Source organism: Sesamum indicum, linkage group LG1 (genome assembly GCF_026168435.1).
Source record: "Sesamum indicum cultivar Baizhima isolate 11 linkage group LG1, ASM2616843v1, whole genome shotgun sequence".
In the NCBI taxonomy this organism is placed as follows: domain Eukaryota; kingdom Viridiplantae; phylum Streptophyta; class Magnoliopsida; order Lamiales; family Pedaliaceae; genus Sesamum; species Sesamum indicum.
Window position 1 is genome coordinate 3,593,025 of NC_142657.1, and position 72,089 is coordinate 3,665,113.

At 35.1% G+C, this 72,089-nt stretch overlaps 1 protein-coding gene across 1 annotated transcript; it reads left to right on the plus strand.

Annotated features, from left to right (window-relative positions):
• Positions 1-4,245: 4,245 nt before the first annotated feature.
• On the plus strand, positions 4,246-33,003 carry LOC105156501 (L10-interacting MYB domain-containing protein-like). Its single transcript, XM_020693181.2, has 3 exons — positions 4,246-4,605; positions 4,697-4,871; positions 32,909-33,003. The coding sequence occupies exons 1-3, from the start codon at positions 4,246-4,248 to the stop codon at positions 33,001-33,003; spliced, it is 630 nt and encodes a 209-aa protein (XP_020548840.2).
• The last annotated feature ends 39,086 nt before the right edge of the window (positions 33,004-72,089 follow it).

Sequence of the window (72,089 nt, forward strand, 5' to 3'; positions counted from 1 at the left end):
GACAACTCAAAATCAAAACCCTTCTATTGTTGTCTTAGGGAATTCATGGAAGTGATGGGTTTACAGTTGGCAAATCAACAGGCGAAATAGAAGGGGCTCATGATGAATTGCTAAATGAAGCCGAGTTGGCACCTGCAACTGAAGAAAAAGATTTCTTTTGAAATTGACCCTGCTCAGGTAGGTTGTGCATGTCTTTTAGTTAACAGAAATTAAAATATAACTAATTATCGGGAAATCGTCTTAGTTAGATAAGCTTTTACGTGTACAGGATAAGTTATGCCAGGTAAACGCTAAAAGGGAATATCATATACTTATTTCCTTTTATTATCCTGAAAATTAGAGTAAGATTTAGGATCAGTTTTAACCCTCTTTTTTCAACTTTTAGGTCCAATTTAAATGGCTAAGTGAAGTCAGCATGCAAAAAAGTTGAAACAAAACTATGGATCCTACTTCACACCAACAAAAGTCTTTCCCCAACAGAGAAACAAAAAGGAGGTCCAGAAATTTTTCTTTCAACTTCCTAACTCAATTTTAGTTCTATACAACATACAACAGGGGTATTTGGCAATTAACACATTGATATTAAGCCAAAGGGCAGCAACATAAAAGTTTTAGTTATTTTAATTTCTGGAAAAATCAAATTTTTTCACCACTTAGCGTAAGGTATTTCCCTCTTATGTACATATTTCAAAACAAATCAAGAAAATTAAGGATGGGAAGATGAAGAAAAGAAAGCTTAATCAATTTTATATGACATGAAAAAGAAGAACTTAACCCCACCATCATTTCTCAGCAAGAACTTAACCCCACCAACATTTTAAAATTGACATGAAAAAGAACAAATAGCAAACAATATGCACAATCTCTTTCACGTAATTTATCTAACAAGTAGCAAACACTCAAACCTGTTTTCTAATTTCAAGGAGCCACTCAATCATCCGCTTATATGATTACATACAGGAATCATTTCAACATTAAGCTAATCAAGAAGGTAAAAGGTAGGAAAAAATGGAAAATGAAGAGGATATTTGAGAACGATAACTAACCAAAAGAAAACCTAACCTTTTTGTTCGATTTGCTCTTTTCCTCTACCGGCCACCCATAAAATAGCTGAGTAATACACTTCGTTCAATTCCTAGGAGAATTTTATAGTACACCAGCAAGTTGTCGTCAACGGTGCATCGATGAGTTGTTGATGGTAGCACGCGGCGAGAAAGGAAGAAGATAGCTTCGTACGTCTTGAAATTTGGGGATTTTGGGGGTTTAATTTTGTTTTTCTAACAATAACAATTTTTAAAAAATAATATCTAGTAAAAACAAGATAAAGAAAAACAAAACTTATTTTCAATTTTCATCTTTGTTTTTGTCTTAGAATTTATTTATAAAAATATGAGATGAAATAAAGACGGAATCAAAGATGGAAAGCAAAAAAAATATATTTTTTGAGTCCAACTTTAATTCTGTCTTAGATTTTTAAAATCTAAGACGGAAATATTCCGTCTTAAAATTTTTGTTTTATTACCAAGTAAAACACGAAATTAAAGACGGAATAATTTTTAGATTTTATTTTTTAAATTTTTTTCAAAAATGCCTATCCATAAAAAATTCCGTCAATATAACAAAATTTATTTTATAAGTTTAAGACGGAAAATTTTCTGTCGTTGAATCCATCTTTGAAAGGTTAAGTTTTTTTTACGGATATATTTCCATATTTGATTTTCGTCTCTGAAAGCCTGCTCTCTTGTAGTGAAAAATTTAAAGTTGTTTATTTATATTTTTTAGTGTAATTAAAATCACATTATATTAGATTTTTCAACATAGATTCATGATAGGGTAAAAAGTAATTTACCCTCTATGTTTTAAAAAAATAAAAAAACTCCCATATGATAAATAAATTAGTAAAAAGAATAAACTTAATTATTTTTTTTATAGGTTTTTTAACTAATTTATTTACTAAAGGGGGATTTTTATGATTTTTTTTCAGAACACATGGATAAATTAGGGATGGCAATTTAACCCGGACATAGAAAAATCTGCCCCGATCCCGTCAATAATGGGGCGGGTTAGGGTCCACAAAATAAATTCGGGGTGGGTAGCAGGTCCTAATAAATAAGACCCGCTAGGGTTCAAGGCAATTCTCGAGTCCGTGAGGACCCGCCCCATATATTAGATTGAATGGATATATATGTTTATATTTTATTTTCATTCTTTTGCCCTAGTGTTTGTTCTTTCCCCTTCACCAGTCACCACCATCTCTCTTCTCTCACTCTCTCTCTCTATTCTTCCTCTCTTCTACTTTGTTGTCTTCTTTTAGATTTATTTAATCATTGTTGTTGTCGCTCACCGTCACTGATCTCCTCCCTCGCAGTGCCCTCACCGTTGCTGCTCTCCTCCCTCGCTAACCTCGCCGTCGCCGCTCTCCTCCTTCTCTCTCCTCATTGTCACCATTCTCCACTCTGCTATTCACCTTGTCGTCGCCGTTCTCGGCCCCCTGCTCGCCTTTCTGTCTTTCCTCTTTCTTTTCTTTATCTTTTTTTTTTTAAAAAAAAATATGTTGGAATGGGGCCTATCGAGTTTGACCCAGCCCGATGGGTTTTCTAATGGGACGGTCTCGAGTCCGGGAAGGATCGATGTGTCCATCCAAACCTGTTATAAATTCGCCCCTTTGCTATCCCTAAAATAAATTGCTTTTTACACATCTGATATCTATTAATTTTTCATTTATATAGTACAATGTAAATATAAAAAAGATTGAATTAAGTGCCACGTTCATAAATTCAGATAGTCTCATTAAAATCTAAGGGCTGGTTTGGTTGTGTTTTCAATGGGATTTTTTCCACTTTTCACTGTTTGAAAATGTGGGAATTTGTTTGTTTTGTCCTTTTTTAGTGAGAATGCATTCCCAATTCAATTCTCAATTTCAAATTCAATAGGTCAAATAAGCTTGTCATAGTTGTCTTTTTTTGTCAACCACTATTTGCTTCTTTCCCATCAATTAAAATTGCTTTTCTCTCTCAACCATTCCTTTCAATGGAATTTTCAAACAAAACTAGCTCTCCTCCTCCTTCCTCTTCCCCTAAATCTCAACCACAGATCCATCCTTTTTTTACGACCGTCGAGTCGTGTGGTTCGAACAACGAAGTCATTTGCCGGAAGAGAAAGCGCGCACTCGAACTAAGGTGAGCTCTGTACCGAGGTTCGTCTGTTTCTCTTGTTTTCTTCAGTGTAGGAAACACAAATATGAATCTGAAGTAGTGAAGAAGCTGATAGGAATTCTTCTTCACTGCAAGTAGTGAAGAAGCTGAAGCCCAAACTTGATGTAGCAGATTAGTGCCTGTTTGGCCCTGCGATTAAGCAGACTTGTAATTTTTTTTTGGTAAATAAATGCAATTTGTTATACCATTTCGCCCCTTTTGTCGTGATTATTTTTTGAATTTAGTTATACCAAAATCACATTTAGATAACAGTTTAATTGTTCTCTGAAATAGACATTTTCGACCTGCTCATCACTTAATGAAGCTCATCTTAACTATAATTTTATTTTCATGAAAATCATTCACTTCATTGATTTTTAATACTTCACTAACTTTATGTTTTAATTCAAACTTGGTAGAATTCTTGACATAAGAAGGATGTTAGTTTTGGAATTTAGCTTACAATTTACAGTTTTATAATCAATTATAAAATTTGAATCCAAACACCTTCATCACTTTTGCTAAAATTAATTGTTCTGAATCAGTTCTTTCAGAATCAATTATTTGATAATCAATCATGTAATTGTTGCGCCAGACTAGGCGTGATATATATTCTCAAATTATATGAAGTTTATGTGTAATTAGATTGAATTTTTAAAAACAACGGTGTAATTATTCTAAAAAAAAATTGCATCTCATTCTAATGTCACGATTATCATGTTGTCTCTTAACTTGATGTGTTTGAATAACAATTCCACAGTTTTATAGAATCATTCTCGTCTCAACAAATAGTAAACATCAAAATTAACTCATTAAGGATAAACAAAATTAAAGATACATAAGTTATATGCTAATGAAATAATACAATAATAATTAGATCGTGTACTTACTGCCAATAATAAATAAAATAATTACAAATATTTATAATAATGAATAATTAGAGTAAATTACAAATAGTTCTCAGATATTTTTTATACTTACAAATATGAAATTATGAGTTATGATTAATACTTTAGATATTTTAACATACGTTGTGACTTTAACATGGTAGATGAGTCGAAAGGGGAAGGAGGCATGTAATACGTCTTCGGAGCCAAAGTCACGGGTTGACGATGCTTGGTGGGATATGCCACAGGTGTCTCTGCTCATTGAATTAATGTATGAGCATTACAAGAAAGGACACCTTCTCTCATCAATATTTAGTGAGCAAATTTGGCGTGGGATCGGGATTGAATTGTCCCAACGTAATAAAACACAATACACAGTTGCGCAGCTTAAAGGTAAGGCTAACAGGCTTCGAATGCTTTGGCGTAAGTTTTACGATTTGGTATACAAACGGACTGGTTTTGGTTGGGACCCAACAACGTGCACCGTGACTGCCTCTGAGGATCGTTGGGCTGAATGGATCGCGGTAATTGTATTACATTTCTCCTGTTATTTGATACATATATTCATCATTTCTTGACATACGTCAATTAATTAAAGTGTGACTGATTATGCAGGTTAATCCGAGAGAGTCTGGCTTGAAAAAGAAGGGTCTTCCTCATTTCGATTTATGTACTGAGATGTTCTCATCTTCTCTGGCCACCGGTAGCAATGCCCGTTCCTCTGCCATGCCTCCTGTCTCCAACAATGACAATGATGAAGTTGATGTAAGCTATCCTGCAATGGATACTGGTAATCCACTCTCATCCGGGCCCGAGAAAATTCCAACAGCAACAAGAGGCGTGCAGTGAAAAGGGGGGCAAAGTGATCGGTTGAAGCAAATTGATAAAAGCATTGATGCCATAACCGCTTGCAGTGAAGCCAAAACTCGGAGGCTGGCAAATATTTCCAACGATAATATTGAAGACTGCATGGCTGCGCTGTCTAAAATGGAGGGACTACCGCGGGATTTATTCTTTGCAGCGCAAGATCAGTTGTGTTGAAGGTGAGGCGTCAAATGTTTCTTCTGATGTGTGATGAGGACAAGCGTGCTTGGGTTGAAACATTGAGAAAGTGAACAATTTTTTTTATTTTTATAGGGGCTGCATGAATTTTTTTATATACTTGCATGATGTTAGCTGTAGTTGTTTTTCTTTACATCATTTTAAATATTACATGTATGTTGTTCATGGTAATTCATCATTTTACTGACGTCATTAATTTTGTCAGCTGCAAGATTTAAAAAAAAATAGGTATAATTATTGAACTAAAATTAATATTAAATATATTTAGCTGGCTAAAAAAAATTTACAGTCACTTCTTTTCCAGCATTTTGTATTTATAAAAAATATTCATGTTCTTTATCCCTGCTCATACATCAGATTAGTTAGAAGCCTTTTACTCATCTACTTTTCGAAAATTGACTATAATTGAATAGAAGTGTTTGAATTTAATTTTTTTAAAAATAATTTTACATAAAAAAATGAAAACATATTATTACTATCCAATAAACTACAAATTAAAATTAGAGTAGAATGATTTTAAAATCTTTCCAATTAAAATTGTCCAAGTAATTTTTGAAAATATTATTACTAAAACAATCTAAAATAATGAAGTAGTAAGTCTTGACAATTTTGACCAGAAATCCTATATATAAATAAAAATATTTTTTACTCATTTTACACACCTCGTTTGCTTATAATTTAATGAGAATGACAATTTTACGTTACAATTATTATATTAAAAACAATTGAATTAATTATTCACTTTACTCACCTCATTTTCCTACAATAGATGTAATTGCAAAAATTTCACCAAACCCCCGTCCTTTCAAATTTTGTCACCAACCCACTTTGTTGTCATTTTGTCACTAACCCCCTTTCTTGTCAAATAATGGGGGTGGATACACAATTGACCAAGTATAAAAGAGTACTCTGGCTTGTGTCTAATGCATACTTGCATTAGATTACAAATATATCACCAAGCAATTTGAGCAGAAATAGATAGATGGATGAATCAAGCGGCAACAGTCGTCTAATAGTTCTTCTGATATGTCCTCGGATTAGGAAAACAACCTCAGGTTAATCCATGAATTGTTAAGCACTTCAATTTTGAAGACGAAACAACCACAATATAATTCAATTCTGCAAGGCTCTGATTGGCTGAGCAAGCTTCTGTCCGGGCACCCCGATCGAATCTACAATATGTTACGTATGAACAAAGAAACATTCCAGAATTTATGCCTGTTCCTAAAAGGGAAAGGTGTTTTAACAGACTCACAACGGACGCGTGTCTCTTCATGGAATCAGTCGCCATTTTCTTACAAACCGTTGGTTTAAGCGAGTGCCAGAGAAACGAGCTGCGAGCGGTTCCAACACTCTTTGGAGACCATCTCCAGGCACATGAAAAGGGTTTCGCGAGCTCTGAATCATCTTGCACCGGAACTAATTTGTCCTCCAAATTTCAATCATATTCATCCCAGAATCCTTAACAATACACACTTCTTTCCATATTTTAAGGTAATATATACTGCATTCATTTTTTCACTGAAATTATTTATTTTTCCCCAAAATTATTTATTTTTCACCAAAATTATTTTAAGGTAATATATACAGCATTTTCCTTCTGATAACATTTCAAATTATTTATTATTAGGATTGTGTTGGCGCAATTAACGGAACACTTATAGCAGTAAGTGTTCCGGTGTGTCCATGCAAAATGCATACCATTCACGTCACGGTGATATATCACAAAATGTTATGGCTGTTTGTGATTTTGACTTGATGTTCACGTATGTCATGGCTGGATAGGAGGGTAGCGCAAATGATGCCCGTGTCTTCATGGACTGCCTAAATAATGATCAGAATTTTCCTTGGCCACCAAATGGTATTACATTTACAGTAGTGCTTGTGGAACCGCTAATTTGACAGTCTTTATTGATGATAAACATATTTTGTTATTTCAGGTAAATATTACTTAGTGGATTCCACTTATCCCAATTTTCCTGGATTCTTGGCGCCGTACCGTCAAGATCGTTATCATATCAACTCCTTTAGAGGTAACAACCAGCAAGCCCATTCACCAGAAGAATTATTTAACCAGCGTCACTCACAGTTGCATAATGTCATTGAGCGGGCGTTTGGTGTGCTAAAGAACAGATTCCCAATTCTGAAAGGACCTATGCCGCCATACAACTTAGATCTTCAACGAGATCTTGTCATCGCATGCTGTGTGATCCACAACTTCATACGAAAATTTGGCATAGATGACCAATTTTTTTAACGTGGGGAACGAGGAGAGTTTGACAATCCTGACAATGAAGCAAACGATCAGTTTCGTCGTTTGCCTCAACAATCGCAAGAAGATATTGATACGCAAGCGGCATTCCGTGATGCAATGGCCGGCAATTTGTGGAATGATCAAGGGACTGGTAACGACAATATTGATTGAATTATTGTATTTGCGATCGCTTAAAATTGACCAAATTAAAGTAGTTTTATTAAGAAAATATATTTCTAGTATTTTGTGTGTTGGATTTACAGCTCAAATGTTTTATTATACTATCGATATCCCGATATCAAAATGAAAAAAATCGCTAAAATTAATTAAGGAATACAAATTCGATATTTTAGTTCGATATTTTTAATATGTATCGAAATTTTTTATTGAAATTGACCCAATTTTAATTATGATATTTAATTTAATATAGATCACTTTTTATATATAATTAATACGGTATAAAAATATAACGTATTGTTTGTATTAAAATATATTTAATCCAAAAATGAGTTGCATTATTATAAAACATTAATTTTATATAAATTTTAATAGACATCAAATCAAATGTCAAATGACTTTACTTGTGGAAGGAAGCAATGAGTTGTCCAAGAAATTTGCAGCAAATTGGTTAACTCATCACTTTTTATATATAATCAATACGGTGCAAAAATATGAAAAATAAGGCAAATGTTGTTTGTATTAAAATATATAAATGTAAAAATGATATTGATTATTACGAAAATTTTAATTTTATATAAATGCAAATAACTAATAAGACAAATGTTGTTTGTATTTAAATATAGGCAAAATTGCATTTTTGGTCCCGTTAGATAAGGCCATTATCACTTCTAGTCCCACGCTTTTTATGGTCGACAGTTATGGTCCCCTGGTTTCCAAAATTTAACACTGTTGATCCTATAATCACCTTTCTTTTGTAATTTGTATTTACCCTTCATGCTTAGGAATAGGCCCAACATGCTTCCGAAATAAATTAAAACCCCATAAATTCATACCTTGTTTTGACCGCTTTGTTTCCGGGTACTCCACGTCCTCGATTTTACGGACTTCTTCCAACCACACTACCGCAGCAGATGGTTCGCAGGAAAGTGGCTCCTTCAGTAACAAAACAGCACAGCCCTATTTCGTTTCCTACCTTAGGGCGTGAAAGGGATTCCAATACAGGGTCTTAATAGAATTTTGGATAACAAGTTGAACAAAAGCCTATCTTTTATTGAAGAAATATAGGAAATATTACATAGATATTATGCCTCCGATGGAGGAAACAACTATTTAGCCTCTCATGGTGTAGAGGACTTGACTTGTTGGGGAAACCCCCATAGACTGAAAATTTGAAATATTACAGAAAAATGACTCAGAATTCTAATGCTTTTGAAGAGTAGGAGAAGTTTTCTGATGATCCCCTTCTGCTTCCTTGCATCTTTTTTTATAGGCGTCCGCGGACTTCAAATACGGACTCCAAACTTGTTTTTATGATGACGTCATTGCGTTCGTCATCGCCTTGTGATTTCCAGCTGTCTGTCATAATGGTTTGTCGGTCACATGATCTCCAGTTGGCTGCTTGGCTGTCTATTGGCTTTTTCTGCCGACAGTCTTATCCTCTCGATTTTTTACATCGTTTAACTTTTACTTCTCTTGGTAAAAATTTTTCTCTTTCCTTTATCTTGGTCCGGTTCAGGTTTATTTTTCGTGACCCGAATCTTTGTCCCGAACAGGGGCTTTTCTTGTTTCTCGCAGCAAGGGCACAAATGGTTATGCCATTGCCCAACATGCAACATATTGCACGTCTTCATCCTTGTGGTTTCGGTTGCCGGCAGCTTATTTTCCCAGATTAACATCCTCTTCTTTTCGAATAGGCTTTCAGCAAAATCCGTGCTTTTTCCTGTCATAGAATTTAACAGGAATGATCCATTCACTTTGCTTGAGAAAATCTTGAATGGATACTTAACTTTGTCCATCTCTGTGAGACAGACCCATAGTCCCCAAGCTCTCCTGGTAGAGATACTATCTTCGCTAATGGCTGATACCAAGGGAGCCTCTCCTGAGGCAGCTTTGATTTTGTTGAAAGCTACCATATCTGGCCTCTGCAGCTTCATGAAATGGAATGCTGGATGAGACCCTTTTCCTGCAGTTTCTGGAGCTACTGAAACAAATTTTATCTCCAGAACATCGCCTCTTTTCAAGTGGGGGTTGTTTTGCCATGAATCAAAGACCGCCCCACTAATCCACTCCGGAAGTTTCGAGAGTTCCGGAAAACTCGGTGACATAGTATGAACTGAAGCAAGGGCTCCAAAATCATACCATTCTCTGACATCTTCTGGTTTAGACCCTTCTAACATCCAGACTCTGTTATATTTTCCAGTCGTTTCTATAATGGTCTTGCCTGGATTGACTCCTTTGCGGGAAATTAATTTTTCCCACATACGCTGATAATCCTGCCAAGCAGAAGAAGATATTACTTCATTAGTATTAGCCTTAGAGGTGCCTGTCATTGGCCTAAGGCTAATCTCTCCCTCTTTAACCCCTGAGGTGCTGGGTTGACTTGAATCAACAGGAGTTTGCACTTCCTGAGACTCAATTGTTGCCGTTTCACCAGAGTCTGGTGATGGCCTTGTGCAATCGGTACTTGAATCCGACGCTACAGGTGTAGAGCCTTGTACTCTAAAGGCATGTTTTGGGTCATGCTCCCTCAACTCGCGAGTCATCCCCGAAGGTGATGCCTTTCGAATTGGTTCTCGTAAGTCGTTCCATAGCGAAGTGGATGCTAATAAGGAACTCCTTATTGCGACCTGGACCGTGTCTAGATCAGCTCTTTGGATTTGTCCGGCAACCTGAGCATTAACTGCTAGCTGTCCGAACTTTCTGTCAAGCTCCTCGAGGTTTTCCCGGAGATGCCTGAGTCTCAGCATGATGGAGTTTGCTTCAGATGCCTCCATCTCTTGTTAGGAAATCTGCAAGAACATTCTCATGAGATTTTATAACGACAATATTATAACAATAATATTGGCATTCTGCTTGCCATCTGATAATACGAGCTTTCTCTATTTTTGATTCTAATTTATTTTTTAAGAAAGCTTTGACATTAGTATTATCAACTTTTAAAGTAAATTCTTTTGCAAGTAAAAATAAAGGCCATTTTTTGAAAGCCTTCCAAACCGCAAAGAATTCTTTCTCATTTATGTGCCAAACTTTGGCTTGTTGTTCTGAGAACAACCCTCCGGTATATCTACAGGGTTCTTCCCCTGTAGTTGTTTTCTTCATGAGCACTGCTGCCCATCTGTAATCATTGGCATCTGTGTAGACTACCAATTCGTCCCTGTCTTGCGGTATAGCAAGTTTTGGAAGGTTACTGCAAACTTGTTTCAGCTCACGAACCCTTTCGGTGTGGATTTCTTCCCATTTCCACTTTGAACTCTCCGTTTCTTTTAGAAGTGGTCGGAAATCCTTTCTGTATCTTGCAAGATCCTTAATGAAGATTCCTGCAAAATTAACGACTCCCAAGAAGCTTTGCAATTGCTTCTTATCTTTGAGTACATCTGGAAAATTGCGAATTTTTTCCACAATATGGTCCTGCAACTCAATTCCTGTTTCGTCAATAAGGATTCCTAAAAATTCAATCTTATTGACTGCAATAGTAGCTTTCTTTTCAGAAAGTACTAAACCTTCCCTATAGCATGCATCAGAAAATATTTCAAGATGTCTAATATGTTCTTTCATATTTTTAGATGCAATCAATATGTCGTCAATATAGACAAACATGAATTCGAAGTAATCTTTAAAAAGATTATCCATTTTTCTTTGAAATATCTGGGGTGCATTTGCTAAACCCATTGGAAGCACATTCCAGATATATTGTCCTTGTGGTGTGGAGAATGCAGTAAATTTCTTTGATTCGTTCTCCATTTTAATCTGATAGAAACCAGATTTGCAATCGAATTTAGAAAACACTTTTGCTCCTTTAATGCAATCAATTAAGTGTTCTCTACTAGGAATGTAATAACCATCAAACTCTAAAATTTTATTAATGCCTTGATAGTTAATTACCAACCTGGGTTTACCTCTCTTGATCTCACCATGGTTTCTTACCAAAAATCCAGGGCTACTATAGGTAGATATTCCAGGCTCGATGAGTCCAAGACTGATATGCTCTTTGATTATCATCTGCATATCCTTCTTATCTTTCATGTTCATCTGGATAGGTTTGTATCTAACATACTCGTATTTGCATTCTTCTTTGACCTTCAGAGTAGCTTCGATCTTGTTCCTATCCCACCAAGCCAGAGGATTTTCGCTGAAGTTCCTCTGGATAAGCCTCTTGACATTCTCAAGAGAAAGTCTGCTCTCTTCACTAATGTCGAGTGCTTTCATTCCCAATAGTGCTTCTTTAAGGTTCAGGATTTCCTCCTCGGATTCCTTATAGAAGCTATCGCTGTCTATGAGTCCCTGTTGCCTGAAAGACAAAAGGACCTTACCAAATTTTCTTTTATCCTGCATTTTTGGATGAGTTAATTTGGCATCAAAATCACCACGTTTGCTGCGAAAATTTATTGGCATTATCCTATTAAATGCCTTTTCTCTTCGCAACACCTGTATCTCACTACCACAGTTAGTAGTAAAGATCAACAGATTCTTTTGATTATCCTGCATATATCTTGCAAATGTTTGAATAAAATTGTTACCTAACAAGATATCGGCCCCTGTATCATGAAAGTAGATAGGAGGTGTTTTTACCCTGAACCAGGGTGATCCGAATGCTCCTCCAATCAGGATCTTGGCTTCTCGTATTCCCTTATTGAGTATCAGGATTTTTTGTGAAAAATCCCTTCCTGCAATGACGGGTAAGGTTTCCCTTGCTTCCCTAGGGAAAACTCCAGGTTTTGCAGTGCAAATACCTGATCCTGAATCAATATAAGCTGCAAAATACTCCGTCTTATATTGATCATACAATATACCAACAGATATGTATATAGAAAAGGGACTCGTCATTCAATCTTTATGGTGACACCATCAAGACTGAATTCCATTCCATTACCTTTTCTTCCCCATGGTTTATGATCTTCGAGGAAACTTAACCCCAAAGTCATATTCCCATTTTCTCTTCCTGCAACACCTGCAACTAAAATTTCATGACCCGCTATTTCTAGCATGCCCTCATATTTTCCAACAACAGGTTGCTGCAAATGATATAAGTCATCACAAGGAAAAAGGTTTTCTTTCTTAGTGATGTCGAATATAACTTGTATTTCTTTCCATCCTTCAGGGCATCTAAGTTTTACGTTATCAACCCTAATCTCTTGAGGAGTTAAAGCTTTTAGTAACTCTTTCTCCTTTCCTTTGTAGCCTATAATCCTATCTTCCGAAAAGGACATTCGACTATTAAACTCAGTCCTAGAGTTAAGTGTTCGATCTAAGACTGGGTGATCTTTTATAATAATATCAACACCACCTATTCTAGGTATTCTAATAGGGTCTGGTGTCATGACTTTGGCGAACTCCTTGAAAATTCTAGGAATCTCAATATACTCTTTCCTAAGAAATAAGTCTGAATGATGCGTATTGGAAAGTGCATATGCAATTCTATAAGTTATAGAATACGGTCTATTTCCTTCTCTCATTAGATCTTTTCTTTTAAAATCTTGATGAAGGGTTAAGACTCTACTAAAATCTTGGTCTGCTAGGTTGTATGCAATCCTAGGATGAATGTCAAACATCAGTTTTCCTGCATACAAGTTACCTATCATTGTTCCAAGACAACCATCTCTTAAGTTATTGATTCTTCTATCCATTATTGATAAATGTATTTCTGAATCAATTCCTTCCTTAAAAGTTGCTTTTATTACTACTTCAATAGTTCCTATGTGGATCCATTTCATAGTAATGGCTACTTCTTCTCTAAGCTTACTCAATTCTTCAAGAATTTCTTCTTTAGGAATTAACTGCATTTCCATCACATTACCAGTAAGTTCCATAGGTATAGCAAACTCACCTAAACTTACTTTGTAGATTATGTGATGCTTCCTTTGGTTTAGTCCTATCTGGTTCAGGACTTTCCCAATTCCTCCAATCCTAAATCCATCATATGGGCTGAGGTTGGAATCTTGCCGCATGATTCTTTCCATGGTTTTGTTTGACACCGTCATTCTGGAAAAGAATCCTGATAGGCTTTCGGATGTTTGAAGCCTATCTCCTTCGTTGTAGTTATTCTGACTCGGTTGAAGATCCATCTGAATCAGTCTCTATTTCCTCCTCATAGACGCTTTCGTCTGAAGGAAGATCTTCGAATTGGTAGATGGGTACCAAGTCACCATAGTAAACTGCATCTAGGATGTCATTCGTGGCTTCAAATTTTCTTAATTCACCACGTTTTTGCGGACAATCGGGAGATATATGTCCTTTTGCTCCGCAAGTCCAGCAATTGCAATCTTTAAAACTTTCATTGGCTCGGGTATGGGCTCGTCTGAAAGTTCTTCTTGTAGGGGTTCTTCCGGTGGATCTTGCATCTGTTCGTCTAGATCCTTGGGATGAAACCCTTGTTGGTCCCGTTCTTTGTCCAGATTTGTATGTTCTGGCTTTGGATTTGGACCACCATGATCTTCGTCGGGAAAAAGTTCTTCTGGAGCTCCTAGTGTAGGAGTCATTATTCTGCTTCTTCCTTTTCTTTGGCTCACTTGATTCTCCTATAATAGTTGGAAAATCATTGTTATCACAACAGAGAGGGGTTCGTTTGATTTTACCTCTTAGTCTTTTCATGTTCTTCTGGATGGATGCTTGATAACACCAATCCTTTAACTTGTCTTTAAGGAAAGACATTCTTCGTGCCACTGAATCTAGTTGTCCTTCAGGTACTTTGTATGATTGAATCAACATTTCCCTCCATGGACTGCATATTTTTGCGAAGAACATTGGAGCTGCCACTTCTGTTGCTACTCCACTTTGGAAGAAATACTTGCGGAACCAATAGATGTATTTATCTACTGCGCAAATACTTCTTAATTCGAGGCTGAAAAGAGCTTGTGCATATTCCCTAGCTTTTTCTGCCCTGCTTCCTTCGAAATATCCATCTCCGATGAAGTGTATCTTGATAAGCCTTCCTAGCCGGTCAGCTATCGCGCCTTTCGAATCTCCGGCAAGGATGCTTGCTTTGGTATCTTCTGGGGTATTATCCCATCCGATTTTTACAGATCCCTCCAAGCTCAACTCTACAAGTTTTATGAAATTTTCTTTATCGAGCTCCAGGGTAGTTGCTGCTATCTTGATTGCTGCAACCCATTCGTCTATCAATTTCTCGATATTTCGGAAATCGATAATATCCAGATTTAGTATAGCGCCGTATGGATGTAAGGGCTGGAGCATGGTCCTTGCCCAAGGTGTATTCTCTGGCACCCTTTTTGGATTTCTTCCTGGATTTTCCTTTAATCTGGTTCCCACAAATGTTGGTGTGGCATTAGTGTGGAAATCCGCACTCTCCCTCATCGGTTGATCCTGTGGAGGATCATTAGAACATATACTTCCTTCCAGCGGTGGTAGTGCTGGAGTGAGCTCATTTGTTTGGATATTGACTAAATCCACGATCCCGAGTTGGGAAAAGGATTCCGCCAGTTCTTGTAGATCTGAAAGATCTGCTCTTGTTACCTCCATTATTTTATAGATCTTATAGATGCAATGATCAGATCTTCTCTTGACTTTGGTTTTGGAATCTCCGTGGCCTTCCCTTTCTGGTGTAGAAGGGGTACTGTTCCGAGGGCGTCCCTGATTCGCTCCTGTCTGGATCTAGATGTTTCAGGGCTCTCTCTCTGATTTTTCTTTAGATCTGTAATTTCTATCCTCAGATCTGTAAGGCCCTTGTGTAGATCCGGAAGGATTTTAAGTATCTCGTCCAGCTTTTGGCTCAAAGATTCTATTTTCATAGGTATATGTAATAACCTATGTCCATAGTCTTGAACCGTCTTTTGTATCTCCCTCAGATCTTGGGAGATCTTTGATGTATCTGGCTCGAGTTCTTTCCAATCAGTCATAATTTTTTGAACTGAAATTATGAAGGAATTTACCCGTTCCGTTTCTCCTGGCTGGGATTCTACCATGGACTTCAGTGGAGTGTAGACGTCTCACTGCATTTCCTGGTAGTACTTGTCGAACTTCGAAATTTCTCAGCCATTCTTGTTTTTCTTCTGGCGTGAGAAGCTTCGGGTCAATCCTCTTGGGACCATGGTCACATTTGTCAAGAATTTCCCTGAGAAATTCTCTTCTTTGTATTTCCAGAGTCTGGAAATATTTTCTGTTTTCACAGTAACTCGAACTTTCGTTCGGTTCCATATTTTCTTGAAAAGTCTCCTCCATTAGTGGATAATATCAAAATGTAATATGATCATATATTTCTTCAATAAACCTAGGCTCTGATACCATTCTTGCAAGCTGGGTGTACTTTTACAGTTTCGAGATGAAATGGGACTAAATGTGTTAATTTCATAAAATTAATGGACTAAAACTGTTGGCCCCAAAAAGCAAGGGACCGAAAGTGAGATCTACCTTATCCTATGGGACTAAATCTGTCATTTCCCCTTAAATATATAAATGTAAAAATGATATTCATTATTACAAAAATTATAATTTTATATAAATTAAATACACATCAAATCAAATGTCAATTGCATGTGGAAGGAAGCAATGAGTTCTCCAAGAAATTTGCAGCAGAGTGGTTAACTCATTAATGAAGTATTTTGCATCAATTTTTATTAAATATACATCACTTTTTATATATAATCAATACGGTGCAAAAATATAAAAAATAAGGCAAATGTTGTTTGTATTAAAATATATAAATGTAAAAATGATATTGATTATTACAAAAATTTTAATTTTATATAAATGCAAATAACTAATAAGGCAAATGTTGTTTGTATTAAAATATATAAAAAATGATATTCATTATTACAAAAATTATAATTTTATATAAATTAAATACACATCAAATCAAATGTCAATTGCATGTGGAAGGAAGCAATGAATTGTCCAAGAAATTTACAGCAAAGTTGTTTTTCTAATGATGTATTTTGCATCAAATTTTACTAGTATGTCCCTATTTTTTAGTATAATTCCCATGCAACCTTCCAATTTATAACTTTGCCTATATAATCAATCCGTGCACCATTTCAATCTACCTTCTTCCAACATTATGGTTTGTGTGCTAACTTCTAGGAGTAATGTGTTGCTTGTTGCATTCTCTATTCGGTATATGTGCATTTTGCTTTAAATTTCCATCGGGAGTAGTTACAAAATTTTCTAAAGTTTGTCATATTGTAATTACATCCCTTTCAATTTTTTTAGTTTCACAGTTAATCACTCCTATGATTTAAATATCTAATAAAATATTGTTACAATTGTTGATTTGTTTTTTATTCAATTGATGCTTTTATTTTTCATCTTTATTTTGGGATTTATTTGTACCGATGAAAGTGGTCTATTCTTTCATGACTATTAAATTATTTTAATTTATTTTATAATTATTTAGTTTATTATTCATGATAATTAATTTACTCTTTATTTTTCTGTTCAAATTGATGAAATAATATTCAGAATTTAAAATAATATAAATAGAATTAAAATAAAATAATATAAAAAGGAGACAAATATTCAATCAATTAGGTCAACCCTCATAAGTAATTTCTGTCACATCAAAAGTACATATACCTATTTTCAACATTCTCACACTTATATACCTATATTTGGAAACAACTAAACCAAACATATTCTCAGTTTTCGCACAAAAACCAATAAAGCATTTCCACCCATTTCCAAAAGTTGGAAACCGAAAATGAAAATGAAAACACAATCAAACGGGCCTAATTTTTCATGTAAAATAAAAGTTATATAATTTAATTAATTGATTTAAGAAATATAAAATTCGACATTGTCGGTGGTGAAGAATATCCAATTTTAAGTTACTTACCAATTACTTGTTTTACAAATAAGAACCGGATTGAATTTAGGATCGGATCTAAAACGGATCAGGTCAAGATTTTCATTAGTTGGATTGGATCAGATCCAAATGAATAAATCTCGAATCTGAACAGTTGATAGTGATAAACAAACCCGTCCCTGTCAACTTCTCTCAGCGGCATCTGGATAGTCCATTTTCTCGATGAACAACTGGGCTGACCCAAATTTCCTCTTATTTGTAGAGTGCTGGACCGGGTTGAAGTATCATCAAATTCACTATTGAGTTCTGACATTTTGTACTTGGATTTTAGCAATTTTTTGAGTATATCATATGAAAAGAGATTCGCTTTCTTTGGGTTATGTTACCCATAAACCTCAAAAGTGGACTGCATTCAGGTTTATCTGATTCCGTCGAAAAATCAATATATATGAAATTCCTCCTAGATAGAAAAGTGGAAATATAAAATTAAAAAAATAAAAAAATATTTTATTTTTATTTACTATATCATCTATACACATAATTTTATTATTAAAAAAGACTCTTTTATATATTGGAAAAAATTCAGAAACCCCCTGTGATAATAGGAATGTTCAAAAAACCCCCTATAAAAATTAAGGTATCAAATACCCCCCTGTGATGTAAAATAATTTCAAAAAAACTCCCTATAAAAATTAAGGTATCAAATACCCCCCTGTGATGTAAAATAATTTCAAAAAAACCCATCTGTATAAAATTTGGGCCACACGCACTTTGACTGCGATTTTGCTATGAAAGTACATTTTCTTTGACATTTTTGCCCTTCTCTCACATTTAATATATATAATACTATATATTTTAATAATAAAATATTATTTTTTATAATGATTATTTAATTAAAATATTATATATTTTTATTAATAATAAAATATTATTTTATATAATAATTATTTAATTATTTATATAATAAAATGTTAGTTTAATTAAATTATATAAAAAAAGGCAACGACCACGTCTTCACCACCACCGCTGCTGAAAAGGAGGGGGGGAGGAGGGAAGGGGGGGTTGGAGGCAAGAGGGGTTCGAGGAGGGGGAACAGGGTGAGGAAGAAGATGGGGATGGGGGAGGCGGGAGTGGGGGGTTATAATTATAATTTTGAACTTTTTTTATAAATTATAATTACATATATTATAAATATATATTTTAATAGTTATAAATTTTATATATTATAAATTAAAATAATTATATATTAATAGGCCCAGTTTGACCAGTTGACTAAAAGGGGTATTTTAGTCATTGTTTCTAAAAAAATAAGCTCAAATTGATCAGAGGCAGTGTGATTATTTATTCGTAACATAAGAGTAATTTTTGATATTTTGATATATCACAGGGGTCAAAAAGGATTTAACAATTTTAGCATTGAAAGAATATTCCATTTTTTTGTTTCTATTTGATGCGTATTCTTTATTAATAAGTTCTCATGTTTAACTTTTTAATGTTTTATAATTAAAAAAATATAACATTAACTTATTCATTGTCTAATAAAAATAATAACATAATCATTAGTTGATAAAAATATAAAAATAAATTTTACCTTTGTAATTTATTCTGTCCCTACAAAAATATGTGGAAGTATTTAACATTTTATTTCTTTTTTTATCGCATCAAACAATTTAGAAAAAAAAATACAATTCTTTTTCCTTTCCTTCACGTTTTACACTTTTACTTACCCTTTTCTTTTCACTTGGCATTTCTTATGACATAACCAAACGAGTATATATATTTTATGGATATCCCATCAAATTAGATCAAATTATACATGTTTTCTCCTATCATTTACAAAATTACGACTACACCCATTGAAAAATTGATTGAGTAAACTTTAATTTTAAATAAAGGTATAGTTGTAATTACAATTTAACCTTGGGGGTGTCATTGTAATTTTGTAAAAAATAGGAGATATTTATATATTTTAACTTAATTTCAGAGGTGTCGATGTAATTTACCCTGAAATATAATTGATATGAAACAATTGATTTTGCATATCTAATTACAAGAAATAATTGTGGTGTTTGTGGATTCATAGTTGATTATACAGACGTAAACGTAATCTGTATATATATAATAAAATGTCTTTCCAAATAAAAAAATGTTTTTGATCAAATTGGTTCAACTTAGATCAAATAATTTATTTTAGTGTTTTGAATATTTTAACTACTATGAGAAAAAATCATTGCTTATGAAATCTCATTTATTTTAAATTAAAAACTCAATTTGTATTTATATTCAAAATCATCTACACAATATTTTATCTTCAGAATTAATATTCATCCATACCAAAATTCTATGTTCAAGATTGCGATACTAATGGAAACTTTATTATCAACCAAATTCACATTTGAGAGTAATCATATATTATTCATTTAGAAATATTTCTTTTCTTGTCACTATTATTTATTCTAAAATTTAATCATATACTTTTTAATTTTTAAAACTTATATTACTCAAAGTTTTCAAGTTTAATATAATAAAATAGTTGTTTTAATATTAAAGATCTTTCATTCACATATTTTATTCTCTGTTTTTTTTTTTTTTTTTTTAGGTTTGAATTCATCCACTATTTGAGGGTAAATATCAAACTTCATTCAGTTTTTTTGTTAATATTAACAAATTCAATAAATTTTAATTTCGGAAGGATATATTTATTAAATGGAAGCAAATTCAAGCGACTAGATATAATTTTTCAAACCACAGGAGATTTATGTATAATTACACTAAATCTTTAGGAAGGGGAGCGTAATTATCACTTTCACTAATAATCTCAGTCGTTTTCTTATATTTACTTTATAAAATTTTAATATTTATTTTTCTTCCGGTGTTAGATTTTCATATTCGTAAGGTGCTTGATTTTGTTTTTTTACGAGGAAGAAATTTTGTTTAGTATTAATGGCTAAATATTTATTTTCTCACTCAATTTGTATGATTCCATTTAATAATATTTAGGTCCTTTTCATCTTTTTATGCACAAATTTTGTTATATATTTTAAGTTCATCCATTTACTTTTTATTTAATAGTTTAGTTTTATTGTTAATTTCAAATTGCATTTTTTTGGTCTATTAATAATGTTTATGAGATGGTCAGAATTATCAGATTCTAATTATATTTAATTAGTTTTTCCAATTATTTATACAAAATCTATGATCATATCTTTATATTTACATGTAAATAGTATTTTCATGTGTGTGTAATTCGAGAAAAAGTCAACACATGATTGCTTTAATTTTATTTACCATTTTTGTATATTTTGTTGAAAGTTTTGTAGAGATGTAATCAATTAATAACAAATACAGGAGTTAATTCAATTTCTTAATATATTTGAAGTATTTTTTTCGTCTTTCATTTTGTGGTTTTACTTAAATGCTTATAAGATGCGAGCCGAGCATTCCGATCGAAGGTAGCACCCGAGGAATGCAGTAAGGCTCGTACTGATCAATGAGCTAGCGGCTGAAGACCCGACTGCAAGCCTGTCTGTAAGCTAAGACAAAACCCGAGTTGCCTATTCTGACTCCGAGGAAGAATAGAATAACAGCTCTACCTATCCAATTCAACAAGCTAGCTTCCATGAGGAACTACACAGCACTTTCTTTTGGTTTGGCTTTTGTGCTAATTTATTTATTTGTTTTTCTGCTCAAACGATATGATAATAAGGCCATTCTGTTCAATTAATATGCGTATACATATATATATAGAGAGAAAAATACAAGCAACCTTTTTGTGATATCGCAGAATGAGCAAATTACCCTCTTATTAAAAAATAAATAGTGATTTACCTCCATGTATTTTTTAAAATACAATAATTTACCCCCCTATGATTTTTAAAATGAAGCAATTTACCTCCCTGTATAAGGAGGTAAATTGCTTCATTTTAAAAAGTACAGGGGGGTAAATTGCTATTTTTTTTATAATTGAATAATGTATTCATTTTTAGTATCACATGGGGTAAATTGCTATTCACCCATATATATATATATATATTTATCATTAGGAATTAATAAAATTAATATTCATAATTCGTCTAATTTTTCTCACCACCAACTTTTTTTAAGCATTTCCTGAACATGTTAACTTGAAAAAGGTTCGCGTACTTTTCAATTCCATTCGTAAAACATAAAAATAAATCTTATTTGGTTTAGAATTAAAGTTTCACTTGCATTCTTAAATTGGTGAATTATTTTATACAAACTTTTTGCATTCACTTTATATAATTTTCCATCTTGATATTTCAACTTTTTCAAGATCGATATAATTTTTTGTGATTGTTATGTTTGATAGGGTGCTAATAATCAAAATTTGTGAGAGTAGGAATAAATATTAAAATTTATGAGTAGATTATTTATTTTTATTAAAAGTGAATGAACATGACAAGAAGATTATGTTATAAAACTATAGACATTTAATAAATTTAATATAAAGTGAAAGAGGAACGACTTTAGGATTGGGAAATGAATATGATAAAATTAAATTTATTTAATAAAAAATAACTTGATTATTTTACAATATCGTACTAGGAAAAAAAAATTACTATTGGCTATAATATTAATAGTTGTGGCTAAAAATCGTGGTGAATAACTATTATTAATCACATTTAAATTAAATTGAAACAAAAAACTAGCTTTTTCACCATAAAAAAATTATTTGCCACGATTAAGAGCTATCATAAAAATATTTTGCATGACTTTTAGTCGTAGCAAAATGTTTTAGCCACCTCGTAAAAACCACAGTCAACAAACTATTGTGTGAGTGTAATCAATAATTATTTGCTATAACTATTCATCATTAATTATGACTATTAGTTATAATTAAATATTATTATATTTCTTGTAGTGTCGATTATAATCAATGGCATGATCCCAAATACTAGAAATTTTTTTATTATGCATATTATTGATATTAAAATATTTTGTTTGTTTCGTTTCAAAGTCATATTATATGTATGGATTTAATGCAATTTTAGTCATGTAGCTAATAGGGGTTTAGCAATTTGGTCCTCTAACTTTTTGCTATGGCAATTTGGTTCCTTTAAGTTCTAAGTATTCGTTGTTTTAGTCTTTTAGTCAAATTAATGTCTATTTTGCCCTTCTATAGAAAAAGTCCTTATAGTCCATACACGTGCTCTTAGTTTGGCCCAACATACTTCAGAAATAAATTAAACCTTCATAATTCATACCTTGTTTTGACCGCCTTGTTCATGGGTATGCCAAGTTATTGATTTTATGGACTTCCTCCAACCACACTACTGCAGCAGATGATTCGCATGCATTTGGCTCGTTCAGCAACAAACAACACAGCTTAATCCGTTTCCTACTTTAGGGCATAAATAGATATTCAAGAACAGAGACTTAATAGAATTTTTGGTGAATAGGTTGAACAAAAGCCTTTACTTTATTGAAAAATATATGAAATATTACATAGATATTTTGTTCCTCTATTGAAAGAGATAACTATTTAGCCTCTCAGAAAGAGGACTATACTTGCTGGGGAAATCCCCATAAACAGAAAATTTAAAGCATAAGAATATGAAAGACTCAAAATATTGAAGAGTTGGAGAAGTTTTCTGATGATCCCATCTGCTTCATTACTTTCTTATTTATAACTATCCGTGAACTTCAAACTTATTTTTAAGATGCCGTCATTGCATTCATCATATCCTTTTTTCTTCTGATGACGTCATTGCGTTCGTCATATTTTTTGTCTTTTCCTTCTTTCCAGTTGTTGGTGATAATGCCTTGTCGGCCATGTACTTGCTAACTAGTATCCACTTTTGGGTTACTTGAATCTTTGTCTCGAATAGGGGCTTCTCTTATTTTTCATAGCAAGGACATATGTGGTTATGGCATTGTCCTACATGCATGATATTGCTTGCTTAATTCTTGTGGCTCCATTGCAGGCAGTTTATTTTCCTTATCAGCATCCTCTTCTTGTCGAGTAAGCTTTTTGCGAACTCAATGCTTTGTCTCGTCATGGAATTTAATAGGAACAATCAATTTATCTTGTTTCAGAAATTTATAAATGGATATTTCACTTTATCCATCTGAATAAGACAAACCATAGTCTTCAGGCTCTTTTGGTAGAAATATCATCTTTGCTGATGGATGATACTAGAGGAACTTCTCCTTTGACAGCTTTGATTTTGTTAAAAGCCACCATATCTGGGCTCTGTGGTTTGATGAAATGAAATGCTGGATAAGGCCCTTTTCCTGTGGGTTCTGGAGTTGCTAAAATGAATTTTAACTCTAGAATATCTCCTCGTTTCAAGTGTGCATTACTTTGCCATGAATCCTAAACTGCCCCAGTAATCCACTCCGGAAGTTTTGAAATTTTCGAAAAATTGGGTGAGATGGTATAAACTGAAGTAAGTGCCCTGAAACCATACCACTCTTTGACATCTTCGAGTTTAGACCTTTCGAGTATCCAAACTCGGAATTTTCTGGATGTCTCGATAATAGTCCTGCCTGGGTTTACGCCTTGATGGGAAATCAATTTTTCCCACATACGCTGATGGGCCTACTAAGAAGAAGTTGAAAGTATCAAATTGTTCTGTATTAACCTTAGAGGTTCCTATCATGGGCCTAAAACTATCTCTCCCTTTTTAACCCCAAAGGTGTTGGGTTGACTTCAATCATCAAGAGTTTGCACGTCCTGTGACTCATTAGAGTATGGCGATGGCCTTGTACAAGCAGTACTTGAATATGCTCTTACAGGAGTAGAATCCTGTACTCTAAGTGAGGTTTATAGCCCTGCTCTCTTAACTCGCAGGTCATCACCGAGGGCGATGCTTTCTGAATTGGTTCCACGAGATTGTGTCATAACGATTAAGAAACCATCATGGTATTCCTAATTGCGATTTGGACATCGTCAAGATCTCCTTGTTGGATTGGCCAGTTATTTGGGCTTTCACTGTTAGCTGCACAAACATTTTGTCAAGCTCCTCAAGATTTTTTCTACAATGTCTGAGCCTTATGATGACGGAGTTTGCTTCAAATGCTTCTATCTCTTGTTAGAAAATCTGGAAGAACATTCTCATGAGATTTTATAACAACAATATTATAATAAGTGCTTTCTCAATTTTTTATTCTAATTTATTTTATAAGAAAGCTTTAACATTTATATTATCAACTTTTAATGTAAATTCTTTAGCAAGTAAGTAACGGTCATTTCTTGAATGCCTTCCACACTGTAAAGAATTCCTTCTCGTTAATATGTCATACTATTGTTCTGTGAACAATCTTTCTGTATATCTACAAGGTTCTTCCCATATAGCAGTCTTTTTCATGAGCACTGCTTTCCATCTATAATCATTGGCGATTGTGTAGCTATCATATCCTCGTCCTGTGGGACAACAAGCTTGTAGCCATCTATAGTCACCTCTCTTCTTTTTTTCGCTTTCTTCTTCATATACACAACACACAACACACACAATTGTAAATTGCAATTCGTCTTTTGGCGGAAGGAAATAGAGATACGAAAATTTTATTTTAATTTATATGAACTTATACAATTATATTATTTAATTAGTTCATTTATTAAATATTGATTATATTGAGCGATTTACTATTTAACTAGAATATTTTACAAGTTTAGCTATTTAAAATAATGTTGAGTTGAATATCAAATCGGATATAAAAATGATATCATTGGTTAATTAGATTATTAAATTTGTTAGATTTAAATATTACTATAGCTAATTTATACAATTCCATCGAAATTATTAATTAAATACGCAATTCTACGTATTGTTGTTTAATTAAATTATATAGTAGCGAGGGATTGACAAGAAATTCACAAAAATATTCCAAAAATTATATTTAAAAAAGTATTATGTTATTAAAGAAAAAAATGATATTTTTAATTATAATCTAAGGGATGTTATTAAAAATGATAGTTATAAATATATATGGGGTTTGGTTAAATGAATACCTACGAATTAAATGATAAATTATAAGTATTTTTATGAAGCCTAGCGTATCTAGTTATTAAGGAGAACTAGAATGAAGATTATATTTTGATAGAAATAAAATATTAAAGAATTATTAGAAATTATGCGAATAATATTTAGTATTCTATTTGAAAATTATGATATTCTCGATATATTAATTGTATGCATTATAACTCATTATAGGGTATGGGGGTAAAGTAAGCAAACTGAACCATTATCTATTGAGTAGATAAAAGCGTTGTAAGGTCGAGGGAATTAAATAATTAGTATTATCTGTATATGTTCCCTTTATTGGTAGTATTACTTTTATATAAATTTGTGATTCATGCTGATGTTAATTTATCTGAAAATATATGAGTGGTGGATGATTTAATTTGATTGACGATCTGGTGTACGTGAAATGATAAACTACATTGAAATATTATTTTTGTTGTATGATGTGTTGTGGGCGTCTGAAAATGAGAATATATCGATATATGATTTTACGTTACTAGTTGCTTACAAGAATGGTGAAATGTGGAAATGGGGGAGTGGTGAAAATTAAATATAATTGTGATGTGAATACCCCTTGATGTTGTTGAAAAGCTTGTAAGGCGAAATGAAATGAAAAGAGCTATGATGTGATGTTAAAAGAGCTGTGATGCGAATTGAAAGAGTTGTGATGAGAAATGAGATTGATGCGAGTTGTGATGCGAAATGAGATTGATGAACCGCCTGTCAAGGGGATTCACTTGAACTTATATAACGGTGAGATTGAATTGATGGGAAAAACACGATATTACCTTCTGGTAAGCAAACTAGAAAAAATAAAGGAGTTTTGATTATTTTATTACGAGTTAGCTATGTGGTGTAATAAAGCTAATTATGTTGGAATTAAATCGACTATATTCTATGCACGTTGCCTACTTATCTTGTTTGAACTATATTTGATATACATATGTAGATAGGGTTGGTTATTTACTTACTAAGTTGAAGGCTCATTCCTCTGCTGATATTATTTTTTAAGGAATAGATCTTGAGGTGTTTGATTGTCGAAGGCTAGGTTCAAAAGCTATATTCAGTCAAGTCGGGCAAGTACGCAGTTCTCTTCTCATTATCAGTTAAAAATACAAATCACATTTTGGTTGTATAAAGAGGACTTAAAAGTGTGGGAATTACTTGTGATGGATTACCTTGTGGTGTTTGATATGTATATATATATATATAATATTGTGGGTTGATTATGCATGTTATAACGTTGAGATTACGTGTGCATATTGATTATATCCATATTTACATAAATAGATACATGGATTACTTTAAGTATGATATCTAGAGAACATATAGCAGTAGTAGTGATAGAGGGTGCTACATGTTAGTTATCACCACGTTTTCAGTGAAAATTTATGGGAGAAGGGGCTTCCTCAGCTACCAGGAAACACTGTTCAGAATGCCAATGGATGTCTACCTCAGCTAAGGTTTGTGCGATCTTCACTTGAAAGCAACTGAATGATTATCCTATTAAATCCCTTTTCTCTTTGCAAAACTTGATCTCACTGCCACATTTAGTGGTAAATATCAACAGATTTTTGTGGTTATACTATACATAGTTTGCAAAGGTTTGAAAAACATTATTTCCTAGCAAAATATCTGCACCTGTATCATGAAAGTAGATAGGAGGTGTTTTATCTTATACCAAGGTATTCCAAATGCTCCTCTAATCATGGTTTTTGCTTCTCATATTCTCTTATTCACTATTAGGATTTTATGCGAAAAATCCCTTCTTGCAATAATGGGTAAGGTTTCTATAGCTTCTTTAGGGAAAACTCCAAGTTTTGTTATATAAATTCCTGATCTTGGATCAATATAAGCTACCAAATATTCTATCTTATATTGATCATATAACATACCAGCAAATATATATATAAAAAGGGGACTAGTCATTCAATTTGTATAGTAATACCATCCATACTAAATTGCTTGTCTTTATCTTTTCTTCCCCATGGTTTATGATCTTTGAGTAAACTTAACCCCAAGGTCATACTTCCATTTCTCACCCTGGAACACCTGCAACTAGAATATCGTAGCCTGCTATCTTCGACATGCCTTCATATCTACCAATAACAGGTTATTGCAAATGATATAACTAATCACAAGGAAAAAAGTTTTCATTTTTAGTAATATCAAATATAACTTCTATTTCTTTCCAACCTTCAGGGTTTCTAAGTTTTACTATATCTATCCTGATCACTTGAGGCGTTAAAGCTTTTATTGACTCCTGCTCTTCTCCTTTGTAGCCTTTAATTCTATTTTCCAAAAAGGACATCCTGCTACTAAACTTAGTTTTAGATTTAAGTCTTCGATCTAAAACTGGGTGATCATTTATAACGATATCAAACACCACCTATCCTAGGTATCTTAATTAGATTTGATGTCATTACCTTAGCAAATTCTTTGAAAATTCTAGGAATCTTTTTATACACTTTCCTAAGAAATAGATCAAAATGATGTGTATTGGAAAGGGCATACATTGTTCTATAAGTTACAGAATATGGTCTATTTTCTTCTTTCATAAGATCTTTTCACTTAAAATCCTGATAAAGGGTCAAAACACGACTAGAATTTTGGTCAGTTAGGTTGTATGCAATCTTAGGGTGTATATCAAATATTAGTTTTCCTGCATACAAATTACCTATCATTGTTAAAAGACATCCATCTTTTAAGTTATTAATTCTTCTATCCATTATTAATAAAGGTATTTCCGAATCAATTCATTCTTTGAAAGGTGTTTTTATTACTATTTCAATAGTTTCTATGTGGATCCATTTGATAGTAAGAAACACTTTTTCTCTAAGCATATTTAATTCTTCAAGAATTTTTCTTTAGGAATAAGTTGCATTTTCATCATATTACCAGTAAGTTCTATAGAAATAGCAAGCTCACCCGAACTTACTTTGTAGATTATGTGATGCTTTCTTTGGTTCAGCTTTATTGGATTGAGACTCTACTGATTCCTTCAATCTAAATTCATCGTATGGGCTATGATTAGAATCTTGACTCATGATTCTTTCCATAATTTTTTTGGACACCATCATCCTTGAAAAGAATCCCGATATGCTTTCAGAGGTTTGAAGCCTATCTTATTTGTTGTAATTATTTTGACTCGGTTGAAAATCCACAAGAATCAATTTTTATTTCTTCCTCATAGACGTTTTCATCTAAAGGAAGGTCCTCAAATTGGTATATAGACACCAAATAACCATAGTAAATTGTATCTAGGATGTCATCCGTGGCTTCAAATTTTTGTAATTCACCAAGTTTCTACGAGTAGTTTGGAGATATATGTCATTTTGCTCCCATGTCCAGAAGTTACAGTCTTTGAAACTTTCTCTGGCTCTCGTCTGAAAGTTCTCTTTGTAAGAATTCTTCCTGTGGATCTTGTATCTATTCGTCTCGATCCTTGGGATGAAGCCCTTATTGGTCCTATTTTTGTTCAAATTTGTAGGATCTGGCCTTTGATTTCGACCACCATGGTCTCCTTCGAAAAGAGGATTTTCTAGAACTCCTAGGGTAGGAGTCACTACTTTGCTTCTTCCTCTTCCTTGGCTTGCTTGATTCTCCTATAATTATAGGAAAATCATTATTATTGCAACAAGGAGGGGTTCGTTTGATCTTACCTCTTAGCAGCTTCATGTTCTTTTGGACGGATGCTTGATAACGCCAGTACTTCAGTTTGTCTTTGAGGAAAGACATCCTCCTTGCTACTAAATCCAACAATCTTTCAGGTACTTTGTACGATTAAATCAACATTTCCCTCCATGGACTGCATATCTCGGCAAAGAACATGGGAGCGGTTACTTTTGTTGAAACTCTACTTTGGAAGAAATACTTTCTAAACCAATAGATATATTCATCTACTTCACAAATATTCCTTAATTCAAGGCCAAAGAGAACTTGTGCATATTCTCTAGCCTTTTCGATTCATTTTCCTTCGAAGTATCCATCTCTAATGAAGTGTATTTTGATAAGCCTTCATTCATAGCCTTTCTGCCATTGGACTTTTGGATTCTCTGGCAAGGATATTGGCTTTTGTATCTCCTGCAGTATTATCCCATCGGATTTTCATAGAACCCTTCAAGCTTATCTCTAATAATCTTATGAAGTTTTCTTTGTCGAGTTTTGGGCTAGTTGTTGTTATCTTCATGGCTGCAACCCATTCATCTATCAACTTCTCGATGTAACAAAAGTCGATAATATTCAAGTTTAGTATAGTGCGTATGGATGCAAGGGCTAGAGCGTGGTCCTTGCACAAGGTGTATTTTCAGGCACTCTCCTAGGGGTTCCTCCCCGGATTTTCTGTTATTCTGGTTCCCACGAAAGTTAGGGTGGGGTTGGTGTGGAAATCCGTACTTTCTCTCATTGACTGATTCTGTGGAGGATAATTGATCCTATGCTTCCCTCCAGTGGTGGCAGTGCTAGAGTGATTTAACAGGTTTGAATATTGATCAAATCCACAATTCCAAGTTGGGAAAAGGATTCCACAAATTCTTGTAAATCTGATAGATTTGCTCATGCAACCTCCATTATTTTATGAATCTGATGGCTTCAAGAATTTGATCATCTCTAGTCTTTGGCTTTGGAATCTCCATCTCCTTTCCCTTTTGATGTAGAAAAGACACTAATCCATAGGCATCCTTGATTCGTTCTCGTCGAGATCTGGATATTTCAGGTATTTTCTCTGATTTCTCTTTAGATCTGTGACTTCATTCTTCAGATCTGCAGGATCCTTGTATAGATTTGGGAGGATCTTGGGATCTCGTCTACTTTCTGACTCAAAAATTCTATTTTCATAGATAATATGGATCAACCTATGTCAATAGTTTTGAATTGTCTTTTGAATCTCTCTTGAATCTTGAGAGATTTTCAAAGTATCTGGTTTGAGTTCTTTTCATTCAATTCCTTTAATCATAATTTTTATAACTGTATTGGTGACGAAATTTACTCGTTTTTATTTCTCCTGCTGGGATTCTACCATGAACTTCGGGCGTCTGACCGCATTTCCTAATAGTATTTGGTGGACTTCGAAATTCCACAACCATTCGTGTCTTTCTCCTTCTGTGAGAAGATTCAAGTCAATCCTTGAACTGTTGTCACATTTTTCAAGAATTTTCATAAAATGTTCCTTTGTTGAATTTTTAGAATTTAAAAATATTCCCTATTGTCATTATAACTCGAACTTTTGTTCGATTCCATACTTTTGAAAAGTGTCCTCTATTAGGTGTTAAAAATATCTACTATAATATAATCAATTATTTCTTCAATAAATCTAGCTCCGGTACCATTCTATGCGAGCATGATTAAGCATATGCATTAAAATGCAAAAATTGGTGAGAATTGACTAAAATGCTCATTTTAAAGCATAGAGGGGTAAAATCCTCCAAAATTTGCTCGAATCTAGCCGGAGGACTAAAACTGCGACTTTATGGAGAGTTATAGGACTAAATTGCCAGTGTCTAAAATTAAAGGACCAAAACACCATTCAACCTAAGTTACAGAATTAATTTTTCAATTAATGGTATGTGTACCTTAGCATATAACTTAGAAATATATCTACATAATTACTTTTATTACTTTCAAATATTATCATAAATTTATGAAGGAAATCAAAAGTGATACTAATGCTCTATTTTTTGTTATAGAAATTGGATTACAAAAGGGAATATTTATTATAGATTTTGTCCCTTTTTAAAAGAAATCCTCTCATATCACACGGTCATATATAAAAATATCATTTAAATTAATGTATTTAAATATTAATATTTTTTATTTTACTAAAAACCTCACTAATTGAATATCCAAAAGAAAATATTCAAATGAATAACTCATAGAAGAGTATCTCCAAAAAGAATTGGTCTCCTCATGAGAGTGACTAGTCCCCCGAAATGGGTTTTCATTTCCTTCTTAGCCTTTTCTAATTGTTTCCTGATCGTGTCTCTGTTTCCTTGACTCTCTTCTTATTCTTTTTTTGCTTTATTAGTTATCTTAGCGTCTCTCTGACCCTTTCTCAGTCTGATGTTTTTTTTTGCTTGTTTTGTCTTGTTCAGTATAATCCTTGAGTATAAGTGTATTTTTCACTTTCCTCCGGCCGATTTTGTATTCCGCCTATCCACTCTTCATCAAGATAGGACTGATGATGAGCACTGCGGTGGAAAGGAGGCTGAATTTATCTCTTACTGTGGAGGAGAACGTAGAGAATTCAATTTCGAATGACGTATGGAATAAGGGTGGAAAAAGTGATGGATTTAAATTCTGTATGGTGGGAAGATTACTATCACATAGAAGCTCCAACTTGGATGCCCTAAAATACACTCTTAGTGCATTATTACAGCTAGTCAAAGGGATGTTAATGTGGAGGATTTCAGAAGACCAATTCTGCATCCATTTTAATCATCGACTTGATTTCCAACGTGCCTTGGAGGGGCGACCATGGTCTTTCGAGAGAACTTGCTACTACTTGGACCTATTGTGGAAAATGTGAACCCTGATGCAGTCGACTTCGAGTGGTGCCCATTTTCAATACAAGTGCATAACATCCCTTTCATGCAACATAACCTCACATGGCAGAATTTGTCGGTTAAAAAGTTGGCAGATTTTGTGAATACGAATTGCATGAACACGATCCGAATTGTTCTTCTACTATGAAGGTGAGGGTGGCTATGAACATCTCCAAGCCCCTTAAGCGAGCAATGCGTTTGTGTAGTCCGATCAAAGAAAATTTTCTAGTAACCATCTCCTATGAGAGACTTCCTAAATATTGTTACATGTGTGGTATTTTGGATCATATCACAAAATTCTGCTCGCTGCTATATGAGGAGGACTTTGAAGAGCCAGGGGAAGCCCTTCTGTATGGTCCGTGGCTTCGACCCAGTAATTAAGTCAGATTCAATAATGTCTTGCTGGGAAGCTCTAGACAATCATATAGTCATCAGTTTGTGCCTAAGTTTAACAGAGGTAGATTGTCGACGAGGTTTGAACGGCAAAAGAGAATATTGATACGCAACCATAAGGAAAGACAACCAATGTTGATCCTAAAATCTTGGAGAAAAAATGTGGGAAGTCAACCAATAGTGATCTTTGCTCTGATTTTCAACCCGCAAATCTTGATGCACTTTATCGGGAAGGAGGCGGGAACCATGATCCTTTTATCACTCTCTCCACCCATCCAGATATTCCCCAGGCTTACCATACTTTAGTGATTGAAAATCCTACCCAAACAAAAATCTCCCTCTCGAAAAATCATGACACATGCATGCAAACCAACAAAAACACTCCTACCCATATAAGCCTTCAAACTCACGTACATGTAGATGCACGCATGAAAAATCCCACTTTTCCCAACCCTATCCTACAAAACCCCATTATCCTATCTGAGGAAACTAGTCCACCTTCCCCACCTAAAACCATCACAACATCACCCGAGACCATCGTACTAGAATCAAACCAAAGCACAACCAGACCACTATAACCGAACCAGATACCAATCATCTGAGTTATCTCCCACTACACTCATAGAGATCCTTCTGACTACCTCTGATCCTTTCCAGTTAGTACCTCTATTGAATTATGCAAGTTTGAGGAATTTCAGAAAGTGCAGCAGGATGCTATTGGTTCTGCAATGAAGCACTTGGATGCTGGATAGGTGAAGAACAGAGAGTCGCTCTTTTAGTAAACGTTTTGTTGCATTAGCGATTTTGTTGCCTAATTTGCTAACAAGGCATTTGAGTCATTTATTCCAATGTGTATTGGTCCACGTCACTGACGAGGCAGTTACTTTGTTACCCACTGGGATTGTATTTAATCCTTCTTCTTTGCTCTCTGTAATTCTTACAGAAATGAAGATCTGCAGAAACAGAGCTTTTTGCTCTACGAAGTTCTTAGTTCAAGTTTTTAGTTTCTTTGCTTTCTTTACTACAAATTTCTACATGATATCAGAGCCTTCCTCCTGAATGTCTCTGTATACGGTTTATTGTTAATTGACCGATTATAAACATGATAGAGAATGCTACTACAACAGGTATGAATCATTATATTGGAGGAATAGAGTTGAATCAATTCGAGAAGGACGCTTTATACATACATCCTTCTGAACATTCGAGCTTAGCTTTGACTTTGTCTTTGCTGGATGGATCAAATTTTTTGGCTTGGAGTCGTGCTGTCTATGTTTCTCTAGGTACGAAAATGAAACTAGGTTTCATTGATGGAAGTTTTCCACAACCTGTTGTTGGATCGACAACTTTTTTGAACAGTGGGACGTGTCGATTTGATGGTGACTTCGTGGATTTGGAATTCAATTTCCAAGGACATTGTGGAGGGGCATTCATGTACTTCGCTTCTTCACGAGAGCTATGGCTTGCATTATAGAGGAGGTATGGTTGCAGCAATGAACCGATGGTATTTCAGATACAAAGAGACATCTCTTCGATCTCGCAGGAAGGTTTGTAACTTACTGGCTATCTCACGAAGCTTACGAAGTTTTGGAATGAGCTTACTCGCCTCGCGCCTTTTCCTAAATACACTTGCGGAGGATGCACTTGCGGCGTCAACAAAGCCATAACAGATCTAGTTACTTCTACTCAAGTTATACAGTTTCTCATGGGATTAGATGAAAGCTTTGACAATGAACGCAGTTAAATATTAATGCAGGATCCATTGCCGGATGTTGAGAAAGCTTTCTCTATGGTGTTTGCTGTGGAAAAACAGAGAGCCGTGCGGATAGATATGGTTGATTCTTCCAGCCACATAGCTTGTCAGTCTTCCTTGAACATAAATAGAAGAGAAGGTACTGACAAGTACAATCAGAAACGTAGGCCTTTTCTGGACAAAAAAGGATTGGTTTACACAAATTGTCGCAAACCAAGACACTCTCGTGAAACATGTTTTCAGATTCACGGAGTACCGGATTGGTATAAAACTCTAAATGACAAAAGAAAGAAAGGAACTGTGACTAAAGGTTTTGCAACAACTGTGGATGATAAGGTGACTGCCACGTATACTACATCATCACAGAGCATGGCTGAAATGATGTCTAAGCGTCTCAGAGTGATACAGAAACACAGTGTACCTAGTGATCCAATCACTAACAGTGTAAACTACGTACAATACGAAGAGGAGTTTGCTGGTAACATTTCTAAACCTTCTGAAATTGATTCGTGTTGTTGGATCATTGATAGTGGGGCGACTACACATATGTGCTGATGTTTCGCTTTTTAAATCCTACTCAAAACCTTCACAACCTCACTTCATTCATTTGCCGGATGGCTCAAAACGAGCTGTTTTGTACACTGGTGTTGTTCATTTAACAGCAACTCTTGTTCTGGATCATGTTCTACATATTCCTGAATTTTCTATTAACTTTCTCTCTGTTAGCCAACCATGTCAACAACGATCTTGCAGTCTTCTTTTCTCTAAAAATACTTATATTTCGCAGGACCAGGCCACTAAGCGGAATCTGGTTGTGGGAATACTTTACAAGAAACTATATTTATTTAAGCATCATCATTCCGACACAAACATGAATACCGATGTTGTGTCTTACTCCATCGTTCTTTATTGTAATCCTTTGGTTTGGCACTCTAGGCTAGGCCATGCTTCTTTTCAAGTGCTTAAACATATTCCTGACATCGGTTCCATTGATGTTCAAAATGAATCAGCATGTGATATATGTCATAAATCCAAACAAACAAGAATTTCTTTTCCTCTCAGTAATTCACATTCAAAGGCATCCTTTGATTTGGTCCATCTTGATGTATGGGGGCCTTATAAAACTCCAACTATATCTGGGTGCAATTACATCTTAACTATATTAGATGATTACAGTCGTTCGTTATGGATATATTTACTCAAACACAAATCCCAAGTTCTGTCCATTTTACATTCCTTCTCTCAGTTAGTGAACAACTAATTTAAGAAGAATATAAAGGTTCTACGTTCAGATAATGGGTCTGAATTCATTAACCACAAATGTCAAAGTCTTTGTGATAAGTTGGGAATCATTCACCAAACATCCTGTTTTTATACTCCGCAGCAGAACGGCAGGGTCGAACGAAAGCACAGGCACCTTTTGAATGTCGCTCGTGCTCTCTTGTTCCATGCCTCATTACCCATAAAATTCTGGGGTGATGCAGTTTTGGCTGCTACATTTATGATAAACAGAACTCCTTCCAAGCTCCTATGTTGGAAAACTCCATTTGAAAAATTATATGGACACACTTTTGCCTATAATCTTTTGCGGATTTTTGGTTGTCTTTGCTATGCATCAAATGTGAATCCCCATATTACAAAATTCCAACCTAAAGCCCTTAAATGTGCCATGCTTGGATATGCAATGAATAAGAAAGCCTACAAATTGTATGACTTGGAGAATGCATGCATTGTTATCTCTAGAGATGTTCACTTTCATGAGGATGTCTTTTCCTTCTTAAATTCTTCAAATTGTCCACTGCCTCAGGGAGCTTTACATTCAAATGATCATCCATACTTATCATCTGATTGGTCCCTCACAACTATACAACAAACTCATGTTACTAATCCTTCTGCTGCCTGATACCATTGTATCTACTCCTCCTACCTCCACGCCAAATGTTAGTCCTCCTCCTCTTAGGCGGTCCCTTCGGCCAACAAGAAAACCAGCTTGGTTAACTGATTTTGTCCCTCACTCCACTACCCCTTCTATACTCTGTTCTAGTAACATTGCATATGTCTTTTGTTGCCTCTCTTTCAATGTTGCAGGAACTCAAGTCTTTTTCAGATGCAGTGCAATATGTGGAGTGGAGAGATGCTATGAAGACTAAGTTGGAGGCCTTGGAACGCAATAAAACATGGCGAATGACATCCTTGCCCGATGGAAAGAAGGCTATCGGATGTAAATGGATCTTCAAGACTAAACTTCTAGCAGATGGATCTATCGTACGTTATAAGGCGCGTCTTGTGTCGAAAGGTTTCAATCAGATTTAGGGGATCGATTACACTGACAGTTTCTCCCATGTCGCAAAAAATGTTACTGTCCGTTTGTTCCTGACTTTGGCTGCAGCTCACGGTTGGCCACTACAATAGATGGACGTGAACAACACCTTTTTACATGGGCATTTAAACGAGGACTTGTATATGAGTCCACCGGAGGGCTATCCAGTGGAACCAGGGTTGGTTTGTAAACTAGAAAGATTGCTCTATGGCCTGAAGTAGGCGTCGCGACAGTGGAACGTGGAGTTTACTCTTAGATTTACAGAATTCGATTTTGTGCGATCAGCACATTATCGCTGCTTGTTCATAAAATGTACAAGCTCCGATCTTATGGCACTTCTCGTTTACGTTGACGATATATTGGTTACGGCTCCTACTATGGATGATATTCGGAAAGTCAAGTAGTATCTACATGACTTGTGTACAATCAAAGACATGGGGGATGCAAGGTATTTTCTCAGGCTAGAAATTGCACGAAACTCCACGGGTTTATATGTAAACCAAACTAAGTATATAGCTGATATCATCAACGACACCGGTTTGAGTGCTGCGAAATCTGCCTCTACGCCCTTTCCTCAGGGGCTGAAGCTAAACGAAGGGTGTGGTGCGTTGCTCTCTAATCCAGACTCATATAGACGATTGGTTGGGAGGTTGCTTTATTTGGGGTTCACTCGTACGGATATTTCTCACTCGATTCAGCAGTTGAGCCAATTCCTCACACGTCCTTGTGAGGCTCATTGGAAGGCGACTCTTCATGTGGTTCATTACCTCAAAGGATCTCCTTCAAAAGAGTTGTTTCTTCCTTCCAGAATATCTTTATTCTCAAGGCCTACTGTGATGCTGACTGGGCATCTTGCAGCGACTCTCGCCGCTCTCTCACTGGCTTTTGTATATTTCTAGGTGATGCATTATTCTCTTGGAAAACCGAGAAGCAATACACAATTTCCCGATCAACGGCTGAAGCAGAATATCGTAGTATGGCCGCTGTTGTCCGCGAGTTACATTGGCTCTCTTATCTACTTGCTGACTTTGGTGTTTCTTTCCCTGTGCCTGTGGAGTTGTTTTGCGATAATATGGCAGCTCTTCATATCGCTGTTAATCCCGTTTTTTATGAGCGTACGAAGCACAGTGAGATAGATTGTCACATTGTTCGCAATGCATATGCAGATGGCTTCATCCTGCCCACTTATGTTCGTAGTTCTTCTCATCCTGCAGATCTGTTCACTAAAACTCTTCCATTGAAGCTGTTTTGCTCTCTGTTATCCGAGTTGAGTCTGGTTTCTTTGGTTCCCAATCCCACTTGTGGGGGGGCTGTTGAATTATGCAAGTTTGAGGAATTTCAGAAAGTGTAGCAGGATGCTACTGGTTCTGCAATGAAGCACTTGGATGCTGGATAGGTGAAGAATAGAGAGAGTCGCTCTTTTAGTAAACGTTTTGTTGCATTAGCGATTTTGTTGCCTAATTTGCTGACAAGACATTTGAGTCATTTATTCCAATGTGTATTGGTCCATGTCACTGACGAGGCAATTAGTTAGTTACCCACTGGGATTGTATTTAATCCTTCTTCCTCTTTGCTCTCTGTAATTTTTACAGAAATGAAGATCTGCAGAAATAGAGCTTTTTGCTCTACGAATTTCTTAGTTCAAGATTTTAGTTTCTTTGGTTTCTTTACTGCAAATTTCTACAACCTCTACTGAATTAAAAAAAAACCTAGAAGATTCATAGAAGACCTCACACTGGCAAGGCATACAAAAACATCCCTCAATCCTATGAATTTTGGAAATTGTAAACTTCCACCCTCATTTTTCATTGACCTAGAGTAGCTTGGTAGATTTGAGAAAAAACAATCTCAAGATCTTTATGTTTCTATGGAAGAAGATACAATATCGACGGAGACTGTTGTGCAGTCCCACCGGACATTATGAGTTAAATAATTTGGAACTGCCAAGGTCTGGGGGGTCCTTGGACAATTCATCATCTTCGGGACCTCATAAAAAACACAACCCCCTATTGGTCATTTTAATTGAAACTAAATGTAATGCAAATAAGTTGGAATATGTTAAGTGATCTCTTGAGATGTATGGCGTCAATGTTGACCCTAAGAGCAAAAGTAGTGGTTTGGCTTTGTTGTGGTCGAAAGAAGTTTTTGTTGATTTAATAAGTTTTTTTTCCAACAATATTGATGCCCGTGTGCGGCTTTATGATACTGAGGATTGTTGGAGATTCACCGGGTTTTATGGCACACTGGATGCACGAGACAAACATCAGTCTTGGAATCTGATATGCCACTTTAACTATGTTTTGAACCTCCTATGGATGTGTGCGGGCGATTTTAATGCTATCATGACAAATACGGAAAAGGATGGGAAAGTAGATACTCTGCAATGGAAATTAAGAAATATTCATGAGGCATTGACAGACAGTAGACTCATTGATGTTGGCTTTAGTGGCGACCCTTTCACGTGGACGAATAATAGGGAATATCCCAATACAGTCTTAAAACAACTTGATAGAGTATGTGGGAACTCAACATGGATAGCCTCGTGGCTGAATACACATGTGTCGCACCTAGAAAGAATTTATTCTGATCATGCGCCGTTGTTGGTCATGCGCCGTTGTTGGTTACACGCGCAATTACAAAAATGAAGTGGCATAAAAGAAGCTCAAGACCTATTCGATTCGAAGCTCAATGGATAAAATCAACTAAATGTGAGCAGGTTCTCTTGGAGCTGTGGCACAAATCCTTATGCAAAACATCGAAGACTATAAGGTGGATTTGATGGGGTGGAGCTGTTAGGAGTTTGGTAACACCCAAAAACATATTGAGTTGCTGGAGAAAGAAATCTGCTCTATCCAAGATGGATGGATTTCCATAAATGACCAAAGTCGAATTCTGTTGCGAGGTCAACATAGAAGCAGAAAATTGAAGAGAAGAATTTATAGTTGCAGAGAATCAAGACTGATTTCTAATGGTGAACTCCCAACTTCTGTACAACTTAATCTCTGCTTTTTAAATTACAGAGGAGATGAGAAACACATTAACTCCTATTAACAGATTTGCTAACTACCTTCTAACTAAAGCTAACGAATAAAGTGCTATTTTAATTGAAGAAGTGCTAAAGGAGAGACAACAACTAATTACAAGGGAAGAAGTTGTTATTTCACTTAAAAGGCAGAAAACATAAAGTGATGTCGTGTTGGCTTGGTAATGCGCGTCTTCTTCCTTTTGCTAGTTGCAGAAGCAGCTGGAGCAGAAACAGAGTAAACTAGCAAGAATTCCTTCATCCCCCCCGCAAGTTGGTGCATGAGAGAGCAGGCCCAACTTGGAAAAGAGACGAGTGAAGGGAATAGGAGCCAAAGATTTTGTGAAGAGGTCGGCAATTTGATCAGAACTGGGAATGTGCTGAGCCCGAATAAAACCACGCTTAAAGTGATCGTGGATGAGATGACAGTCGATGTCGAGGTGTTTCGTGCGCTCGTGAAAAACTGGATTTTCAGTGATGTGGATTGCGGTTTTTTTGTCACAGTGGAAGGAAATGGGAGCTGCAACAGGGATGGAGAAGTCTCGAAGAAGGTAGTTGATCCAAAGTAGTTCACAAACGGTAGATCCCATGCTGCAATACTCGGTTTCGGCAGACGAACGTGACACATTGGCCTGTTTTTTGGTTTTACAGGAGACCAAGGAGCCACCAAAGAAGATGTAGTAACCGGTGATAGAGCGGCGAGAATCAACACAAGAGGCCCAATCAGAGTCTGAGAAGACAGATAGAGACAGAGTATTGCCAGAGGGAAAGAACAGACCCAAAGTGGATGTCCCCTTGAGATAGTGGACGAGGTGAAGAGCCGCAGCCATATGAGGATCACGAGGATGCTGAAGAAATTGACTCAATTGCTGCATTGCAAAAGAAATGTCAGGACGAGAAAAACCCAAATAAAGAAGGCGGCCAATCAACCTTCTGCAACGACCAGGAGCAGCAAGTAAAGCGCCAGAAGAAACATCAAATTTGATTTTCGGAGGAAGGAGGTGTGGCTGCAAGAGTAGCCTCAGTCAGTGAACAGTCACGAACAATGTCCAAGAGATACTTCCGTTGGGAGACATAAGTGCCATGAGAAGAACGTGCCAGCTCCATGCCAAGAAAATACTTGGCGTGCCCCAAGTCCTTAATGGTGAAAATTTTATCAAGGTAAAGTTTAACGTCAGTCATAGCTGCTAAAGAATTACTTGAGAGAAGAACGTCATCGACGTAGACAAGTAATACGATAAAAATTATATCAGTGCGGAGGATGAACAAGCAATGATCATGAGAGGATTGAACAAAGCCATAATGTTGCAGTTTAGTAGAAAGTTCAATGTTCCATTGACGGGAAGCCTATTTTAATCCATAGAGTGAGTGTTGCAATTTGCATACGAGGCCATCGTGAGCTTTAGAATAGCCAGCAGGAGGCACCATATACACCTCCTCGTCAAGGTGCCCGTGGAGAAACACATTGTTGACGTCGAGCTGCAAAAGAGACTAAGAAAAAGCAGAGGCAACGGAAATAAAGATACGCACTGTAACTGTCTTGGCTACCGAAGAGAAACTGTCGAAGTAATCGACACCTTCAATCTGGTTATATCCCTTGGCAACAAGTCACGCCTTGTATCTGTCAACGATCCGTCAGGCTTCAACTTAACTTTGTAAACCCAATGACAGCCGATGGCTTTGTTTCCTTGCGGCAGAGGAGTAAGATCCTAGGTGTGGTTTCTATCCAAAGCATCAAGTTCTTCTTTCATGGCCAGCCTCCATCATTCATGTTGATTAGCCTCCAAAAATAACTATGGCTTTTGTGCAGCATCAACTTGCGACAAAAACGACATGTGTGCAGGGCTAAAAATAGGTGAGTTACCTAGATGCAGGGTAAAGGAGGAGTGATTGCAGACGTAGTCCTGAAGCCAACAAAGAGGAGTGATGGTTCGTTGAGACATGCGCAAGGTAGGAGACGTAGGAATGCAAGGAGCGTGACATGCAGAAAGTGATTCAGTAAGATGAGTATTGGCAGAAGTTGAAAGTGATGAATCAGGTGCAAGAATAGGAAGATAGGATGAACACTCTAGGGGGTAACCAGAAAAGGGAAAACAGTTTTCATAAAATTGAACATCACGTGAGACTGACACTATTTTAGTGTCGAGGTGATATACTTTATACCATTTATGTAATTGGCTGTAGCCAAGGAACAAACATTTCAACGCTCGTGGGGCCAATTTGTCTTTGCGTGGAGAGGTATCGGTAGCAAAACACAAACAACCGAAGGTTTTGATATGAGCGAGTATAGGAGGCTTACCGTAGAGGATTTCATAAGGGGATTTCCATTCTAACAGGGAAAAAGGAAGACGATCGGCAAGATACGTTGCAGTGAGGACGCATTCTCCCCAGAATTTCTTTGGAAGAGAAGCTTGGTGTAGGATTGACCGAGCCACATTGAGTAAGTGTCTATGTTTGCGTTCGGCTACACCATTTTGTTGGGGTGTATAGGTGCAAGAATGCTAATGAAGTATGCCTAAAGAAGAAAAAAGAGCTTGACAACCAGCGTTAATGAATTCGGATCCATTATCAGACTTGGCAATTTTAACAGAGACACTAAATTGGTTCGAGATAGAAGCAAAAAAGGTAGCAAGTGTAGAGGTGACCTGTGCTTTGTTTTGTAGGAGAAATGTCCACACTGCACATAGTGGCAATTTGTAAGTGAAGCAGTTTTGCAAGGTCCCCACACATCCATGTGAACAATGTCAAAAATGTTATTGCTTCGAATTTCATGTGTGAATGGTGTTCGAGGTTGTTTAGCAACGTGACACGTATCACAAATTCCCCAAGAATTGTGGATCTTTTATTGATTTTATATGTTGAAGTACAGGAAAAGAGGGGTGGGCAAGACGTTTATGTCACAACCAAGAAATGCTGGAATTAGATGACATGTTACAGAAAGAAAGGGAAGTAAGACTTGTTCTATAGCAGCAGGAGTAAAGGAAGATTTGTTGATGATGTACAAGCCTCCTAGTACATTACCCACGGCAAGGATCGCGCTAGTCTTCAGGTCCTATAACCAACACTTAGAGGATGAGAAGAGTACAGAAACAGAGTTCGAATTGCAGAGTTTTTGGACAAAGAGTAAGTTATATTTAAAAGCTGGAATGTATAGAACATTGGTCATTGTGAGGTTGCTATGCAAGGGAATGTCTCCAGCAAGAGTAACAGGCTATGTAGAACCGTCTGGTAAGTGCACAAGAAAAGTAGGAACAATGGAATGTTTTCGTTTTAAAAGGGAGGAATCTGCACACATGTGGTTTGTGGCGCCGATATCAACTATCCAAGAACCAAAACCATCAGCATATGTAGTAGTAAGAGTGCCATTACCTGCAAAGTCATCTTCCTGTGCTAAGTTTACATGCAACAGGTCTGAAGCTGCCGCAGTTGAAATATGCCCCTTCATCATTTCCAGTAACTCTGAAACTTGCTTCAAAGCTTCGCCCAAGTCCTTTGTGTGCTCTCCAGTTTCCTTGTATTTAATAACAGTCGCATTGAAACCTCTTGGTGGCCCTTTTTCCTTCGTTTTTGCTCCTTGAGGGTCTTGTACCAATCCGGAAATTCATGAAGTTTAAAACTTGTATCCATCGTGTGTCCTTGTCTACCACAATGAAAGCAAACTTGTAGTTTTTTGTCAACGTAACCTCTACCTTTGTACCCAGTTTTCTCCAAAATAGGCGTATTCCCTCTAGAGCCTATGTTTCCTCTTTGATTGTTCCACTTTGAGTACAATGCCATTGCATTAGAATTGTCGTTAGTCTAAGTATTAACCAATCTTTGTCTCTCAACCCTTAGCACCATAGAGTAACCTTTGTTCACACTTGGAAAAGGATCCATAACAAGGATCTGGTTGCTGATGTTATTGTAGCTATCATCTAGTCCCATTAGGAATTATACTAGCTTTGTCAAGTTATGTTCCTCTGCGGCAATTCTGGTAAAACCACATGTAGGGGTGGGCAATCGGGTCGGGTTCATCGGGTCCCGATCCGACCCGACCCGATCGGATTCGGGTAAAACAAGGCGATTTGTTCGGGTTTTTATGGCGGGTTCGGATAAATCGAAACCCGTCTATTTTTAGTCGGATTGGGTTCAGGTTTTAAAACCCAACCCGATTACCCGATCGGGTACCTGACGTCAAGAGGGCGAAAATTTTAATAGGGTTCCTGTCTCTATCTCTCTCTCAGACTCTCCTGCTCCTGCTCCTGCGTTTCATTTCTTCCTCTCTCTCACCGTCACCGTCGCCGTCGCACGAGACTCTCAGCCTGCCAGCCACCACTCACCCCCTGTCCTGTTGCCGTCGGCCCACCCCTACACACGGTAATGGCATCTTTATATTATATAGTGTTTCTGCAATTTTGGTGTAAACCTCTTCTTCCTTAACTCGCTTCTCTGTTTGCTGAAGTTGCTTCTCTTTTTGCTTCTCTGTTTGCTTCTCTATTTTTTTCTATTTCATTTTGGTATGTACAATTGATTTATACCAAAATGAAATCATGAATTGTTAAGAAATAAAGGGTTAATATACTTTTTGTCTGTTAAGAAATTTTAATTCATGAGATACAGCTCAAGATATAATTAAAATTGTAGAAAGTAACATATATATTAAAATTTCCAATTGCTTCTACACGTATGATAGGGAAGACCTTGAAATTATTTTCATGTCCTATCTCAATGTAATAGGACTTTACAGAGGCTGCCTAGTTAGCCCAAGGGAATGAATGTTTAAGTGACATAAGTGTTATAACAAGAGCTCTCACCTTTTCTCCAGCAACAAGGATAACTAGTTGACCATCTCAGCAGGTTTTTTGCTACCTGATACTAGAGCTTCAAGCCTTCTAGGAAATGACCCCCCTTTGCTGCGATTGCTTGAAAACATTGAAAAGATACAAGTCTGAAGTTCACCTAGAATAAACATGAGCTCTCACATTTAATCACATCAAATTTCCCTCCATATAAGCTTTTCGCCCTAAAAATTTGTTTCATAATTTGAACAGTGAAAACTCATGCATAATCAATGTGCTTCATATTAAAATTAATTCTCATGAATTGTTAGGGTTAATATACTTTTCGTCCATTGATTACGGGATCTTATGTATCTTACATGTGGATGTTTTAATCTAGAAGATGTCAAATTCTCAATCTCAATCTTCACCTACTGTAGACTTATCAGATGCTCAAGATCAAGACATAAATATGAACATGGTTCATAATCAGGTCAGTGGTGATCATGTTGACTTTGATGTTGATAAGGGTATGGATATGTTAGAGGATGAGGACGATATTCCACTTGATTCTAAGAAAAGAAAAAAGAGGGTAGTGACTTCTAGATCACCATTTTCATAAATTTTACTGTGAAAAAGATAAAGTGCAAAAGGCTAGATGCAAATATTGCACTAGGGAAATCAAAGTCGATCCAAAAGTACATGGAACTAGGCCTCTAAAGAACCACTTTGAATCTTGCAAGAATTCATGATGTTTCCACCAATCAAACGAGATTGTCTTTTCAATCGATTCGTTTAGGCGAAAAAGAGGCCTCTCTTGTCAATTGGAGATTTGATCAAGAGAAAATTAGAGAGGCTTTGTCTTATATGTTGGTTGTAGATGAGCTCCCATTTAAAACGGTTGAGAATTCTGGATTTAGACATTTTATGTCGGTGGCTTGTCCAATGTTTGCTATTCCATTAAGAAGGACAATAACAAAAGACATTTTCCATATGTATGTCAATGAAAGAGCGAAATTGAAGTCATTTATTAAAAATCATGCTCAAAGGGTTTGTATTACAACAGACACTTGAACATCTATTCAGAAAGTCAATTACATGTGTCTCACTGCTCATTTCATTGATGATGATTGGAATTTACATAAGAGAATTTTGAATTTTTGTCCAATTATCGGACATAAAAGTGAAGAAGTTAGTAGAGGTGTTGAGAAATGTTTTCTTGAATGGGGTATTGATAGGATTTTTACGATTACTGTTGATAATGCATCTTGTAATGATGGAGCTATGGTTTATTTGAAAAAGAAACTTAAAAACTGGGGTCAAAATATTTTAGGTGGAAAATATGTGCACATGAGGTGTATAGCACATATAATCAACCTTGTGGTTCAGGATGGTTTGAAAGGGAAGGATGAGCATGAGGCAATATCTCGTATTAGAGGGGCAGTTAGGTACGTGAGAAACTCTCCGGCTAGGTACAAAAAATTTCAAGAATGTGCTGAATTTATTGAAACAAAAAAGTTATTGTCTCTTGATGTACCTACCAGATGGAACTCCACCTACTTCATGTTAGAAGCTGCGATATGTCTTAAAAGGGCATTTGATGCTTATGAAGATATAAATCTTGCTTATAGGACCGATCTTTCAAAGAAACCATTTGATGGGGTTCCTATTGAATCTGACTGGGATAGGGCAATAATGTTATTGAAGTTTTTGAAGCATTTTTACAATCTCACATTGTGCATTTCTGGTTCTTCATATGTCACATCTAATATTGTGTTTCATGAAATATGTGAAGTTGATTTGCTTCTCCGAAGATGGTTGAATAGTGATGATGTTGAATTAAGTGATATGGCAAGAAAAATGAAAAAAAAATTTAACAAGTATTGGGGATCAATTGAAAAGATGAATATGGTTTTGTATTATGGTGTGATACTTGATCCACGTCACAAATTGGGGTTTGTAGAATTTTTCTTTAATAAATTATATGGTGGTATTGGACAAAGTGATGTAATGAAAGAGAGAGTACGAGATGGTCTTCATGAGTTGTTCAATGATTACAAGTTAAGATATGGACACGCTCTTCAAGAAACTTTAGAAAGCCCGGGTTCGTCGTCTAGTCGGGTTTCTTCATCTTCTTCCTCATCAAAGGAAATGTTTATGCATGATGAAGAGAACGAGACTCGCAGATTTTCTTTACAACAAGAGTACATGATGTACATGACAGGGGGAAAAAATCACGTGAAATCAGAGTTAGACAAGTATCTCAGTGATGATGTCGAAGAGTATAGGGAAAAGTTTGATATATTAAAATGGTGGAAAGTGAACACTCAGAGGTTTCCGATTCCCCCAAAGATGGCTCGAGATATATTAGCAATTCATGTCTCGACTGTTGCTTCAGAGGCCGCATTTAGCACTGGTGGACGTGTTCTTGATGCATTTAGAAGCTCACTATCTCCTAAAATTGTTCAAGCTATTATTTGTGCTCAAGATTGAATCCGTAAAGATTCCAAGCCAATAAGCATAGAAGAAAATTTAAGTAAAATTGAAATGTTTGAGCAAGGTACTGTTTATTTTTTCTTTTGCTTTGTTTTATATTAAATTCTATATACTTTTATTTATATTAATCTCATTTTTTTTTTGTTTGTTTTCTTGTAGAGCTGATAAAATTGGGAGTCCATTCAACCATAATTGATATTTGATTGGACTACTTTGGAGTTTGGACTATTTTAGATCTAGTAAGTCACATGTAATTGAAAATTGATGATTACAAATTTATAATGTAATGACTTGATGGATTATTTTGTTCATGTTGTTTGCTAATGATGTTTGCAAAAATTGAATGTCTCTGGTGATTCTTTGCCATTGCAATTTACTTAATTAATAAAATTTCATTGCTTTATAATAATTAAAAAAAAACCTAGAGTACAACTACCCGAACCCGATTGTCGGGTACCTGACTAACCGGGTACCCGCCTTACTCGGGTTCGGGGTCGGGTAGTGTACCCGACCCGACCAACCCGAACCCGAGGAACCCGACCCGATGCCCACCCCTAACCACAGGTACATAGTCCACAAGTGCAAGTTTTTGTAGACATCAGACGTTCTAGCTCATCCCAAAGCGTACATAGACTGTTGAAGTAATCAACCACACTCATTATCCCTTGTGTAATGGAGGCAATGGCTTGCTGCAATTGATAGACCATAGGTCCATTGTTCTCTTCGTATCTTTCTTCGAGATCCAACCATAGTTGTCTGGATGTTTTTGCGTACAAAAAGGCTTTCGAAATTTTCTTGGAGATGGCATTAAGGATCCAAGATGTTACCATTGAGTCTACCCTGATCCAAGCATCGTAATTATCTGCAGAAACATCTGGCGCGCTGCAGCTACCATCAATGAAGCCTAGCTTCATTCTCGCATGTAATGCAATTACAATTGACCTCTTCCAGGCCAAGAAATTTGTTCCATCAAAAGGAGCATTCACCAAAACGGTTCCAGGGTGATCTCCTCCATGAAGTTGCAGAAGGTCTTGTTCCCTCGATTTTTGCCGAATCTAGAGTAAGAAAACTCAGAAATTATACAGAGACCTTGATGTGAAGGCTCTGATACCATGTTGCGAGGTTAACATAGAAGCAGAAAATTGAAGACAAGAATTCATAGTTGCAGAGAATCAAGACTGATTTTTAATGGTGAACTCACAACTTCTGTACTGCTTAATCTCTGCTTTTTGAATTACAAAGGAGATGAGAAACAGATTAACATTTGCTAACTGCCTTCTAACAAAAGCTAACGAATAAAGTGCTATTTTAATTGAAGAAGTGCTAAAGGAGAGACAACAACTAATTACAAGGGAAGAAGTTGTTATTTCACTTAAAAGTCAAAAAACATAAAGTGATGTCGTGTTGGCTTGGCAATGCGCATCTTCTTCCTTTGGCTATTTGCAGAAGCAGCTGGAGCAGAAACAGAGTAAACCAACAAGAATTCCTTCAAATTCAACATCTAAAAAATGAAATTGATTAGTCACGCTCGGCTGAAGAAATAAAATAGAAGCAAAAGGGCAAGGCAGCATGGTTGGCGGAGGGGGGATAGAAATGCATCTTTTTTCAATGCAAAAGCCTCTCAACGACGAAAGGTGAACCAAATTGATCGTATTAAAGATGAATTGGGCAATGGTGTAGTGAGGGAGAGGAAATACAAGGAGTAATTCAGCACTATTTTCACAACATTTTCTCTTCTGAAAATCCTACTGATGACGAGTTAGAGCAAGTGATGAGTGTCGTATCAAATCGTGTCACGGCGGAAGTGAATCAGCGTTTACTTGAGAAGTACACGACCGACGAGGTAAAACTTGCACTTACTCAAATTTTCCCATTCAAATCCCCAGGCCTTGATTGTATGCCTTTCCTTGTTTTACTGACGTTTTTGGCCTATTGTAGGAAGTATCACGAGTAAGTGTGTGCTTAATATCTTGAATACTCAACTAAGATCAATTTCACCTCTATCCTTTTAATCCCCAAGTGTCGCAAACCGGAATCTATCATCAATTTCATCCTATCAGTCTGTGCAATGTGATAGTTCGTCTTGTCTCTAAGGTGATAGCAAATCACTTCAAACTTTATCTTGATAATATTTTCTTCCCCTCTCAATCTCAGGGAGACTTATCATTGATAATGTGTTAGTGGCTTACGAGGTTAATCACTTTTTGAAAAACAAAGAGAGGTGATGATGAAGGTCATGTTGCAATAAAATTAGACATGTCAAAAACATATGATAGGATTGAGTGGAGTTTTCTTAGACACATGTTGGCTAGGTTAGTTTTTCATGAAAGGGTAGTCTCTTTAATTATGAGTTGTGTGTCGAGTGTCTCGTACTCTTATCACAATTTGAACTTCTTCATCCGAGTAGGGGCATCCGACAAGGAGACCCCCTATCTCCTTTTCTCTTCATCTTATGTGCAGAGGCATTGAGCTATTTATTGCAGGAGAAAGAAAAGGTGTGGCAAAATTAGGGGTGTGCTTGTGGCCAGAACCACTCCTCGGGTGTCGCACTTGCTCTTCGCTGTTAACACTTTGGTTTTTTCCCGAGCAACTACTGAAGCTCTCCGATGTATTCACAGGGTATTGGAAGTGTATGGTAGAGCATCAGGATAGTTGATTAACTTGGCTAAGTCTTCAATTGTTTGTAGTAGTAATGTCCCCTAAGACCAGCGAATTGTTTTGGCTAACACTGTTGGGGTTCGTATTGAATCTTCCTATGAGAAATATCTGGGATTATCATTTGTTGTGGGTAGGAATAACAGAGACCTGTTTAGCTGTGTTCGTGAATGGGTTTGGAAGAGAGTGGAAGGATGGAGGGTTTGGAAGAGAGTGGAAGGATGGAAGGAGAAGCCATTGTCCCAGCCGGCAAGGAGATTCATATTAAAGCAATTATACAAGCGATCCCATCGTATTGCATGAGGTGTTTTAAACTTGTGGACAGCATGCTAAAAGAAATTGAGGGAATTACATCAAAGTTATTTTAGAACAATGGAGACAAAAATAAAATTCACTAGATTTCATGGGAGAAAATATGCTCAAGTAATAAAAATGGAGGAATGGGCTTTCGAAATCTTGGAGCTTTCAATTTAGCTTTGTTGGCAAACCAAGGGTGGAAAGTTCTAAAAAATCCTAACCTTCTCATTAGCAAAATTTGGAAAGCTTGGTACTTTGCCCTGAGTGACTTTCTTCAAGCAAAAAGAGGCTACAATCCATCATTCATTTTTGGAGCATACTGAAGCATGATAACATTGCTAGCAGGTTTGAGATGGCCAACGAGTGAAAGTTTGGGAGGACTTTTGACCTCCTAGAGCGGTCATGTTCAAACCTATTACCCCCCTGGATCAGACGCAACCTAATCTTCGAGTCGCTGAACTAATCGACTCCACTGACCATACATGGAATATGGAATCGGTAGAAAATTTGTTCTGGCCCTAAGATGCTGCTAATATACTTTCTATCCCGCTTGGCCCATCACCCCTCCTCGATGAGTGGGTAGGCATTATACGACACCTGATCCTTTTACTGCCAAGTTTGCATATAATGTTGCGTGTAGGCACGTTGGCGATTGTTGCTCTTCTTATTCGGGTAGTAGTAGTATGGGGGCGAAAATATGGGGAACCAAGGTCCCTAATAAGGTCAAAGTGTTTTTGTGGAGATTAAGCTGCGATGCTCTTCCTACGATTAAGAATCTGGTGCGACGAAAATGCTCAATTGACTGATTTGCTCCATGTGTGTGTGTGGGGGGGGGGGGGGGGCTATGAGTCAATACAACACGTATGGAAAAATTATTTTATTCGTCTTTTAATTTTACCATCTATTAGATTTATTCCTGTAAGTATGCTAATTAATTAATTAGTCCTGTAAGTTTGCAAGATGATGATAAATAGTCCTACCGTAGTTCAGAATTTGTATTTTGACCGAAAAATGTAACATGACAGTTGAGTTGTATAATTTTTTGAAAATTTTAATATTATATGGCCTTGGACATAACTTGTAAGTCATGTGGGACATGTTTTGGAGGTAAGAACTCTCTTTTTTCCTCCAAAACTCTTTTGCTAACTAATAAAATCCATTTTCTCTCCATTCTTCAAAATTCGCTGCAGATGTCTTTAATGGAAGGATCCCTTTTTCTGCTACTATGGAAAGAGGACAATAGTGAGAACTTCTTGTACTAATGAAAACTTGGGAAGAAGGTTTCACTCTTGTAGAGATTATAAGCTAATGTTCTTACATTTTTCCTCCCAGTTTTTCTTAAAATCGTGGGGTTAATTTTTTTCTTTTTTAAAGAGAGAAAGTTGTGGACTTTTTGCTTGGAAAGATCCACCGGGTAAAGGTTATAATCCCGAGATTGCAAGATTTTTTGATATGAAGATGAAATAATAAAATTGAAAAAATTTGAGGAAATTCTTCATTTAAGGAAAAATGGGGATTAGGCTCCCGTAACAGAAAAATGGAAGAGAGCGACCAGCGAAGGTAACTAATTAAATGGAAGCCACCAGATCATGGGTGTATTAAAATTAATTCCGGATGCTGCAACTTTCAAAGACAGAGCAGGGCGATGTGGGAGCATGGCAGATGGAGTTTGTTGCTGGCCTTCGTGAACCCAAGTTCGGTGAAGCAATGGCTGCTAGAATGGCAGTGAAACTTGGTCGAAAATTTGGTTGGGAGTAGTGTATTTTCAAAGGCGACTGTAATTTATCCCTTAGGATATTAGAAATGAGCAAAGGAGGTAAATTGCTTTAATTTTTAAAAGATAAGGGGGTAAATTGATACATTTTGAAAAACACAAGAGGCTATTTTATTTTTTATAAGGGGATTATTTGCCTATTTTTCATAACACAGGTGAGTAGATTGCAATTTACCCCTGTTTTCTTGTTTCCAGCCATTTTGGCTGATAAACCTATTTAAATAATACAAATGCTACATTTTCCTCAAAAAAAAAAAAAAGAATAAAAAGATATATATAGTATTTAAAATTTATAAAACAAATGTCCTCCATTTCCTTAAACATGATAATATTTAATGCTTATATATTTACAAAATATTGTTCATTAAATAAACTTAGTAAATAATTTAATGTTGATTTTTATATAAGTTTACACTATTATAGACCTATCGATAGGCGGATATTACCCTACTTAGACTCAGACTGCTTAAATATCCGTAGTTTTGCTTATATATTTTACTTAGACTCTACCCATCGAATACGCATTGGATCTTATCCATCTATACTCAAAATAATTGAGCTTGATATGGGTCTTATATATATTAAAATGAATGAAACAATTGTACATGTATTTTTATAATGATATCATAAAAATATATTACTAAATTGATTTATTAAAAATATTTTATGAAATTGTAATTGATAAAATAAATTAAAAGCTATTTGAATTTTTAATAAGTGCAAATTAACTATCGTTGAAATGCTTATAATGATTCTAACTTTGTTCAAATAATGAATTATTACTAATCAATAAAGATCAGCATAAATTCGAGATAGGAACAAAATTAAAGAACCATTAGGAAAAAAGTACGAAAATTATATTTTAATTTAGAAACTTTCGTTTCATGAGTTTTTTACAATTCAAAATAAATTTTATTAGTTTCATATATTAGTCGAGTTTGACTTATCACTTTATGTTCAAATTACTTTTATAAAAAACTTAATTCAGAGTTGTCATTATGAAATTAAAGATGAAAAAGCTTTGAAAATTTTTCAAAATATTAATACATAAAAAAAATTTAATAAATTATGCACAAAATTTAAGAATTTTATATGACAAGTAAATCTAGTCGATTTTTATAAAACAATTTACAAATTCAATAATTTTAAGTAATAGATATTTATAAATTTTTAGAGTATTAGATTTTACCCATTCAATACCCATTTCCGTGGATATTTTAGGGTATAGACCGAACCCATACCCATTGAGATAAGTATCTTGAGTATATATAGTCTCCATCTGGAACTAATATAAAACTAACTGGTCTCCATTGAGATAAGTATCTTGAGAATATTGGCTATTATATAGGATTAAAATATGATATATCATTATATAACTCCAAATTGATGAAAATATCAGACTTTATAAGTTTTCATGTGTAGCAGGGGTTTCATGTTAGTTCTAGTTAAATTTTAAAATTAATCTCATTTTTAAGGTTAATGAAGAAATTAAAAATTCTTTTATGAGACATAATTGGGATATTTAGATAAAAAAAAAGGGAAAAGTATTATTTTAGTCCGCTAAGTATGCCTAATTTTAATTTTATTCCGATAACTATGTCCATTTTTGTTTAGGTCCAGTAACTTACGGAATTGCTTACTTTTAATCCTCTAGTAGATTTTCGGATAATTTTACCCCTATGCAACTTTTGAAAGGCAGTTTTACCCATATGTCTAATAGGGGTAAAGTTGTCCGAAAATCTGCCAGAGGGCTAAAAGTAAGCAATTTCGTAAGCTATTGGACCTAAATAAAAATGGACATAGTTATCGGATTAAAATTAAAATTAAGCATATTTATCGGACTAAAATAATACTTTTCCCTAAAAAAATATAATTATGATGGAATTAAAATTTTCAAAATGCAGCTCTTATCTAAACATAATCTTGATTAAATTTAATTTCAGAAGCAATTATTAAAAAATATCAAATAATACAAAAAAAAAAATATTTATACTCAAAATACAAGGTTGACCTGCTCAATTATGTGCGCCCGGTTCAAGTGGCTTAAGTCAAAATTATCTCAATTATATATAAATAAATAAATAAAAGTCAAATGTGGCTTGTACAAACGTTCTTGGAAAAGAATGAGTACTTGGCCTAATATAGACCCTTCCACCGCACTACTACTATGATGTGTGACACAAAAGTACCACTCGGCCCAAAAAAAAACAAACGTAAAAATTCCAAAAATCGTTAAAAAATATATAAATGGTGGACTATAGTCAAAATAATAGAATTTCGAAATAATAATCGGATACTAACATACAATAAGTTTCGAACGTTGTTGTAAAATATAAACGGGGTTTGATGATGATCAAAATAATAGAATTTTGAGACAGTAATTGGAGAAAAGACGGACCTACTGCATAATAATACCCTTTCTTTCTCAATAAAATTAGCTCGAAAATTTCATATCGCTAAAGAAATATATTCTTCATCGTAGTTAATTATCATGGTAAAAAAAATAATAAAAATAAAATAACCACAGCTATGTACGGCCATTAATTGTTGTTTAACTAAAAATCGTGGTAAATATTATCAATTATGATCAAATTTGAATTTTCCTATTGATTTTGCGGTGTATATTTTATTTGATAATTAATTATCTAACCGTCTCAAATTACATATTTCTTTTATTCCAATCCACTTAATTTGTCTAGCAAGTCAAATTGTACTTTTTTCAAGAACACTTGCATACATGGATACACACACATATGTGTGTATATATGTACATGCATGTATGCACATAGGCACACAGACACACAGTGGAGTAGGTGATGTGTCAGAATTGACAGTACCATACCATTTTGTGTGTGTGTGAAAATGGGGGTCATGTCATTATCCACATGTTGAAATTAACAGCATACATTGGATCCTCAGTATCAATTTGGCAATTATAATTTGGATTACAGTGTTGGTGAGTAGGGAGAGAAGTGGTTTGATGAAGATGAGCAGACAGTGTGAAATGCGTAGAGCAATCGATTGCATTGCACAAGTTGATCATCAATGGATGATGCATCAACAAATTAGATTTAGTGGACCTAATTATTCTTTTGTATACTTTGTATTTTATAGGGATAATTATATTTACATCCCTCATGTATGATCTATTTACATAAATTATCTGTATTTTTTTTTGTATAATTACATAAATCACCCTTGGCAGTTAAAACAAAGGGACAATTCGTGTAATGATGTTGACGTTTTTGGGATATACTGTGTATGTAACTCAAAAAATAATGTTGATATTTTCAGATGGGTGATATATGTATGTAATTTTTCGAAAGACATAAATGATTTATATAAACAGACCATGTGTCAGGAGTGTAGATGTAATTATTCTTATTTTATAGGAAAAAGTATTATTTTAGTCCGTTAAGTATGCCTCATTTTAATTTTAGTTCGATAACTATGTCTATTTTTGTTTAGGTCCAATAACTTAGAGAATGACTTACTTTTAGTCCTTTGGCAGATTTTCGAACAATTTTACTCCTATGAGTGCATATGGACTAAAATTGCCTTTCAAAAGTTGCATAGGGATAAAAATTATCCGAAAATTTGCCAGAAAACTAAAAGTAAGTAATTTCGTAAGTTACTGTACCTAAACAAAAATGGACATAATTATCGAACTAAAATTAAAATGAGGCATACTTAGCGGACTAAAATAATATTTTTGAGAATCGCCTTTCACAAAGTCACTAATTAATGTGTCGCATGCACAATATAAGGATATTTCTGACGAATTTAAGAATTTTCAGAATTGTCCTTAAATTATTATTTATTTTTAATTGTAGGATCAAATTGGCGCTCCCTATTCTACAAGATAAATTTTCAATCTTTTGGGTACAAAATCTCTATTTGAGTCATCTAATTCTTCCTTTCATGTTGTTGTCTTTGATTTGACAACTTAAAAAAGTGGGGCTTAATGCACTACAGGAAAAAAAAATAATTATTTTCCATACACTATAAATTAATTAAAAATTATAGTTAATCAATATTATTTACGACGGTCAGATAAATCAATGTGAAAACTCAAATTTTGACCATGGTTAATCAACATCACTTTGGTCTTACCATTTACAAAATTATGTTCCACATGTTTTAACTGCAACAAATGTTTTGTGCTCATACTTGCAGAACAACGGCTAATAGCTGGGAAAATTGCAACTTTAGTCCCGTAATTTAGGAGGTGTGGCATTTTTAATCCTATACAAATTCATTTTTGCAATTTAGTCTTGTTACTTCATAATTTTGGCAATTTTAGTCATTTTTCGTCCAATTTGGCCTGAAATTGCAATTTAGTTGCAATTTTGGTTCTGTAAAATAAATTCATCCAGGACCAAAAATGCCAACACTTTCAAGTTATAGGACTAAAAATACCAACGCCCCCTAAGTTATAGGACTAAAAAATTACAATTTAATTGGGTCATGTGCAAGTCACATGCAATATTCAGGCCAAAAAAGGATGAAAATTGCCAAATTTGTAAAGTTACAGGACTACATTGTGAACATCAATTCGTACACGACCAAAATTGCCACCCCCCATAAGTTACAGGACTAAAATTATATTTGTTTTTCACTAATAGCTGCAGTCATGGTCGATTGGAATTCACCATAATTTTTTAATTTTAACAATGGTAAGTAATCATAGTGAAACGCCAAATTTTTTCTAGTGATGCTTAAATTAAATAGTACAATTATTTTAAGAAAATATATTTATCCGATTAATATAAAAAATAATATAAATTTTGCTTCAACTTTCGAAATAACAAAAAGAAAAGCAACAACTGGAGTGGGAGAGCCAGAGTCGGAAAGAGGATTCCTCTCTTCTTTCCTCTCATTCAAAACTGTGCATGAGACTTTCAACTCACACGGCTCCTAAGTGATAAAAGACAGAAGAAACTCATCTTCTTTCTTTCTTGATTACCTTACTCGCGTATGTATAAGACCAAATCCATTCAATTTCTAAAAAAAATTACTAATCCTGAACTTTTCGAGAAATTCTTCATCTGTGGTTGTGAATGACTGATTTTTTCAATTTTTTCGACCTTGCGGAAAATTAAGGACAAAAGATTAAGAATAACATTCTTCCATTCAGTATTTTTGTGTTTTTGTTATATTCATTTATTACTTTAATCTTTAGTCTTTTACAATATGAATTACCTAACCTACTACATATATGCCTAAAATATTATTTTCTCTAATTAAATAACTAATTCAAATAATAAATATTATATTTATTAATTTAGAAGAATGAATTTGTAAGTAGGCTTGGAACATACAATTGAAAATTTAAACCCTCAAATGACATATATGTATCTATATTTATGCTATTTACTGAGACCCGGAACTTTAACTACTTTTGACGGGCAAAATATGAGTTGACTGAAATGATCTTACCCTATGCTAATATCATCGACAAATACAAATATCTTTGATTAATTGGTTATATCAATAATTTTCTATTCGTGTATGCTTAAAATTATTTTATTTGATTAATTAAATTAAGAGATCCTTTAGAAATATAAATGATAAATTAGAACGGCCTTCCTTGAAATTTGATATAATAATGAATATTTTTTCATTGTTTGAAAAATTACGAATACACCCTGATGTTTGATGAAATTATGAAATCCTTGGAGGAGGTATGAAATTATAAATTTTGTCCTTACTGTACTTTTTTAGAAAAATTTTAAAAAAAACTATCCACTTAATCCATAAAAAAATCAAAAAATAAATAAAAATTATAATTCTAAATCAAAAAGAGTATTTTGGTTAGTTCACCATAAAAATGGATGAAAATATGATGGATTGGGATAATTATTAGAGGCCAGTAAAATCAGGGTGGCATTGGTAATTTTTTAAACAACAAGGGAGTACTCGTAAATATGTCAAACTTCAGGAGAGATCGTTGTAATTTATCCAAAAACAAAATTACATTTTTTATTTTTTTAAAAAACTCTTAACATTACACTTACACTCCTTCCGAGAGTTCTCCATTTCCAACTAAACTCCTTCTGTTACGATTTGAAAAGAAAATGCTGATTTTAGCAAAAAAAATTACATAAACTTTCAATTCACCCCTCATTCAATATTCCCCTAATAATATTTTTATACTATTAAGGGGGTAAAAATGCAACATTAAAGTAGCTCAATTAATATGAAAATATTTAATGCTAAAGTTGGCGTCAAGTTAATTAGCAAGTAAAATGTTCGTTGCTAATCTACATTATTTAATATATATTATAAACAATTCATTGCTAAATCTGTTAGCAAGTAAATTTCTAATATCAAAATAATACAGAGTAACAATGAGAATTTTTTACTTGCTAATTAATTCGACGCCAATTTTTTTATAAAGTATTATTTCCAAATTATAGGCATTGAACAGAAAACGACTGTTGATGAATGAAAAAACCTAATCATTTTTTAATGTATCGAGTATGTTTCGACTGCTTGCTATGGAACATAAAAGATGACAAGTGGACCAATACTTAATAAATGCATGGAATATCATGATTGATGCATGTGAACTTCTACGTCAATGCATTGGTGATTAAACCAATTCTGGCAGAGTTGGCCATCAATGGTGTGCAATATACTCGATCATTAGCAGAGTAGAAGAAGAGAAGGGACAAAAGGCGAAAATCTCATTCTCCTTTTGACTATAAACAATATTTTGCTCTCATTCTCATGTGAGTATGAGTACTACTGCTATAGCTACTAGTTGCAGTAGTAAAACAAGGCATAAGTAGAAAATTTGAGTGGCTCTCCTCTTCTTCAAACTCGCATTTATTATACTCACTCCATGTTGATATTTAATTCGTCGACCCGCGATTTTGTATGTATTCTTCGCTCGGTGCTTTATTAAGATTAGGTTCGATGTACATCTTTTTAATACGTCGTGCCTATTCCGCTAGGTATTAGCTGCTACGCCTTTCAATGAGCCTCACAATTTTATTTTGAAAATGTGACATTTACGAAGATAATTCAGATTTTAGGGCTTGTAAGCAGTTGAAGTTTTTCGTTGACAACAGATGTGGGATGCTTTACTCATGTCGTATTCGTTTAGCTATTGATTGAGCATCGTTATCAACATGACCCGTTGTATGGGGGTTTTGTGTTTCAACACAAGTATTATGAGGGATGATCATAAAGTTTGAGAAAATTGGAAAAAGTGTTGAATTAGACCCGTCGATGCTAACCTGTTAATTAATATCCAAACACATCATAAGTGCATGGAATTGGTTTGCGATGGTCCACAAACCCTAAACCATATATGATTCAAATTAAATGTTATCCGTAGAAATTATTTTTAGTTTAATTACTTTTCCTACGTGTGGTTTTATGTTTTATTTAATGTTATTATATATGGGTATTGGTTGTAATAAGGAATTAGTATCGATTAATTTGGTTCAATTGATATTAAAATATTTATTAATTTAAACATGTTATGAGATATTTTTTGCTGTTTATATTATGCCATATTTTATTTATACAAATACATTGTTAAAGTGTTTGAATAGAATAGGAATTTGGTGGTTATGAGTAGTTAGTGATGATAAATTTTGATTAATTTTATTAAAAAATTATAAAATAAATTAGAAATTCTTACTTCTTCTATCCCATTTGGATTGGATGATTTTGAATTATGAATTTTAAATTTTTAATTAATAATAGTTTCTTCGTACTTATTTGGATAATAAATTCAGAGGATTTCAAATCTTTGAACTCTAATTTTGAACTACATTTTTTGAACGTTGATTGATTTAAATTTTTTTGGACACGGAGTCATGTAAAAATTATTCCAAAGCGAGGCAATGGCGAGGGGAGAAGATGTGGCAACAAGAAGAGGTAATGTGAGGCGCGAAGACACGACAACAATTCGAGGCAAAGTAGCAACGAGAGGCGAGGGAAAATTGAAAGAAGAAGATAAATCGACGATATAGAAGAAGAGAAATCAAGAGGAGAGAGAGAGAGAAAAAAAGCTAAGGCTCTTACATAAAAAATTAAAATATATTATATTGGGGGGGGGGGGGGGTTCTACTCGGACCCGAGACCCGCCCCCAGACAAAGGCTGGTCTAAATTTTCAAGACCCACTACCCTCCCGCCTTCAATTTTTTATACTCGGACCCACCCCATTAGGGGCGACCTGGGCTGGTCTCGACGGGTTCAATTGCCACCCCTACTATTTGTATCTTATCCACCATTTCTCAAACCAATTTAGACCCTTCTAGTTGTCTTAATCCCTCAACATTCCAACAGATTGGACCCTGACATTTTCTTCCATATAAACCTTTGTACGAGGTCATACAAATACTAGAATTAGAACTATTGTTATATGCAAATTCCATTAGTGCCACATGATCATCCCAGTTTTCTCTAAAATCAATTATGTAAACTCTCGTTATATCCTCTAATATATGAATCGTCATTTCTGATTGCCCATTTATTTGTGGATGAAATGTTGTACTGAAGTGCAATCTTTGTACCTAGAGTCCTTTACAATCTTCCCTAAAAATGAGAAGTAAATATATGATCTCTACCAGAGACTATAAAAGTAGCTAGGAACACTATGTAATCTTACAATTTATGAAAAATATAACTCAACCAACTTATCCAAAAAATTATTGTGACGTACTGGCAAGAAGTGTGAAGATTTAGTCAATTTATTCACAATCATCCAACAACATCATGTTTCATGAATGTACATGGCAATTCAATAACAAAATCCATAGTAATCTTTCCCCATATTCATTCTGGTATTGACAAAGGTTGAAGCTTACCGGTCGGTACTTGGTGTTCTGCTTTTACTGCTGACAAGTTGGACATCTAACCACAAATTCTGTCACATGTTTCTTCATTGTTGACCAATAGTAGTTAGGTCTCAAATCTCGATATCTTGGTAATGTCAGAATACATTGCATACGGTGCATATTCTCTATTTTCAATTCTCTTATGTTTAGCAAGCACACACGCTTCCCATTTGAAAGAATACTATCTTCTTGTATTACAAATTGATCTTTCTTCCCTTCTTGCACCTTAACTTTCAATTTTCTGTATGTATGGATCCTTATTATGTGCATCTTTTATTTTTTCATTAAGGAAGGGCTTCACTTGCATTTCAGTCAATAAAATAGGTAAGATTTCTCTTTTGGTCCCACTATATAGAGTCATTATCACTTTTGGTCCCGAACACTTTATGGGCTCAACACTTTTGGTCCCAAAATACTAAACTTTTAATATTGTTGGTCCGGTTCCGTTAAGTTTTAACAGAGCCATTAGTCAACGGCCAGGGTCCCGAAAAAAAGTCCTTCAAGCGTTTATTCAGCTTCTTGGATTGAAAAAAATGGCGCCAACAAGCACATTTTGGCTATTTATAGATGTAAAGTAACCCACAAGCACTTCTACCCTATTTACACAATATTGTCATCATCTTTTGTCCATCATTTTAGTTTGAAAGCACTAGGCTAAAAGATGTCACAAACATCTCAAATGCTTCAAATATTGAACGCTATTGTCACAAAGCTACTCATTATTATAATTAATAATAATAATTCAAAATAACTTTCTATACTTTATATAAATTATATTAGAATTAGTAAAATAAATAATTTATTTATTAAAAAATATATTAAGTATTAAATTACTTTTTTAAAAAATTATTTTTTCTTCTCAATCCTACCGTCATGCCCACCCTCGAAACATGCCTGTGGCCTCGCTCCTACCACCCATTGCGGCCTACAACCTCGCTGCACTTGCGCCCAACCTTTCACCCTCCTCCGCCATCCTTCGCCATCAAAATATATATGTATAAATGTATATATACATATAAATATGTCCAATTATATACATATTTATATATTTATATTGTATAAACATATATACATATAGCATAATATATTAATTTTAATAAAGTTAGTTATAAATAAAAATAAAAAATAAATCTTTTAATTTTAAGAATTTAAAATAATTTATACAAGTGTGATATTTTTTAATTTAAATTTATAAACTAGTAAATTTTTTTATTAATATATAGTTAAATAATTTAATATTTTAATTATTAAGAGGTGTAATTTTATATATAGATCCAGTTAAAAAAATTAATAAAATAATTTCAATATAAATTAAAAATTAGTTAAATAATAAAAAAATATATAGGATCGTATTGTTCATCCCCATAAATATTAATTTGACATCCTCTCTACTTTTGGTAATTACAAAGCACCCCTAAGGGCATTTTTATTATTAAAAAATTAAATTAAAGTTTGACTGGATCAACAGGGGCAATTTCTGGTTTTAAAGACTATTAAGGGTGGTGCCTGTAACTTTTGAAAAGGCAAGAGTGATTTGTGTAAAAGGGCAATACGTGAGAGTGTGTAAATATAATTATCCCTTAATAAAATTAACAACTAGATTATATTGAAATTAAAAAATTTTTAGACTTGTATAAATTACTAGAAATTATTAAAATTAAAAAATTATTTAATCTCTATTTTTATTATAACTATATTTTAATAAAATTAATATATTATAATAAAAAATATTATAAATCATATTATAATTAGTAAAATATAATTTATTTATTAAAAAGATATTTTAAATATTAAATTTTATTTTTTGAAAACAATTATTCCTTCTTTCCCAACCCCACCGCCATAAATATTTGAAGCATTTTGAGATGTTTGTGACATCTTTTGGAGCTATTGCTCTCAAGCTAAAGTAAGGAAAAAAAGATAAAATATTGTGTAAATAGGCTAGAAGTGCTTGTGGGTTATTTACATGTATAAATAGAAAAAAAAATGCTTGTTGGCCCTATTTTTTCCCTCGAAGAAGTTGAATACATGCTTTCCGGAGGCTGACCATTGACTAACGGCACGTGTCGTCTCCGTCAATACTTAGTGAAACAGGACCAATGGTGTTAAAAGTTTGGAATTTTGGGACCAAACGTTTTGAGCCGGTAGAGCTCGAGATCAAAAGTTTGGAGGACCGTATCTAGTGGGACCAAAAGTGAGCTTTTGCCCAGTACAATATTATCACTAATGCTAAAAAGCATATCCATTCCTTGAGGGTGGCTAAATACTCTATATTATAGCAAATCATACTTGCTAAGTTGGTCCACCTTCTTACTACTTAAACCATCTACCACAACATTATCTTTCCAGAATGATAGTCAATAGTACAGTCATAGGTTTTCAATAGCCCAATCCATTTTCCTGCCTTAATTTCAACTCTTTCTATGTTGGGATATACTTTAAATTTTTATGATCTCTAAATATTTGAAATAATCCCTATACATATAATGCCTCCAAATTTTCAATGCATGTAGCTTTCAGTTCCAAATTATGGGTTGGATACTTTAGCTCATACAACCACAACTACCTTGCATCATTTATTACACTGGCGAGTGCATATTCCATCCGAGAGTGGGGGGCTGTATGATGTATATTGATAAAAAATATTAACCTGTAAGGGTAAAAAAGTAATTTAATATATATGAGGTACATATTAAACAAATGCAACCCACCACACCATATAACTTCCAACACTAATATAAATACCAAAAATATTATTTTTTAAGGCAAACACTATTCATTGATAGTGACTATTTTTCTTGCAAAAGGACATCCCTTAAAAATCGTAATTCACCTGGTGTATAATTGTGCCATGGATAAAATTTCTAATTTTATCCCTTCGTAAAAATCTCGACCACATCAATAAAATATAACCCTTCTAGGCTGTATCAAAACATATCCAAATCCTTACCTCGAAGCATGAATATATAACACATATCCTTCATTTTCAAACCACAAAGCACGAATAGGTGTCTAGGTAAGTTTTTTCTTTAATTCTTCAAGCCTTTGCTCACACCTCGATGTATAGACATTGTACAATCCACACCTCGATCTTACAATAATATAATTAGCATATAACGAATGGTTGAATCCTCTAGTTTATTTTCGTGTGCAGCTTCTCGCGGTTACGAAATAAAGAAGGAAGAAACATGAATGGAAATGAATGGGATTTAGACTTGCGTCAATTTATTTACTTACTGAGCCCGTGGGGTGGTGATGTTTGTCCTATTTTGAGTTGTGGTGATGGCACACATGGGCCCTACTCCAATCTTAGAGGATTATGCTTGTTAGGTATATAATTTTTTTTAATTATTTTAACTTTTTTTAAGTTTTAATTACGTCTCATTAATTTTCTTAATTTATATAATTTACCCCAAACTAATTTATAAAGATCTAATTTATTTCTTTCAGATTTTATTATATTAAAATTTGAATCTATAATTTATTTTCTTAATTAATTAAATTTTTTAAATACTTACCAATTAATTTCACAATTATATATTAAAATTTTTGGATGTTACAATTCTCCTTTTTTAATAGAAAGGAATAATTGCATAAAATTCTCATGTTCTTTAGAAATTTAGCTAAAAACTCCCGTGTTAAAAATATATGCAAAGAAAAATTCTGTGCTTTTTGAAATGGTGCACTTGCACTTCTTCTATTATTTTTTCTTAACGACGTCAATTTTTGGGACAATTTGTCCAATATGCCATTGTTTTAGTAACCATTAATCTTTCCTAGTTAAAAATTAAAGGCTTAGATTTCAAGTGATTTGTAAAACATATTTTTGTATTTATATATATATACATAGTTATATATATATGCACACAGTTATATATAATTGTTATATAACTATTTAATGTAACATATATAGTTATGCATGTATATAAGGGAGGTGGCAACGGCGACGTCACCCATCGCTGCTTAGATCTAGGCGGCAACGACACAATGTGCTGCCCAGCATCCATCCATACATTGCGGGAGGAGGAGGAGGCGGGGAGGTAGAGGCGGAGGGTGGCTGGTGATTCGGGATGCCAACCCCTTTTCTTTTGTTTTTTATTAGTATATTGTTTTTTTTTAAATTTTAACATGATAAATTCATTCAATTATGTACTTTTTATGTCTAAATATATTACACTATAAAAAAAGTGGGATTTGTAATGGCTATATAGCCGTTACAATACACACAGTCTTTGTAATATTTTTATAACAGATTGGATATGCTGATGTCATTGAGGAGGTAATGAAAATGTATTTAGTTTGTAACGGCCCGAACCATTACAATAGTCGTTACACAATTTATGTGTGCCTAAAGCCGTTACAATTTCTAGGTCGTTAGTAATTTGCTATAGTTTCTATAACAGCTCATTATTTTTGTAACGATTTTTTAGTGAAATAAGGAGCCGTTACAATGGTAGTAGAAAAACATTGTTGGAAAACATACAGAAAGACGGTGTTAAAAATCATGACATTAGAGGCATTTTTTATTTTGTAATGGCCGATACAAAATAACGACTTTATTTTCTAACGGCTAGTTTTCAACGGCTATCTTAGGAGTTCAAATGCCGTTACAAAAGCTACTACAAAAAAAATTATATATATGTGCAAGTTATTTTCATTTTATTTCATTAATTTGTTGTAGAAATTCTTACTAATCATACACACTCTCAACACTCTGATTTTCGTGCATATACATTTGATTAGCTTGTAGATTATTACTCGAATTTTAGACGGTCAACTAGTGTTGATCATCAGTTAAGTTGGTTGGCCAGGTAATAGAGATTAATTTAATAATTTATTGTGTTTAATTAAATTAATTATAGTTTACTTATTTTAATTTTATAATTTTTTTAAAAATCTTATATCATGTTAATTTTATGTATTCTCTTAAATAGTATAGTGTAATATTTATAGATTTATAGGTTGTCAAATTAAGATATTAATTATATATACGTGTGAATATAGTGATATATATATATATATATATTCATGTTTGGAGAATTTAGGAGATGGATATATAATAAGAACCTCCTAAGGAGGGCAAGTTTTACACCGGAGTTTGAGGATGGGCTTAAAACTTTCATAAAATAGGCAAAAGGGTCAGCGTGGATATATGGATAGAGATAAAATTAGGTGCTCTTGCGCGAAAATACAAAAATACAAAGTTTAGAATACCCGATGATGTCAGTTATCACTTATGTAGGCGAGGGGTTTATACTAGAATATTATAATTGAATTTCTCACGGTGATGAGAAGGTGCAGGAGTACTTTGAGCCTGTGATTGTCCCTCCAATGCTGGAGGAGCAAAATCCAGCTGTCCATGTCAAGGGTAATTATTCACATTGGGGTGATAAACAACATATAGAGTGGGCGTAGATGGTTTTTATGCAACCGGGCCGAGTTAATTTTTTTCTCCTCACCATGGTGTGCTTGATGATGGTATGAGATCTTGCCCTGTTGATGCCGGTCTGAATTCATATTATTATGACTGTGGCCCCTATGATTATGAGTCATGGTTGGTAGACCGCTTTTACAATGTAGCGCATGCTGCCAACCATCTATTATGGAACGGTTGGATACAATCTCAATTGGCATCTGTTGTTGAGTTGGTGGATATCAAGGTCGACGGCTATATTGCATCTGTTGTTGAGTTGGTGGATATCAAGGTGGACGGCTATATTTCTAATCAATCATAAGATCAAATATCCCAGTAAGCTAATAAAATATTGCCCCCGGATCACACCCAGCCGAGAGATTACTACATAACGAAGAAGTTGAGAAGATCGATCCGTGTAAGAATGACTGCATGTTGTGCTGGAAGGACGACGTTGATTTAGAGCATGCAAGTTTTGTGGAGACGTTAGGTACAAGCCAACCCGAGAGCGAGACCCATGCCTCGGGAAGTCCCGGTATTCGTCCTTAGGTACCTGTTGCTTACTCCCTGTCTGCAGAGGTTGTATTCTTTAAGGGCAATTGCCATACATATGATGTGACATGTCACACATCAAATGGAGGAAGGGTCATGTGTCATCCATCCTATGTCAAGGCTTCAAAGCATTTTGACTGGACATATTCGGATTTTGCAGAAGAGCTACGTATTGTTCAGCTGGGCCTTTGCACAGACGATGCGCCGCAAGCTCGAAGACGTAGATTTTGACCAACTGTGAAGTAGTCATGCTATATTATGAGTAAGTAGTTATTTTCAATATGTATGTTAATTAGTGTATTCATGTATATATATAATTTATCTGATTAATATATGTACAGATCATACTTGAATGAACTGTACCAGCACCACCATTCGACTGACCTAATTATTGATCGACTTGTATCGACTGAGTCCAAGGATTGGTTCAAACGACATGTAAGTTAATATATTTATTTTGAATTTTTAAAAGTACGTTGTGTCCAAATTCAAAATATTGGATTAATATACAAACGTGCAGGTACATCCCGTTGAACTACACAGACAACGAGCTCCTAAAGTGCATATTATTCTAGTCCAAGTGCAGAAGTGACATCGCTCCCTCGCTATTTTGTGAACTGGTACAACTTCCACATGGGACCTACAACACCGCAAATCAACTATGAAATTGTGGGGTGTGTATCAAAAGTTCATGATATACAGACGAGGAAAATGACTTCTATGTAATAATCGAAGAGATCATTCAATTGACATACCCACTTATTTCGAACTTGCACATCATTCTATTCAAGTATCATTGGGGCAATCCAGTAAGAGGCATGAAGATACACCCACACTATCACTTCGTTGATGTAAACTTCAAAAGGTATATCAAAAGGATGAGCTATTCATACTGGCACAACAAGAAGTACAAGTACTACACTAAGTACCCAAGTACTAGTGAAAAAGTGCGGCGAGTGGATCGGTCCAGGAATGCGCAAATGGAAGCGGTAATTAAAATATATCAATAAAAAACTGAATACAATAAGACCATGGTTCCAAGGGGTGTACCCTTGGAGTTCCCGAGCATTCAATGTAGTTAATGAAATAAACAATAAAAACTAAAAACTAAAACTAAATAATAAGAAAATTTCAATATAAATTAATCCTATTAATTTATCCTTAGGCTCCTCCAACCAATGGATCTCTCTCATTTGTAAGTAATCCAATTACTTATGGAATTAATTCTCAATTAATTCCTTATCCCTTCTCGGTGATTTGTGTGCGAATCTTTAGATTCACCTCTCAGTTAGACTTGGGCTAATGTCAAACACTATTATTAATTAAATCTAATTTAATTAATAATTTTCGATCAACTATTGATCAAGAAAGCCCGTCACTATGGGTGGCTGTCTAGCAACGGTCGATGGCACTAGAGACTAGGCGGATATCCATGTGAACTTTTAGACTCTCGAGTCCATACGGGTACTGTCTTTTTGCCTGTCGTCACCCGACTTTAGTCTGGATCATAGAATTTGGTGTCGGCTCCCATCCTGAACTAAGCGTCTATGCTTAATACTTGAGATCGCTTTACGCCATATTGCTCGTCATAGGAACCTCTTTTTATATTCGACCAATGACTGTGGCCATAGGTTCATAGAGCATAAACGCATCTACAAGTGCATGGGAGATACCTCTGTCACGTATTGATAGAGGATGGATCCTCTTCTTGTAACTAACCATCCTAGCTACATGCTTTGATTGCGTTGGACAAGGCTTATGATGACCATGTCTCTGACACGATCACCTCTCGCACAAATTCAAATACAGTCATGATATGCACGTGACTACCGTGATTCCTCAAGTCTAAGGACTACTCCCGTACTATCGAAACTAGGGATGTGAGTCATACCGATCAAGCCTCCAAGGCTTCCATATGACGATCTCCGCGAGTCGTTCAGTCGATTTGACACCTAGCCAATCGATCCACTGAAATCGCATAGAACTCCCACGTCTGTCGCCAATGACACGTGACACTCATCAAATGAATGCAACCCTTAATAAAAGTCTCCATAGGACACTCGATGCCCATTCTTAAGGTCCTCAATTTGGAATATTTCCGTCCCAATCCTTGATAGTTGATTTGACGACCGCCATCTAATGTGCAGTCCAATTGTTACACGGTTGTCAAAGTGGTCTGTGAGCTTTGTTGTGATGTCCAAAAAAAATGCAAATATATGCAATGAGCACAACAAAGAAAATGTCAATAGCGAATACTCATTTTATTCACTAAATAATATTACATGGGATCGAGTTATTGTTAGAAGGGATTACAAGTATATCAATCGAATTGGCTTTCAGGTCACCTATTCTAAATATCTCCCACTTGACCAAAAGCCAATCACCCATCGACCTCAAACCCATCTTATGTAGATATTGAGTATGGGCAATTTGCAATATCAGTTTGGTAAGTGGATTCGTTGTTTTTTCTGTTGAGCTGACTCGGTCCAACTTAACGTCATCTCTGCTCACCATCTTTCTAAGCAGATGGTAGCGTTTAAGAATATTTTTAGAACGATGATGAGGTCTCGGTTCCTTTGCTTGTGCTATTGTCCCGTTGTTATTATAGATATAAATAGGGGCTCAACAATGCTAGGTACCACACCCAACCATTGGATGTAGTTTTTCATTCAAACCGTTTCTTTAGCTGCTTCTGAAGCTGCTACGTATTTAGCTCCATGGTGCAATCTGTTGTGGTATCCTGCTTAGAACTTTTTCAAGCAACCACACCACCATTTAGCTTGAATATAAAACCTGATTGAGACTTGGCATCGGCACCGTCTGATTGGAAGGTAGCGTCACTATATCTTTCCAGTATCAATTTTCCACCACCATAAATCAAGAACATATCTTTGTTCCTCTTTAGGTACTTAAGTATGGTCTTGACTGCGCTCCAGTGGGCCTCCCCAGCTCATGCCTGATATCTGCTTGTCACGCTAAAAGCGTACGCGACATCGGGACTAGTGCACTAGACAACATACTGAATGCTTCCTACTACTGAACCATGGGGGATGTCCGACATCTTTTTAAGTTCCTTGTCAGTCTTGGGAGATTGCTTCTTGGACATCTTAGTCCCATCCCTCATTGCAAGAAATCCTTGTTTTGAGTTCTCCATCTTGAATCTATTCAAGACTTTCTCAATATACAAGGATTAGGTCAATCCTCACATCCTTCTAGATCTATCCCTATAGATCATGATGCCAAGGATGTAAGAGGCGTCACCTATATCCTTCATCGAAAATTATGTGGACAACCATGATTTTAATGTTACCCAACATCTTGACATCATTTCCAATGAGGAAGATGTCGTCAACATAATGTACAAGGTACGCAACTGTGCTCTACTGATCTTCTTGTATATACAAGGATTGAAGTCGTTTTTGATAAAATCATAACCTCGTATAACTTCATCAAAACGCGTGTTCCAGCTTCGAGAAGCTTATCTGAGGCCATAGATGGACCTTTGGAGACGACAGACCTTCTACTCTTCTCCAACGGAAGTGAAACCCTCCATCTGATCCATTTAGATCTCTTCCTCAACGAAACCGTTGAGAAAGGCAGTTTTCACATTCATCTGCCATATCTCATAGTCATACCATGCTGCTGTGGCATGTAGAATCCGAATGGACTTGGCCATGGCTACGGGTGAATAGGTATCCTCAAAATCAATCCGGGTTGTTGAGTGTATCCTTTTGCCACTAGCCTAGCCTTGAAAGCTATAACCTCATCATCAGCTCCAAACTTACGTTTATAGACCCATTTGTATCCTACGGGTTTAACACCTATAGGTAAGTGTATGAGGGTCCAAACTTTCTTTGAACCAATCAAGTCTATTTCGGATCTCATGGCCTCAAGCCATTTATCTATATTGATCACCACTTCCCCATATGTCTTTGGATTATTATCCAATTGACTAGTTAGTCCCAAGAATCCGTACCTATCAGGCGTTTGTGATCCATCATTCTATTGAGGTGCCTCACTTGTTTCCTCAAGTAGCACTTCCTCGCGTCCGCTATCTGCAGGAAACACCTTTTTTCAAGAACACTGCGTTTCTCGAGACAAAAACTTTTTGATCAGACGGATCATAGAAGTAGTATCCCATAATTTCTTTCGGATATCCAACAAACCTGTACAGACTAGACATTGGATCTAGTTCGTCTCCAACTAGCCTCTTCATGTATGCAGGACTACCCCACACTCTTAAGTACTTATAGGACGCAAGTTTTCGATGCCATATCTCATATGGTGTCTGGAGAGTTATCTTAGATGGTGCCATGTTAAGTAATTTGGCCGCCGTCTCAACAGCGTGACCCTTGAAGAAGGGGGCAATTCTGTAAAACTCATCATGCATCGAACCATGTCCAGCAAGGTTCGGTTCCTCCTTTCAGCCACACTATTAATTTGTGGTGTTCCAGGGGGAGTCCATTAAGAAATAATTTCATTCTATTTTAAGTAATCAATGAATTTATCACTCAAATACTCTCCGCCTCAATCTGACCGAAGAGTTTTAATTTTACGGCCTAATTGATTCTCGACTTCAAGTCTATACTCCTTGAACCTTCCAAAGGTCTTAGACTTGTACCTCATTAGGTAATCATAACCATACCGTGAGATATCATCGATGAAAGTTGTGAAGTATCCTCCTCTAGCCGGAGTATCTAATGGTACATAGACTTCAGTATGGATTAAATCCAAAAGACTGATAGCAAGCACACTTTGTCCAACAAAAGGCTTCTTGGTCATTTTTCCTTTCATACAGAATCCGCAAGTTGGTAGGTTGTCCAAATCGTCTACTAGATTTTTTGAGTCTACCAACTTCCTCATCCTATCCTTTGAGATATGTCCTAATCTTGCATGCCATAACTGTGCTTTCTCATAATAATCTAATTTTCATTTGTGTTCGGCAGTCATAATCCAATTAGACCGTTGAAGAATATAAAGATCATTGACTAATGTACCAAGCAGATGAGAGTTAACTTCTTTTATCGATCACAAATGTATAACCATTATTGTCTAATACAGGAATGGAAATAATATTCTTGATCATGCTTGGTCCATAATAACAACCTTTTAATTTATCCAAATATGATTAATGATAACTAAGTTGAGAGATCCCACGGTTTTCACAGCGATGACCTTCCCATCGCCTAGCCTTAGAATCATCTCATCCTTACTTAGTCTTCTGCTTCATTCCAGTACCTGCAAGTTATTGCAAATTTGAGGTACACAGCCGGTATCCAATACCCAATAAGCAGAATTAGTTATCATATTCACTTCAATCACAAACATACCTGCGTTGAAGAGGAGCTGCGGGCACTCTCTTTCCAATGCCCCTTCCCTTGGCAATGCATGCATATATCATTTGCCTTCAACTGCTGAGAACCACCAACCTTCCCTTTCCCTTTGCCCATTCCCACGGGAGCAGTAGGGGCGCTCTGAGCGCTAGCAGTGGCTGCGACAGCTTTTTCCTTGCCCTTCTTCCTCTTCCAACTCCCAACCCTCTTGCCTTTCGCTTTAGAGGTTTTGAAGCCTCTCCTACCAATACCACCGGTGTAGACTTGTAGGTTGTCGCCTTGTATTGGATTAGCATATTAATTAATTCATGAATAGACTTCTCAAGTCCGTTCATGTTGTAGTTAATAATAAACGGGTCGTAGGATGGAGGAAGTAACTGAAGGATCACATCAATGTACGTGTCATTGTCAAGCCCAGCTTTGAGGTCTCCGAACTTCTCCACTAGGGATCGCATCTTAACCCTCTGATTTTGTACAGACGATCCTTCAACTATCTTAGTCCCGAAGAATACTTTTGTGACGGCATATCTAATATGCCTATCAGGAACCGCATAAACTTCCTTCATGCGGAGCAATATCGAGGGAACATCATCCAGCTTATCGTATTGCT

Excerpts from the sequence above, each read along its gene's own strand:
- LOC105156501 (XM_020693181.2), top strand. The coding sequence starts at position 4,246 with ATGAGTCGAAAGGGGAAGGAGGCATGTAATACGTCTTCGGAGCCAAAG. Across the intron at positions 4,606-4,696 it reads GTTGGGCTGAATGGATCGCG|GTTAATCCGAGAGAGTCTGG; the intron begins GTAATTGTATTA and ends CTGATTATGCAG. Across the intron at positions 4,872-32,908 it reads CTATCCTGCAATGGATACTG|TTAGTACCTCTATTGAATTA; the intron begins GTAATCCACTCT and ends GATCCTTTCCAG.